This window comes from Quercus suber, unplaced genomic scaffold (genome assembly GCF_002906115.3).
Source record: "Quercus suber isolate HL8 unplaced genomic scaffold, Cork oak 2.0 scaffold_146, whole genome shotgun sequence".
Lineage (NCBI taxonomy): Eukaryota > Viridiplantae > Streptophyta > Magnoliopsida > Fagales > Fagaceae > Quercus > Quercus suber.
The window spans coordinates 70,490-142,578 of record NW_027069607.1 but is presented as its reverse complement, the minus strand read 5'-3'; the positions used below and the strand labels follow the sequence as shown (position 1 = coordinate 142,578).

General features: G+C 33.7%; 5 protein-coding genes across 5 annotated transcripts in view; 2 read left to right on the top strand and 3 right to left on the bottom strand.

The window, feature by feature from the left end:
• LOC112039449 (uncharacterized) overlaps positions 1-2,669 on the bottom strand; it is a 13,093-nt gene extending 10,424 nt beyond the window's left edge. The window contains 4 exon segments of the mRNA XM_065777010.1: positions 252-411; positions 931-1,007; positions 1,095-1,336; positions 2,075-2,669. Of these exon segments, the coding sequence (XP_065633082.1) occupies positions 252-411; positions 931-1,007; positions 1,095-1,335 (478 nt within the window). The 5' untranslated portion in view covers position 1,336; positions 2,075-2,669.
• Positions 2,670-27,743: 25,074 nt separating this feature from the next.
• LOC136068986 (protein transport protein SEC24 B-like) lies at positions 27,744-28,873 on the bottom strand. Its single transcript, XM_065776955.1, has 3 exons — positions 28,763-28,873; positions 28,541-28,633; positions 27,744-27,896 (listed from the first exon to the last, which is right to left on the bottom strand). Exons 1-3 carry the CDS (start codon positions 28,832-28,834, stop codon positions 27,768-27,770), a joined length of 294 nt encoding a protein of 97 aa, XP_065633027.1. The 5' UTR covers positions 28,835-28,873; the 3' UTR covers positions 27,744-27,767.
• A 3,597-nt stretch (positions 28,874-32,470) lies between these two features.
• On the top strand, positions 32,471-43,786 carry LOC112039452 (protein transport protein SEC24 B). Its single transcript, XM_065777009.1, has 14 exons — positions 32,471-32,725; positions 33,760-33,879; positions 34,222-34,293; positions 34,430-34,513; positions 36,894-37,013; positions 37,116-37,184; positions 37,766-37,843; positions 37,975-38,113; positions 38,615-38,779; positions 40,751-40,896; positions 40,979-41,158; positions 41,909-41,997; positions 42,140-42,171; positions 43,163-43,786. The coding sequence occupies exons 1-14, from the start codon at positions 32,471-32,473 to the stop codon at positions 43,270-43,272; spliced, it is 1,659 nt and encodes a 552-aa protein (XP_065633081.1). The 3' UTR covers positions 43,273-43,786.
• Positions 43,787-49,274: 5,488 nt separating this feature from the next.
• On the top strand, positions 49,275-54,953 carry LOC112039439 (PHD finger protein ING1). The gene is given in 8 exon segments (XM_024072316.2): positions 49,275-49,415; positions 49,724-49,795; positions 51,053-51,240; positions 53,655-53,718; positions 53,868-53,950; positions 53,953-53,966; positions 54,426-54,588; positions 54,686-54,953. Coding segments are annotated over 8 exon segments (723 nt in total). The 5' UTR covers positions 49,275-49,387; the 3' UTR covers positions 54,797-54,953.
• A 2,971-nt stretch (positions 54,954-57,924) lies between these two features.
• On the bottom strand, positions 57,925-62,754 carry LOC112039434 (chaperonin CPN60-2, mitochondrial). The gene is made up of 18 exons (XM_024072308.2): positions 62,580-62,754; positions 62,330-62,354; positions 62,090-62,221; positions 61,332-61,491; positions 61,043-61,218; positions 60,843-60,938; positions 60,601-60,705; positions 60,326-60,412; positions 60,151-60,240; positions 59,940-60,020; positions 59,781-59,849; positions 59,557-59,634; positions 59,305-59,400; positions 59,106-59,205; positions 58,919-59,022; positions 58,532-58,637; positions 58,343-58,421; positions 57,925-58,250 (listed from the first exon to the last, which is right to left on the bottom strand). The coding sequence occupies exons 1-18, from the start codon at positions 62,615-62,617 to the stop codon at positions 58,136-58,138; spliced, it is 1,737 nt and encodes a 578-aa protein (XP_023928076.1). The 5' UTR covers positions 62,618-62,754; the 3' UTR covers positions 57,925-58,135.
• Between the last annotated feature and the right edge of the window lie 9,335 nt (positions 62,755-72,089).

Below are 72,089 nucleotides of genomic sequence, written 5' to 3'. Positions count from 1 at the left end.
TGCTATACTTTTAATTTAAAGGAAGAGATGAATATTCAACTGTCTTAGAGTTAAAGACCCCTTTCATAGAGCTCAAAGGGTAAGTTTCTATGCTTGAAGTAGTGACTAGAGCTACTTTTTCTTTGACCATTGTTATTTTGAGAAATTGAGATGGTAATATAGCATGATTCAGACTCAAATATTTTTTGTTTCTTAATGAAATTTTAACATAACATAATTTTCTTGTGACCAAAACAAAATGTTCAACATACCGTATAACTGAATAAAATCTGAAGACAAGAAGAATGGAACTGCCACTGATACAATGAATAGGAAAAACTTAAATGCCCACCATCTGGAATGCCAAGTATTGCGAACTTCAAACAATTTCCTTGTACTAATAGTACTAAGAAACATAAGAAAGAAAAATATCTGAGATTGTGTCAAGGATGTTGATTCATGAAGATGGAAAAAGATACTAACAACTTAATATTATAATATACCTTTATGAAACTATATAATTACCCTGCATGAAATCATCTGTGTTTCATATATTATGTTAGAAGTATACTGGACTTTTACAGCTTCAATTTCTGGTCAGATTCAGATTAGAGAAAGGAAGGGCTCAACTCTAAGTTGACATTTTGAAACCTGGATTTTGGAATATAAATCCATTTTTCGCTCAACCAATTCAAGCAGACATTGTTTTGTTTTGAGAATTACATAGAGATGTTGACGTCAGATTAAAGAACATTAAAACTGTTAGTTATGTGCAACCCTTATGGAATCTGTACTTCAGACAGATATAATAAAAGGCAATCATGATTAGCTGATGAATAAAAGGTTCCTGTACAGCTATTAGTTTTATTGCCACAGGTCTAATTACTCAGATATAGTAGAAATCCTCATTAAGCAAGTTGCTTACTTCTTCAACTCTTAGGGAAAAGATACAAAACATCCTAAACTCACGCGAAGAACTCCCAATGTTCGAAAACAATCATGTCCCCCAGTTCCACAAGCTTTTAGATCTGCAATTAGATATCCATTTCATTATTTGTAATTGTTTCTATCAAGTATCTACACACGGAGGAGATGAGAGGAAGAAATTGACTTACATTGAAGCTGAGGTAAAAGCCTTTGCCCATAGTCACGGATAAACCATGCAATTAGATTTGTTACCAAGAAGATAATGCCATATGAATAACGGGCTTGCAGTGACTTCTTTCTTTCTGCTGAGTAATCAACAAGGTTCTTTTGCTCCAATGACCCAGATACTTCTTCCTGAGAAACAACTTCAGAGTTTATTGGCCTAATATTTACTTCTGCAGCTTCAACTGCTCCAGTGGACACTTTCATTCTGCCATTTCAGTCAGTATAACATAATCAATTACCCAACAACATTACGCTTTTTCTCCAATTACTGCATCTAAAAAGAAAACTAAAAGATCTGAAAATAGAAAGAAAGAAAGAGAAGGAATAAAACATCAATGTACTATAGAGTAACCAAAATGTAGATTTTTTAAGAAATAGAATAAATAAATTCCTATATTACAAACTAAGTAAAAGAAACAGTCACATAAGCAATAAAAGTTTCAAGATCACAGGAAGATTGTTGAATTTAAATTACACAATGTATTCTCTTACTTTACTTTTACCCTCTTTTTCCATAGTATAATGAATAGCTACAAAATAGATGTATTTTTTGGAGAAACCTTCAGTGTTGTAAAAGAAAAAGGTATGTAGCCCATATCAGATATGTCAGTTTTTCTAACAAATCTCCAAAATGAAATTGGAATTTCTGCATTAGAAAATTGCATTGAAGTTAGATTCTCCAGTTGCTCCACAGGACTAGAAAATGCATCTCATTGGTAGTACAAGTAAGAAAAACAGAAACATTTAGCTGAAGAGATAGTACAGAATTTGCTGTGAATCTTTGGAACCAACTTCAAAGCTATTAATTGTAAGGAGAAAAAATCATATAAATGGGAACCCAGTTATTGAGTGCATAAGCAAATTACATTAAAGATGGTAATATGAATAAAAAGAAAGGAAAAGGTTACAGAGTAGCAGAGTGAAGTTGAAAGTATAACCTTACTTTCTCTGGTTTTGCAGTGTTGTATGAGCTTGAAGAGCAGAGCAGGAAGAATGTGAGATAAGCTTTTGTAGTATGTATGTAACTTAGAAGAACTTGTGTAGCAGTAGTCTAAAAAGCTCCATAAAAAGCTGGGACTGGGAATATGATATTCAATTGCAACTGGGATTCGTAGCCGTTGGATCCCAATTAGAACCATTTTGTCAATGTCCTTTCTTGTGATATTATGATTCCCACGCTGAATGACATAGAGACCTGTTCAATATAGTATCTAATTTGGAAACAACATTAATTGTTTATTACATGCATGATCATGATCAATTACAACACACCGTTAGTTACATTAGTTTGTCTTCTTCGGTTGTTTTGTTCCTAACCTTTGTTTTGACTCTCTCTCTCTCTGACATAGTCCTATTAAAAGTCCACCAATCAGCATTATGGTTTCACACTTCCATGAGGAAAATGTGGACCATTTGACCGCATTGTACATTACACCTGTGGATGGGGTGTGTAGAAAAATTTGAGATAATCTCCATCATTCCTAACTCAAATGAAAATTCTCCTTAACGTGTAAGGAGTGGAGTGGAAGCTTTTTGTTTTATAACTCAAAAAGAGAAGAAAAAAAAAATCACATCAAATGTGTCATGTTCAATTTCATGCCTAAAACAATTTATATATATATAGATATAATGGTGATAATAGCTATTTAATTATATATAAAATATATATATATATATATGTTGGCTTCATAAATCATATTAACATTTCTTTCCCTCTTAATCTTTCTTCTCCTTTTCAAACTAATGCTTCAAATTTTTTCCTCCTTTCTTACCCTTAACATTACTAAGCACCGGAGGAGAATGTAGTACTGTAGTAGTAGTGTGTAGTGTGATATTGATCCAAAACAGAAGGTGGGCCTAATTGGATCTGCGGGGGAAATCATTGATCTTGTTTGCGTTATTGGGCTTGCTCAAAAAGGTAGAATTAGGTGAACGGGCTGAGCATGTAAAATATTAAATGAGTTAGGACACAAATTGGGCTTTCGTGGCAGCCTTCAAATATAAGTTTGAGTTCATGGCAGCCGATGAGTTGTAAAATGAGTTGGTAAAATAGATAAAGTATTGTTTGAGAATATAAAATAGGTTTTTTTTTTTTTTTTTTGCATCCCCAACTAATGCTTTAACAAATGCGCACAGAAATTTCCTTTACAACCACTATGTTGGAATTGAGCTAGGTTGGATTAGTGATTTGCAATTAGAAATTTAAACATCAACTCCATTACCACTTGAGTCTATGATGCATAGAAGTTATGAATATTGTTTTGGACCCTATTATAGTTTGTCCATTAGAACGGAACAATTCAGTATTAATGTTATTGCTAAACAATATTACACCACTCAATTTTTTTTTTAATGTAAATTTTAACAAATCCATCATTGGATTACATTATTTTCGTATATTCTCCTTACTTGCAAAATTTCAAGACAATCAAATATCAATAACTAGGTCATCGATCAAATATTTAAAATGCAAATTTTTGTAGTTTAAAATTATGTATGAAATATAAGTTTATGAATTAAATGGTAAATAACTTCTAATTGGCATGAAAATTAGCATGCATGTTAAAAACATATAAAACATATAAACCAACAGTTGGATTTTTAAATTATTTATCCAATAAAAAGTTATTAGGTAGTATAATATTACTTAGAGTTATATCACGCAATATTTTTTAATTAGATGCAAATTTTAACAAATCTACTGTTGGATTACATTATCTTCGTGTATTCTTCATTCTTGCCAAATTTTAAGGGGATCAAAGATCAATAGTCATGTCATCAATCAATTGTTTAAATTTAAGTTTTTATAGTTCAAAATAATGCATAAATGATGAATTTATGGATCAAACAGTAAATAACATCCGATTGGCATGAAAATTGGCATGCATGTTAAAAACATATAAAACATGTAATCAAACAAAAGATTTTCAAAATATAAATTCAATAACAAGTTATTAGGTAGTGTAACATTGTTTTAGAGTTACACCAAGTATAAGTTACACAATTTTAAGACCATAGATTTAAAATAGATCTAATGGTTTAAAAAAACAGCATTTAATGTTAATTGCTTTATACCTCATTCACCTAATTAATAGTAACACTTTTATTTCTCTCTCCTTATTTATTATTTAAAACCTCTTTTGTTTTAGAAACTTTATTATTTAAAACCTCATTAAACAGCAACCATCCATTGTTTTTGCTGAATCACTTTACAAATTAGCACATCGAATTTACAACAATTATGTGTAAATAAAGAGTTTACTCATAATTTTTTTTTATGAATGACTTTACAAATGTATTTGCAATACTCCTTTTTCTTTTTGCTGAGTCTATAAAACTCTTATCTTTTTCTTTTCCTATTTTAAGTCGGTAATACTCTTATCAATTATGAATATAGTTATGTTATGCCTTCTTATAAAATAAAATAAATAAATGGTTGGGTTTTTTTTAACAAGGTTTTAAATAATAAACAATGAGAGAAAAACAAAAGTGTTACTAATTAGGTGAACGAGGTACAATGAAATTAGCATTTGATGTTTTTTTTTTTTTAACCATTAGTTCTATTAAAAATCTACGGTTTAAAAAATGTGTAACTCTTGTCAAGTTATACCAGGTGTAACTTAAGTTCATTTCATATATATATAAACTTGAATTTAAAGTGATGACATGGCTAGTGATCTTTTACCACCTTGAAATTTTGCATGCATTGAGAATATACAAAGATAATGTAATTCAACGGTAGATTTGTCAAAATTTGCATCCAATTTAAAAATATTGAGTGGTGTAACATTTCTTAAAGTTATATTAGATTTAACTTCTTATTTAGCTTTTTCTCGAAAAATATGCTAAAATATACTTGTACTTTGAAAAGTGGAGTTTTAAAAAAACTATACATAAAAAACCATGTTTACATATGTTTAGGGTTTGGGGTTTAAGTGGCTACAAAAAGCCCATGTTGGTGCCTTTTCACAAAACTTGCTTGATCTAGGTGTCAAGCGAGCTCCTCTAAAAGCCACATTGATGATCTTGCTCAATCTAGGTGTTCACTGGGTGATTGATGAACCTCTTTGAATGAATCTTGCTCAATCCAGATTCCCCAATACAACACATTGAATAGAAACTTCTTACATCTCTCAGTTTTACACCCAACCCAATTACAATTGATATCAACTAAATACATGAAAATTTTGCAATTACAAATGACAGTTTTGATATGGAATTTGCTAACATTAAAATAATCCTAACCCAATACCATTAGTCTTTGGGTTAGAGTGGACACCATAAGTTATAATTATATCGTGTATAAAAAATAAAAATAAAAACAAGAAGAGGAAAGGCTAAGGCTATGTTTGTTTCCCTTAGCACTCATATCTCACTTCTTATAACTTATATCTAATAACCTATTTTATCCTAACTCATTTTATAGTCTTTTTGGGGTGCCAAATTCTTTTGGTTTTCTTTTTGAAAAAGGCTATTTAAAACTCATTTGCTGATTCCCACAAATCATGATGGCTATTTGCCCTATAACCTCAAAACCTACGAGAGACACAAATTGTCGTTTCTTTCTTTCCATAGATAACCAAACCCACAGTGCTAAGACAAACCCAGAAACCCACAACAATCCTATAAATCCATAGCCTAAATGAAGAAGCAAAACCCACACATGCTCGTGAGAGTCCTCTACCACAAACCCGTAGATCATTAGTTACTGAGACTCTTTCCAAACAGTTGGCCCTTTCTCTCTCCCCTACAGTGCGGATTTCTCCTTTCAATACTCTCTCTCTCTCTCTCTCTCTCTGTCTTCGTATTCTTTGTATGGTGGCTTCTTAATTTATAGGTTTTGTGTATGTTAGGAGCAAAAATTTGTAGTGATCTTGTATTTGGAGAAGAGATTTGTGGATTTTGGGAAGATAAAAATTGTTGTGGTTTTGATTGGAGTGTTATGTATGTGTTTGTTGTGGGTTTTCTTGTAGTGTAATATCATAACCCCTGCTTACTTAGTTGATGCACACACACCATGTAAAATTTTTAGCTTAGACTCTATTTGACCAATATGGTGTTGATTAGTAAATTGTTCTATGCTAAAAGCTTAATTTTGGGTTGAATATCAATATTATATAATTATAAATTTTGTTGTTTAGTGCTTGGTTTTGGAAAGAAATATCATTAAAAAAATGTTAAATATCAGGAAAAAGCAGGAATGACCACGGTTAGGGGTGTCAATGTTTGACGTGACCTGCGAACATAACACGAATACGATCGTAAACGGGTCGACCTAAAAGCAATGCTATAAACGTGTTATGAGTGGGTCATCTGATTGACTCTCAATTGACACATTTGATATGTCAATTTATTTGTGTTAATCTGAAATGACTCATTTAATACAAAACATTTAACTTGTATAACAAATAAATATTCAATTTATTTTTAGATTTGTCAACACTCCTTATATCCAATCTAAATTTTAAACTTAAAAAGAAAATAAGAGAGACATAAACTATGCTATATTTTTTATACTTAACATTTGATGAGTTTTGTGGATGTTATATTTTTGTTGAACTGTGTTATTTTGAATAGGTTGAAGAGTATGCACTTCTTTTGGGATGTAATTAAAGAATTTATTTCTAGATATATGGTACTACATTATGGACTTAATATTTATTAAGTACTTTGATGTTATTTTGAATTTTTGGACAATGTGTTTTAAGAATTTGATGTTATTATTAATTTTCTATTTGTATGCATAATAGGTGTTTTCATAGTATAAGTTCATATTAAATTTGTGTTTTATTAAATTTATAACAATATTAATAAGGTGCTTTGAAGTAGGTTAAATAGATTGAATTTGTGTCAACCCAACCTATTTAATATTAAGCGGATTGAAATGGGTTGTATCACACTTGTGTCAACCTAACACGACTCGTTTATGAAGTGTATCTAATGGGTTGTATTGTATCAACCTTCATTAATAAGTTGTGTTAGGGTAGAAGGGTCATGACACAATTATTAAATGACATGATTATTAAATAGGTCGATTTCAAGTTAAGTTATTTAGCCAAATTTCCCTATCTTGACACGCACAAACATGACACTCGAAATGACAACCTAAGAGCAATTGCAATAGTCATGGTAAAATACAAAAAGTTAAGAAATTTACACAATATGGCACAAAAAACACCAACATCAGAATTTTTAAACTTTTGTAAATATAGAAGGATGCTATAGTGACCATGTATATTTATATGGTTACTTTAGCTTTCTATTCTATTATTTTAATAATATCCTATATATTTATATTAAGTTATTAAAACTCACACAGAATCTTTCGCTCGTTTTTTCTCTCTTTTCTAACTTGAGCTCAGATTCATCTTCTCCCTATTCATTCCTGAATTTAAAATCCTCTTCTCCACCTTTGTTCCACCTCTCTCCTATCTTAGCCCTTACTCATTCTCTTCACCACAAAGCAAGAATGTGATCGGCTTAGGGGTTTTGCAGCTCGACGAGGAGGGTGGATAAGCTTATCTTTATTGGCAGATTTTGGGGCAAATCTCTCCAAAAAGGTATGGGTTTTTCTAATGGAGATTTTAGGGGTTTTTTTTTTCTTTGAGTTAGAGTAAGAATATAATTAGTTTCTCTCAACTAATTTTTTAGGGTTTACTAATACTATATAGAATTTCTTTTTTTTTCTTTTTTTTTTTATTTATGTTGGAACCATATAGAATTTCTTGAGAAATCTATCTCATGGGTTGAGATAGAGAGAGAGAGAGAGAGAGATTTCTTTGGTTTAGATGGGTATGTGCAAAATAAAAACATGAAAAGAGAGAAACAACAAGAGAGAATGCTTGCTCACTCCCAAGTGTAGGAGATTGTAGTAATATAATTTTCGAAGTACCAAGGTCGAACCACAAGGAGTAGGGTAAATTCAAAGACAATATAATTAAGCAATAATTTTGGTGAAGAAGAAAAGTACTTTTGCTTAGTGATTGTTAACATGAATAATAATAAAAACCGATTTGAATCAATAATATAAATACCAGAGTATCGGGGTGTTTCCCTATATCGATATGAAATTCTTTGTGATCTAAGAAAATATATATTTCATAATTGATTGTTTTTAAGCAATTAAAAACTTATGATCCAGTTGAACTGAGACAATTCAAAAACGCATGATAACCTAAATTAATAATGCAGTTAAAATAGTTTTAAGAAAAACCCATTCACTTTAAAACCTGATTTCTATTTGAAATTATTAGAAATTCATTTAAACAATAAGAAAAATATGATTGAACTTATTGAAAGTATGGAAGAACTAATACATCTAAAGAAATCATGTAAACGAAATAGTGTAACAAATAATCAATTTGTATTGATTTATGAATATGTGAGTACGATCCTTTGTATGAATCTTTACAATGAAAGAGTACAATAAATTCATCCGATTCGATCTCCATGAAACTTTACGATCCAAAAGGGCTATGAAGCTTGATCTTGAACTGTGCTTTGATATCTCCAAGTTAAATGAATAGTTGAACGTACTTGATTTGATGCGAGGGCCATTGGCTTGATCTCGAACTAGATTAAAGGAGAATCCCCACTTTGATTTGAAGAAGTAGGGATAGGCTTTGATGAACAATGAAATTCTTGTGAACTTTAGAGATGACTCTCTATTTTGGCAGAGTGTCATAAGGTTTTCTCTCTAAATGTCTACCCCTTCTCATATGAGAAGCCTCTATTTATAGGTAACTCAATAGTATTTAATCTGAGAATTTTTCCTCAGCATTTATTGAGAGTTAATTATGAATCAATTTGGTATTTCATTTAATAAGAACTTTCCATATAGTTATTTTCTTCTGACGTTGCCATATGACTTTCTTCATTTGATGTTACCACGTGGTTTGATTTCATTCGCTGATCATCCACATCATCAATTTGAGAGTAATTCGATCACAAATATTTTATCATGAACAATCGGACGGTTATGAATATATCATAAAATTTTGATGTCTACAAATCTAATTTAACAATCAAATATGTTGTTGTCTAAAATCTTAAAAAGAATCACATTGAATATTCATACCATATAGAAGAAGCATAACCCCTATCCCTAGCAAAGAGTTTAGGCCGCCGTTAGAGAAAGGAAAATACAAGGTTTTCTCTCCAAAATTCGTTCTGCTCAGCCTCCATTCAAAACCCTCACGTCAAAGTGTCCAAAGAAAATAAAAATTTTACTATTTTAATTTCGTCCAGATTTATAGTAGTAATTTGTAAGTTAATTTTGGCCTTAAAAAATTATGAATTTCAAAAAAATCAAAATTGTAAAGTTGTAGATATTTAAGTTATGGTTCCAACCTATCTAGTCTTGTGTCAATTGGATTTTTGAGGAGAGAGATACGCCCAAAATACTAATCAGTACTCATATTTGATTTTTCCTTTTCAGATTCTGCCTCTTCGATTTCTTTCCATATTTGAAGTTTCTAAACATGGTAGATGACCCAAGCACTCCAACTGCACCTCCTTAGACATTTAAGCATATGGTCCTTTAGCTCCTCTTTAATTCTAGTTTGGCCTCCATTCTCTCACAAACTTCTGTAAACTCATTTTTTTCACATGATTACCTGAAAGTAGAAAATTACATGCAATGAATGACATCTTATTCAAGAAATTGTGTAAAGATAAATAATAGAGACTTAAGCAAATCATGGCTTAATTATACAAATTAAGCATAGTAATAAGGAGATAACATCCACATTAATATATAACAAGTATATAGTTTAAGGCGTTATCAGAGAATCATGCTTAACTTTCTAAATTTCCCTTGGTGAAGGAGTAACTGGATATGGTAGGTAATTGAATCCTATTGATTGTCAATCACCTAAAATCATGCTTCCTTATTTTTATAATTTTTTTTTTTTTTTGCTGGAACCATATATAATTTCTTGAGAAATCTATCTCATGGGTTGAGATAAAGAGAGAGAGATTTCTTTAGTTTATATAAAAAAAATATTATATGATAAGCATTTCTTAATTAGATGGGTATGTGCAAGTTTCTCAAAAAAAAGGGGTATGAGTAAAATAAAATGTGAAAGAGAGAAATAAATGAAAAAAATTTAACTTTCTGACTTTCCATTAGTGGAGTAGCTGGATCTGGTAGGTGATTGAATCCTATTAATTATCAACCACCTAAAATTATGCTTCCTTATTTTTTGCACTTTCAATTTTAGCATTAGATAGATTGAAATATTTTGGTTTCTTATGAAATGGATATCATATGGTATATAATATTTGGTACTATTAATAGTTGCTAGTGTAATTGGTTTTTGTTACTATAAGAGACGTATTACTGATTGTACTGTTTTTTTTTAGACAATAGACTCACAAAATCCCTTCTTCCTTGACATTTTACAAGAAGAGGAACAAGGTTTTGGCAATAGTATTTTGATGGCCACTCCACATTCAGACGTGAATACCCATCAATCTCCACCCTAAGTTGAAATGTGACAATCTACACCCCTCCATTGAAATAAAATCAACTACTAAGAAAGATCAACGGGGAAATAACTTCACCATAGATGGAGACATTAAGCTAATGTCAGTGTGGCTTAATATTAGCTTAAATGTCATAACCTTGATTGACCAAAAGTACACAAAATTTTTGGATAGAATTTGGTCCACCTTCCACAACAACAAGAAACTTAACGACTCCAAGGACTCTTTAAGTAGTCGGTGGTCAACAATTCAATGGGAGACCGGCAAGTTTTGGGATTCTTGTCCCAAATTAAGAACTAAAGTGGAAGTGATAAAATTGAGTATGACAACATATATATACTCAACATCTAATATGTATTATACATCAATACACTAGGGGTGTCAATTCGTGTTCGTGGGTCGGGTTCGTGTCGTGTCGAGCCATAAGTACTCTGCTATATGGATTGACCCGAACCCGACCTGTTTAGTAAACGTGTCAAGAATTCTCAACCCTAACCCAACCTGTTTATTAAACAGGTTGACCCAACCCGACACGTTTAACCTGTTTAATTAATAAGTCATGTAAAAATTAATACTAATAACCTGTTTGATTAATAGGTCATACATGATTTAAATAATCTATTATTAATTTCTATATATCTAAAATTAAAATACAATTACAACCATAAATATAATAATAAACATATAATTACAACAACAAAAATTAAGCAATAATAACAAAATTTAATACATTTATTACCTAAACGGGTCAAACAGGTCAAACGGGTTCACATGTTAAACACGAACACGACCCGTTTATTAAACGGGTCAGCCGTGTCAACCTGAATATGACCCAAACCCATTTAGCCTCAACACATGACCTGTTTATAAACAGGTTAGTCGTGTCGGGTTCGCAGGTCGTGTCAAATTTTGCCACCCCTACAATACACTGAAAATTTTATAATACTCATTATTTTCAATTTGTTACTTTTGTAGATCGATGGTGCAAAAATTATATATAAAAGTAAGAGCAAAAACTTATTTCAATCGAAACATTGTTGGAATAATTTGAGGAATGAAGCTAAATGGTTGAATCTAAGAGATAATGTGAAGGTCTATGCAAGATAGCCAATCGCACCATCTTATCCTACTTTTTCAGGTTCAATAAATCTAGATGAAGATAATGATGAGATGATTTCCGGTGAAATCTTGGATAGACCTATAGGCAAGAAGGCTGAAAATGAGAAATTAAAGAAAAGAAAGACTAGTGATGATGTGGTCCCAATATTTTTCCTCCCAATTGAATGAAATCAAGGAATAAAAGAGGAAAATGCATTATGAGAAAAATGAATGTATGTGCATTGCATCAATAAAATGAAGAGAGTTAATGCGCATTGTATCAAAAGATCGAAAATAGTTGATTCGTAGCAAGGAAGATAATAATGAAGTAGAAAAATATGAAGTGGAAGATGAAATTATGATAAAAGATATAAGTAACATGGATCTCGAGCAAAATGAAAATATTCATCTATGTAGTTTGGAAATCTTGGAGAGTATAAATTTTCATCAAAATTTGATTATTATTATTATTGATAATATCTAATCAAGTAATTTTTGTATAGTGCAAAGATATTAGCACATGGTTGACATAGATAATTTGATGTTAGATACTTCTTTTGTAGTATTTACTTGTGCAAGAAATATGATTGTTCAACATCTAATCATGTTAGGTATATTTTTTTGAAGTTTTTACTTGTGCAAGGATAATAGAAATGTTGTAATTTTCGTACTGTGCAAGGATAATAACACTTGGTTATAAAAGATATTTTGATAGCATTTATGTGATTTGATAGCACATTTGTATTTGTTATTGCTTTCATTGTTGTTCCTCCAAAAGGTATCAATGGGAAAGTTGCATTTGTTGTTACCTGTCATGGGAAGCAAGGTCAGTTGATGAGTGGGTATAAAGTGATAGTTTGTTTGTAGTGTGTTTCATTATGTCTCTATTTTGTAGTTGTGGTATGGTTGAAGTTGGTTCTTTCTTTGTCTTACATTTGTGCATTATACTATATTACAATTGCAAATCATGTTTGAAGCACTCCAATTGCAAGCTTGACATCCTTCCTTGCCACCTTTTGTGTAGTAGCAAAATGTTGTCTTCTACGTCCTTATAACTGTTAAATATTAGCTCTGATACCATGTTAAATGGACAATATTATCAAACACAATGTATTATACTATGTTGTATATGCTAGAGTAGATGCGGAAGAGTAAGCATAGAATAGGAACACTGAGAACACGAGAATTACGTGGTTCACCCTTGACGGCTTACATCCACGGAGGAATCCCTTAAGGGCTACATCTTTATTGTATAAGAGTGTAGTACAAAACCTGTGTTACAATGAACTCTAACATGAGTATATATAGGCGACTAAACCCTATACTACTAGTACAAGTAAGAATGGGCTTAGGCCTATTACATTGGGCTAATATGTCTAATATATATCTCTAACACCCTCCCTCAAACTCAAGATGGAAGCTTGATGAAGACTTGAGGTTGGATAAGCACGAGAAGATCACTTGGAGATGTCTTGAAGAATGCCTTTGAAGAAACCACAATGAAAAATGTGCCAATTGACCAATTTCAGAGTTTCAAATGAAAAAAACGAAGTCCAAAATTGAAGTCTACGCGAAAAATTGAGCAAGATAGGCCATTTCGGAAATTTTGACTTTTGGTCAAAGGTCAACGCAAAAAAGTCAAAGTCAATTGGTCCAGGGTCAAAGTCAACGGATATTGGTCCGGATCGGTTCCGGGTTTCTGGGTCGGGTCACAGATCGGGTAGCAGAGCTGTTGACGTCATCTTATGACGTTTCGCTAACGTGGACTAGGGCTGATGTGGACGTGCTTCGTGGCTGCTGACGTGGAGTAATGACGTCATCCGGTGACGTCAGATGACATCAGCCGCAGTTTTTCGGCGCATGGCGGGAGTGTGCGATGTTCACCGGCGTGTGGAGGAGAATCCCGAAATCCTAGAGGCACGTGAGGGCGCGTGCAACATCCGATGAGTTCCAGATTTCTTAATTTTGCAGATCGGCGGGCTACAAGGCTATCAGGGCGGCGCGTGTAACTACAGGAGGATTTGAACATGTGAAATCCTCAACGGCGCGTGGAGAAGTTGGTAGAAACTTCGTCAGCGCGTGGAGGCACGTGCAACATTCAGTGGTGATTGGACTTCTAGGTTTTTCTCGCGGGATGCTGTGGGGCACGTATGTGGGGTTGATTTCTTCAGGCGAAGGCTTGATTTGCATAGATCTGATAAGGAGAGGCACAGATTACTTAGGCTTGAGGATCTAGATAGAGTAGTGAGCCATGGTGGTCGCATGATGTCGTGGGGTCTAGATTTGAAGCTAAGTGGGGGCATTGTGAATCTGTGCTATGCATGTATGAATCTTCTTTGCTGTGTAGAGATGTTTGTTTGATGCCAAGAACGAAGTTTGGCTCTGATACCATGTTAAATGGACAATATTATCAAACGCAATGTGTTATACTATGTTGTATATGCTAGAGTGGATGCAGAAGAGTAAGCATAGAATAGGAACACTGAGAACACGAGGATTACATGGTTCAGCCTTGACGGCTTACATCCACGGAGGAATGGCTACATCTTTATTGTATAAGAGTGTAGTACAAAACCTATGTTACAATGAACCATAACATGAGTATATATAGGCGACTAAACCCTATACTACTAGTACAAGCAGGAATGGGCTTAGACCTATTACATTGGGTTAATATGTCTAATATATATCTCTAACAATGACGTTGGAATTGTTTTGACAAATGTTGCCTATAATGGATATATACCATTTGCAAGATAGTACCCTATTAAATAGTCATGACCATTTATTGAGTAATTAAACGGAGGAGCACACCCTTTAGCAAGCTCGAAAAATACAGAAGACCACCCTAGGACATTGATGTCATTATGAGACCCCAGTAACTCAAAAAATGCATGTCATATCTAAAAGTCCTACAACACCACGATTTCCAAAATTATTGTTGGATCACAGATTTGACTAGTATATTGACCTTTCCACTTGGACAATTCTTCCGTTTCTAATGCATATAGTTGATACTTCCCAGCATTCTTAGAAATTCATGGTGTTGGCTGATTGCTAACAATCTTACAATGTCATTGTCATTTGGTGACCTTAAATACTCTTTAGAAAAGATTGAAGCTATCGATTTAACAAATTTTTTATAGTACTTTCTTCAATCTTCAAGTATTCATCCATGAAATCAGCTATCACTTTATAAGCAAGCATTCTGATTGCAGTGATCATCTTTTATAGGGAAGACAACTCAAGTGTGTTAGCTGCATTTCTTTTTTTAACAAAGCATGGTTCATTAGCTTCAACTCTTGAATGGATACATAAAAAAAGAGAATGACTCATTCGAAACCTCCTTTGAAATACATTAGGAGGATACACTAGTGTTTTAGCAAAATAATTGTGGAAAAGCCTTTCATGACCTTGTAGAGGATTATGCTAGATAAACGTGTTGGTTTGAATAGAATGATGATGTGATATTAATGCTCCTTCATTGTTTAATTCTTCTATGGCAATAGCTAGAGTAAGTTCTAACTCATTATCAGAAGAAGATGAGTCCAAATGAGGCTTATCATTTGAAAAAATAAAATCAAGTTCATAATGGAAATCTATTAAGGGGAAACAAACACTTAATGGAAGAGATAATTTGGTAGAAGTGGATAGAAATTAGAGAGAAAATGCTCTTATTTATAGAGCAAGAATGTGACTTGAGATAATTTGGTAGAAGTGGATAGAAATTAGAGAGAAAATGCTCTTATTTATAGAGCAAGAATGTGACTTGAGTTTGAATTTCAAAAATATGACCATTATGTTTGAATTTATCGTTGGGTTTGAATTTTAAAAATATGACCTTTAGGTTTGAATTTACTGTTGGGTTTAAATTTTAAAAGTATGGCCATTAGGTTTGAATTTATCGTTGGGTTATTTGACATCGATCTTGCGATAGTTGCCAAAGCCACTATTTCGACGGTGGTCATTGGAGCCACTATTCTAGTGGTTCGGTGGTTGGAGACATCAATTTAGCGGTGGTTATCGGACCCACAATTCTAATAGTTTGGTCACTGGTGATCGCCGTACGATGATTAGAGACATCGATCCGCTTGTGGTTGCAGGAGCTATTACTCTAGCAGTTCAGCCACCAGTGCTGGTGGTACGGGGGTGGAGACATTGCTCCAGCAATAGTTGCCTCAACCATTATTCTGGCAATTTGACCATTGGTGTTGGTAGTACGGTGAGTGGAGACATCGATCTGGCAGCAGTCGCTAGAGTCAGTATTCCTGTAGTTTGGCCATCGACCTCCAACACAAGGAGCTCGACTGGGTGAGTACCAGTCTTGGAAGTTTACTTGAAATATAAGTTCAAATGAAAAAAAATATGACCATCAAAGAAAATTATAAAAAAATTAATGAAAAATGAATATTTTATTGAAATATCTTTTAAAATAGATAGACTGATATAAATGTTTTGTAAAAGTGATTGAGTAAAATAAAAAAAGTAGATTCTTATACTAAATAGGCGAAATATTTTACGCATACTAATGTATGCTCTAACGGTGGCTATAGAGTCTGTTTGAGATTTTTTTTTTTTTTTTTGCTGGAACCATATATAATTTCTTGAGAAATCTATCTCATGGGTTGAGATAAAGAGAGAGAGATTTCTTTAGTTTATATAAAAAAAAAATTATATGATAAGCATTTCTTAATTACATGGGTATGTGCAAGTTTCTCAAAAAAAAGGGGTATGAGTAAAATAAAATGTGAAATAGAGAAATAAATGAAAAAAATTTAACTTTCTGACTTTCCATTAGTGGAGTAGCTGGATCTGGTAGGTGATTGAATCCTATTAATTATCAACCACCTAAAATTATGCTTCCTTATTTTTTGCACTTTCAATTTTAGCATTAGATAGATTGAAATATTTTGGTTTCTTATGAAATGGATATCATATGGTATATAATATTTGGTACTATTAATAGTTGCTAGTGTAATTGGTTTTTGTTACTATAAGAGACGTATTACTGATTGTACTGTTTTTTTTTAGACAATAGACTCACAAAATCCCTTCTTCCTTGACATTTTACAAGAAGAGGAACAAGGTTTTGGCAATAGTATTTTGATGGCCACTCCACATTCAGACGTGAATACCCATCAATCTCCACCCTAAGTTGAAATGTGACAATCTACACCCCTCCATTGAAATAAAATCAACTACTAAGAAAGATCAACGGGGAAATAACTTCACCATAGATGGAGACATTAAGCTAATGTCAGTGTGGCTTAATATTAGCTTAAATGTCATAACCTTGATTGACCAAAAGTACACAAAATTTTTGGATAGAATTTGGTCCACCTTCCACAACAACAAGAAACTTAACGACTCCAAGGACTCTTTAAGTAGTCGGTGGTCAACAATTCAATGGGAGACCGGCAAGTTTTGGGATTCTTGTCCCAAATTAAGAACTAAAGTGGAAGTGATAAAATTGAGTATGACAACATATATCTACTCAACATCTAATATGTATTATACATCAATACACTGAAAATTTTATAATACTCATTATTTTCAATTTGTTACTTTTGTAGATCGATGGTGCAAAAATTATATATAAAAGTAAGAGCAAAAACTTATTTCAATCGAAACATTGTTGGAATAATTTGAGGAATAAAGCTAAATGGTTGAATCTAAGAGATAATGTGAAGGTCTATGCAAGATAGCCAATCGCACCATCTTATCCTACTTTTTCAGGTTCAATAAATCTAGATGAAGATAATGATGAGATGATTTCCGGTGAAATCTTGGATAGACCTATAGGCAAGAAGGCTGAAAATGAGAAATTAAAGAAAAGAAAGACTAGTGATGATGTGGTCCCAATATTTTTCCTCCCAATTGAATGAAATCAAGGAATAAAAGAGGAAAATGCATTATGAGAAAAATGAATGTATGTGCATTGCATCAATAAAATGAAGAGAGTTAATGCGCATTGTATCAAAAGATCGAAAATAGTTGATTCGTAGCAAGGAAGATAATAATGAAGTAGAAAAATATGAAGTGGAAGATGAAATTATGATAAAAGATATAAGTAACATGGATCTCGAGCAAAATGAAAATATTCATCTATGTAGTTTGGAAATCTTGGAGAGTATAAATTTTCATCAAAATTTGATTATTATTATTATTGATAATATCTAATCAAGTAATTTTTGTATAGTGCAAAGATATTAGCACATGGTTGACATAGATAATTTGATGTTAGATACTTCTTTTGTAGTATTTACTTGTGCAAGAAATATGATTGTTCAACATCTAATCATGTTAGGTATATTTTTTTGAAGTTTTTACTTGTGCAAGGATAATAGAAATGTTGTAATTTTCGTACTGTGCAAGGATAATAACACTTGGTTATAAAAGATATTTTGATAGCATTTATGTGATTTGATAGCACATTTGTATTTGTTATTGCTTTCATTGTTGTTCCTCCAAAAGGTATCAATGGGAAAGTTGCATTTGTTGTTACCTGTCATGGGAAGCAAGGTCAGTTGATGAGTGGGTATAAAGTGATAGTTTGTTTGTAGTGTGTTTCATTATGTCTCTATTTTGTAGTTGTGGTATGGTTGAAGTTGGTTCTTTCTTTGTCTTACATTTGTGCATTATACTATATTACAATTGCAAATCATGTTTGAAGCACTCCAATTGCAAGCTTGACATCCTTCCTTGCCACCTTTTGTGTAGTAGCAAAATGTTGTCTTCTACGTCCTTATAACTGTTAAATATTAGCTCTGATACCATGTTAAATGGACAATATTATCAAACACAATGTATTATACTATGTTGTATATGCTAGAGTAGATGCGGAAGAGTAAGCATAGAATAGGAACACTGAGAACACGAGAATTACGTGGTTCAGCCTTAACGGCTTACATCCACGGAGGAATCCCTTAAGGGCTACATCTTTATTGTATAAGAGTGTAGTACAAAACCTGTGTTACAATGAACCCTAACATGAGTATATATAGGCGACTAAACCCTATACTACTAGTACAAGTAAGAATGGGCTTGGGCCTATTACATTGGGCTAATATGTCTAATATATATCTCTAACACCCTCCCTCAAACTCAAGGTGGAAGCTTGATGAAGACTTGAGGTTGGATAAGCACGAGAAGATCACTTGGAGATGTCTTGAAGAATGCCTTTGAAGAAACCACAATGAAAAATGTGCCAATTGACCAATTTCAGAGCTTCAAATGAAAAAAATGAAGTCCAAAATTGAAATCTACGCGAAAAACTGAGCAAGATAGGCCATTTCGGAAATTTTGACTTTTGGTCAAAGGTCAACGCAAAAAGTCAAAGTCAACTGGTCCAGGGTCAAAGTCAACGGATATTGGTCCGGATCGGTTCCGGGTTTCTGGGTCGGGTCACAGATCGGGTAGCAGAGCTGTTGACGTCATCTTATGACGTTTCGCTAACGTGGACTAGGGCTGATGTGGACGTGCTTCGTGGTTGCTGACGTGGAGTAATGACGTCATCCGGTGACGTCAGATGACATCAGCCGCAGTTTTTCGGCGCGTGGCGGGAGTGTGCGATGTTCACCGGCGTGTGGAGGAGAATCCCGAAATCCTAGAGGCACGTGAGGGCGCGTGCAACATCCGATGAGTTCCAGATTTCTTAATTTTGCAGATCGGCGGGCTACAAGGCTATCAGGGCGGCGCGTGTAACTACAGGAGGATTTGAACATGTGAAATCCTCAACGGCGCGTGGAGAAGTTGGTAGAAACTTCGTCAGCGCGTGGAGGCACGTGCAACATTCAGTGGTGATTGGACTTCTAGGTTTTTCTCGCGGGATGCTGTGGGGCACGTATGTGGGGTTGATTTCTTCAGGCGAAGGCTTGATTTGCATAGATCTGATAAGGAGAGGCACAGATTACTTAGGCTTGAGGATCTAGATAGAGTAGTGAGCCATGGTGGTCGCATGATGTCGTGGGGTCTAGATTTGAAGCTAAGTGGGGGCATTGTGAATCTGTGCTATGCATGTATGAATCTTCTTTGCTGTGTAGAGATGTTTGTTTGATGCCAAGAACGAAGTTTGGCTCTGATACCATGTTAAATGGACAATATTATCAAACGCAATGTGTTATACTATGTTGTATATGCTAGAGTGGATGCAGAAGAGTAAGCATAGAATAGGAACACTGAGAACACGAGGATTACATGGTTCAGCCTTGACGGCTTACATCCACGGAGGAATGGCTACATCTTTATTGTATAAGAGTGTAGTACAAAACCTATGTTACAATGAACCATAACATGAGTATATATAGGCGACTAAACCCTATACTACTAGTACAAGCAGGAATGGGCTTAGACCTATTACATTGGGTTAATATGTCTAATATATATCTCTAACAATGACGTTGGAATTGTTTTGACAAATGTTGCCTATAATGGATATATACCATTTGCAAGATAGTACCCTATTAAATAGTCATGACCATTTATTGAGTAATTAAACGGAGGAGCACACCCTTTAGCAAGCTCGAAAAATACAGAAGACCACCCTAGGACATTGATGTCATTATGAGACCCCAGTAACTCAAAAAATGCATGTCATATCTAAAAGTCCTACAACACCACGATTTCCAAAATTATTGTTGGATCACAGATTTGACTAGTATATTGACCTTTCCACTTGGACAATTCTTCCGTTTCTAATGCATATAGTTGATACTTCCCAGCATTCTTAGAAATTCATGGTGTTGGCTGATTGCTAACAATCTTACAATGTCATTGTCATTTGGTGACCTTAAATACTCTTTAGAAAAGATTGAAGCTACCGATTTAACAAATTTTTTATAGTACTTTCTTCAATCTTCAAGTATTCATCCATGAAATCAGCTATCACTTTATAAGCAAGCATTCTGATTGCAGTGATCATCTTTTATAGGGAAGACAACTCAAGTGTGTTAGCTGCATTTCTTTTTTTAACAAAGCATGGTTCATTAGCTTCAACTCTTGAATGGATACATAAAAAAAGAGAATGACTCATTCGAAACCTCCTTTGAAATACATTAGGAGGATACACTAGTGTTTTAGCAAAATAATTGTGGAAAAGCCTTTCATGACCTTGTAGAGGATTATGCTAGATAAACGTGTTGGTTTGAATAGAATGATGATGTGATATTAATGCTCCTTCATTGTTTAATTCTTCTATGGCAATAGCTAGAGTAAGTTCTAACTCATTATCAGAAGAAGATGAGTCCAAATGAGGCTTATCATTTGAAAAAATAAAATCAAGTTCATAATGGAAATCTATTAAGGGGAAACAAACACTTAATGGAAGAGATAATTTGGTAGAAGTGGATAGAAATTAGAGAGAAAATGCTCTTATTTATAGAGCAAGAATGTGACTTGAGATAATTTGGTAGAAGTGGATAGAAATTAGAGAGAAAATGCTCTTATTTATAGAGCAAGAATGTGACTTGAGTTTGAATTTCAAAAATATGACCATTATGTTTGAATTTATCGTTGGGTTTGAATTTTAAAAATATGACCTTTAGGTTTGAATTTACTGTTGGGTTTAAATTTTAAAAGTATGGCCATTAGGTTTGAATTTATCGTTGGGTTATTTGACATCGATCTTGCGATAGTTGCCAAAGCCACTATTTCGACGGTGGTCATTGGAGCCACTATTCTAGTGGTTCGGTGGTTGGAGACATCAATTTAGCGGTGGTTATCGGACCCACAATTCTAATAGTTTGGTCACTGGTGATCGCCGTACGATGATTAGAGACATCGATCCGCTTGTGGTTGCAGGAGCTATTACTCTAGCAGTTCAGCCACCAGTGCTGGTGGTACGGGGGTGGAGACATTGATCCAGCAATAGTTGCCTCAACCATTATTCTGGCAATTTGACCATTGGTGTTGGTAGTACGGTGAGTGGAGACATCGATCTGGCAGCAGTCGCTAGAGTCAGTATTCCTGTAGTTTGGCCATCGACCTCCAACACAAGGAGCTCGACTGGGTGAGTACCAGTCTTGGAAGTTTACTTGAAATATAAGTTCAAATGAAAAAAAATATGACCATCAAAGAAAATTATAAAAAAATTAATGAAAAATGAATATTTTATTGAAATATCTTTTAAAATAGATAGACTGATATAAATGTTTTGTAAAAGTGATTGAGTAAAATAAAAAAAGTAGATTCTTATACTAAATAGGCGAAATATTTTACGCATACTAATGTATGCTCTAACGGTGGCTATAGAGTCTGTTTGAGAACAGTTTATTTAGCTGAAAATGAAAACTTTTTACTGAAAGTACTGTAAATAAAGTTAAAAGGTCGCTGAAATAATATAATAGAACCCATAAATAATACCAAAAAATGTAATACGACTAATAAATAATAACAAAAATAAAATAAATAGTAAAAAAAAAAATTATTGACTTTTCGGTCATTGTTATTGCTGTTGGGCCTAGGTGCCCCAGGAGGGGCAAAAGCTGCCATTGATCTAAAATCAAAATCAAAATCAAAATTCCAGAAAAACCCAGATCAGATCCCCTTTTTTCTTCAACGAAAATCACTGTAATATCAACGAAATGATCCGAATCTACAACAGCAAGAATCAAAGAAAACATGCAAACACAATCACAAATCACAGGTAAAAATGAGAATTCAAATCCAGAAATTGTTTATGATAGTAGATTCATCGGTACATATTGGATTCAAAATTCACTTAACAATTGAATATGATGCACGAACTGCTAAGAAAGATCGAAGATCTGGGGTTTTTTATATCAATTGAATTGAATTGTGAGAATTTCGTACAAGAAAATTTTTAAATCAAAAAAGAAAAGAGAGAGAGAGAGAGAGAGAGAGAGAGATAGAGCACCTGAAATGAAAAGAAGGGAGTGAGTGAGTGACGGGTCGCTACAGCAATTGCGCTATTATGCTACTTCTGCTTCTCTCTCTCTCTCTCTCTGGTGGGGGATCCTCTCTGAGTCGGGATAGTGCGAAGTTTAGAATACCGGAGTAAGTAAACAAAAATGCGGTTTTCACATATTATTAAGGAATTACTACTGTATATTGTATTAATTACATTTTCTTTCCTACAATTACAGAGCAATTACTCCACAACTTTCTTTTCTTTTTAAGTAGCTAACATCAAGTGTCCAATAATATATTTACATGTCAACATTGTTTTTTCTTTTATTAATTTACGTAAACACATCATTTTAAAAAAACAAAAACAAACGGTATGTCAGTCGTGACGTTGTCTTTGATATTGGCTTGAAAAGTCAATAATTTTTTTTTTTACTATTTATTTTATTTTTGTTATTATTTATTAGTCGTATTACATTTTTTGGTATTATTTATGGGTTCTATTATATTATTTCAGCGACCTTTTAACTTTATTTACAGTACTTTCAGTAAAAAGTTTTCATTTTCAGCTAAATAAACTGTTCTCAAACAGACTCTATAGCCACCGTTAGAGCATACATTAGTATGCGTAAAATATTTCGCCTATTTAGTATAAGAATCTACTTTTTTTATTTTACTCAATCACTTTTACAAAACATTTATATCAGTCTATCTATTTTAAAAGATATTTCAATAAAATATTCATTTTTCATTAATTTTTTTATAATTTTCTTTGATGGTCATATTTTTTTTCATTTGAACTTATATTTCAAGTAAACTTCCAAGACTGGTACTCACCCAGTCGAGCTCCTTGTGTTGGAGGTCGATGGCCAAACTACAGGAATACTGACTCTAGCGACTGCTGCCAGATCGATGTCTCCACTCACCGTACTACCAACACCAATGGTCAAATTGCCAGAATAATGGTTGAGGCAACTATTGCTGGATCAATGTCTCCACCCCCGTACCACCAGCACTGGTGGCTGAACTGCTAGAGTAATAGCTCCTGCAACCACAAGCGGATCGATGTCTCTAATCGTCGTACGGCGATCACCAGTGACCAAACTATTAGAATTGTGGGTCCGATAACCACCGCTAAATTGATGTCTCCAACCACCGAACCACTAGAATAGTGGCTCCAATGACCACCGTCGAAATAGTGGCTTTGGCAACTATCGCAAGATCGATGTCAAATAACCCAACGATAAATTCAAACCTAATGGCCATACTTTTAAAATTTAAACCCAACAGTAAATTCAAACCTAAAGGTCATATTTTTAAAATTCAAACCCAACGATAAATTCAAACATAATGGTCATATTTTTGAAATTCAAACTCAAGTCACATTCTTGCTCTATAAATAAGAGCATTTTCTCTCTAATTTCTATCCACTTCTACCAAATTATCTCAAGTCACATTCTTGCTCTATAAATAAGAGCATTTTCTCTCTAATTTCTATCCACTTCTACCAAATTATCTCTTCCATTAAGTGTTTGTTTCCCCTTAATAGATTTCCATTATGAACTTGATTTTATTTTTTCAAATGATAAGCCTCATTTGGACTCATCTTCTTCTGATAATGAGTTAGAACTTACTCTAGCTATTGCCATAGAAGAATTAAACAATGAAGGAGCATTAATATCACATCATCATTCTATTCAAACCAACACGTTTATCTAGCATAATCCTCTACAAGGTCATGAAAGGCTTTTCCACAATTATTTTGCTAAAACACTAGTGTATCCTCCTAATGTATTTCAAAGGAGGTTTCGAATGAGTCATTCTCTTTTTTTATGTATCCATTCAAGAGTTGAAGCTAATGAACCATGCTTTGTTAAAAAAAGAAATGCAGCTAACACACTTGAGTTGTCTTCCCTATAAAAGATGATCACTGCAATCAGAATGCTTGCTTATAAAGTGATAGCTGATTTCATGGATGAATACTTGAAGATTGAAGAAAGTACTATAAAAAATTTGTTAAATCGATAGCTTCAATCTTTTCTAAAGAGTATTTAAGGTCACCAAATGACAATGACATTGTAAGATTGTTAGCAATCAGCCAACACCATGAATTTCTAAGAATGCTGGGAAGTATCAACTATATGCATTAGAAACGGAAGAATTGTCCAAGTGGAAAGGTCAATATACTAGTCAAATCTGTGATCCAACAATAATTTTGGAAATCGTGGTGTTGTAGGACTTTTAGATATGACATGCATTTTTTGAGTTACTGGGGTCTCATAATGACATCAATGTCCTAGGGTGGTCTTCTGTATTTTTCGAGCTTGCTAAAGGGTGTGCTCCTCCGTTTAATTACTCAATAAATGGTCATGACTATTTAATAGGGTACTATCTTGCAAATGGTATATATCCATTATAGGCAACATTTGTCAAAACAATTCCAACGTCATTGTTAGAGATATATATTAGACATATTAACCCAATGTAATAGGTCTAAGCCCATTCCTGCTTGTACTAGTAGTATAGGGTTTAGTCGCCTATATATACTCATGTTATGGTTCATTGTAACATAGGTTTTGTACTACACTCTTATACAATAAAGATGTAGCCCTTCCTCCGTGGATGTAAGCCGTCAAGGCTGAACCATGTAATCCTCGTGTTCTCAGTGTTCCTATTCTATGCTTACTCTTCTGCATCCACTCTAGCATATACAACATAGTATAACACATTGCGTTTGATAATATTGTCCATTTAACATGGTATCAGAGCCAAACTTCGTTCTTGGCATCAAACAAACATCTCTACACAGCAAAGAAGATTCATACATGCATAGCACAGATTCACAATGCCCCCGCTTAGCTTCAAATCTAGACCCCACGACATCATGCGACCACCATGGCTCACTACTCTATCTAGATCCTCAAGCCTAAGTAATCTGTGCCTCTCCTTATCAGATCTATGCAAATCAAGCCTTCGCCTGAAGAAATCAACCCCACATACGTGCCCCACAGCATCCCGCGAGAAAAACCTAGAAGTCCAATCACCACTGAATGCTGCACGTGCCTCCACGCGCTGACGAAGTTTCTACCAACTTCTCCACGCGCCGTTGAGGATTTCACATGTTCAAATCCTCCTGTAGTTACACGCGCCGCCCTGATAGCCTTGTAGCCCGCCGATCTGCAAAATTAAGAAATCTGGAACTCATCGGATGTTGCACGCGCCCTCACGTGCCTCTAGGATTTCGGGATTCTCCTCCACACGCCGGTGAACATCGCACACTCCCGCCACGCGCCGAAAAACTGCGGCTGATGTCATCTGACGTCACCGGATGACGNGGCACCCGGCACTCAAACCCTTCTCAGTGGATTTTTTTTAATTTCCTTCTCTAAAGGATTAGACCATCATGGATTTTACTAAAGCAATGAGAATATTGTAGTAAGGAGGCATAGGACAATTCATTTTATTTTATATTTTGACACTCTGTACATCTCAGCCAAACCTCATTTATTTATCATTTAGATAAATATTCTTTAATCTTTTTTAATTACTAGATAAAAAGTCTAAATTCTGACCACCATTGCAAGAGCAGAAACACCTTACTGAAACCAGTTTGGGGGGGGGGGGGATTTGCAAGGTTTTGGTAAAATAATTTCTCAAAGTTAATTGGGGTGATTTTATTTTCAAAAAATTTCCAAGGTTTTTTTTTGAGCCCTATCTGTCCCTGCCTCCTATTGTGCATTTCCTTTCGAATTTTGGTGCAAACTTAGGGTATTTCCCCTTCCCTGTTCTTTTCACAAAATAATATTTTTGAATATGACTTTGATAATTCCAAAATAAATGATGAGAGAACAATTAAAGAGTTGTTTGCTATAAGCGTTTGCATACAATTGAATTTTTTTGAATAAATGGTGGACCGCTAATTAGGGAGAATATGATTGAATTATTGAAAAAGTTCACACAATTGACACTACAGTACTTTTTTACTTATAAACTTGGTGTCTTTCTGATTTCTAGGATTGATTGAAGAGTCAGTAGGTCCTTGTGGATGCTTGAATTATGTGGATACCTGTAGATCAGTGAGCCTTAAAGCTTGCTCAAAGAGGAGCTCATTTCTTTCCATTTTCTGATTGAGAAATGTCTTTAATATTTCTTTTTCTGGTTGTTAGCTCTTTATGGTTTTTCCTTGTTCGTTGTCTTGTTACATTCTCTTTTCCTACTTTAAGTTTCCTCTCTTATAAAAGATTTAAAATCTCATATATCAAGAAAGTTTGGGATTAGCTCTGTCATTATGTTCTCTATCTCGTCTTTGGGCTGAGATTGAACAAATGATTGCATCTAATTCTTAATCAATTTTCAAATTAGCATGTTATGTGTTTTTGTTCTTATAGGTTGTAGATTTTGGGGAAATCGGTCCTGTTCGATGTTCTCGCTGCAAAGCCTACATAAATCCTTTCATGAAGTTCATTGATCAGGGAAGGCGGTTCATCTGTAACTTCTGTGGTCAGTTTAAAGAATTCCTGTATATTTGTGTGTGTGTGTGTGTTTTTTTTTATTATTATTTTATTTTAAATTTTAATTTTATTATTTATGATCCGTTTGGATTAAGGAGAAGGGAGGGGGAGTAGAGTAGAGTAGAGTTGGCCCAAGATTAGCCTATTTTCAGCCAACTCTACTCTACTCCCCTTCACTCCCCCCTCCCTCCCCCCTCAATCCAAACGGACCCTTATTGCTTAGCTCTTTACTGATATTAGGGATAAAGATGATAGAAACAGTAGGTTAGTGTACTTTGTTCTGGTTACTTTGAGGGAACCAATACTCCTTCGAGAAGATAGAAGGGATAAGAGATTGAATCAAAGACTAAAACAATTGTCATTTCTGTTATGATCCTCCAAACAGAGTACATTCCTCTTTTATAGTCTCTTCTAATGCCTTGCTGGTAGTTACAGTCGGTTAGATACTCTTAACTGTATCCCAACTGACTTAACTACCCCTAAGCAATCACATGCCCCCTATTCATCCTGTGCTAAATCCTAATCATAGAATGCTTATCTATCCGTTAGTCATCACTGTATTACAGATTACAATACGGATTGCAATGTATCCTACACTATTTCATAGCAGCTACATCTTGTACAGCAGCTACAGCTTGCATATTATGCATTGACTGCATATGAAATGTGAAACATAAACTACAATGTAACAAATATTGTATTATAACAGTACAATAGGACAAAATTTGTTGTATAGAAAATTATGAGCTTACCTGATTGAAACACCAAAAGTTTCCCACCAGTACTCTTTATTGCCAAGAAAGCAGCCTACAATGAGAACAAAATCTTTAAAATGTTGTAATGTACAATAACGAAATACCTTCTTTTTTTGTGAAAAAGTATAATATATATATATATATACACTAAAAAGATTAATGAACAAATAATCAAATATCTGTCAAAGTATATACATATACTTTTCAGTAAATTATACAACATTTAAAGTTCACAATCTGCACACATATGACAACAGCAGAAAGAAGTATATTTCTGAACAATCAGTGAGACTATATATATATGAAATAAAGCAAAAGGCTTCATATGCAGCAAAGAATTCATATACTGCACCAAAACCAGCACCAAGTAATGTCCTAAGTTTGAGGATACTTAACATTTATTTCATTATGAACCCAACAAAATGCTAACACCTAACATTCATCCCCAATATTCTTGTAGTATATCAATAAGACTTGTTGGATTGAGCATGTTGAATACATTTATCATTGCTATTCAAAGCTGAACCAGACTTCAAGCTCATAGATTTTATCTTTCTTTTTTATTTAAGTCACTCATGATACAATGCAAAGCATATTCACAAACCACCACACTAGAAACATGATTTAACACTTCCAATTGAAATAGCATAGACCACACACAACAAATTGACAGAATTGCCTTATATGGAAGCATACCTGGACTGCAGCACCAAAGGCTGATTCAGCAGTTCTGTTATTCTGAAACATGGTTGGAATGCTTTCCAGTAATAGCTCTAAATGTTGACGGCACTAAGAACGTAAAACAAACAATTAAAATAACAAAGTCATTTGAAATTTGTTAAACTAACAAAAACTAAATAAACGTGTTAGAGATCAACTTTTTTTTCCAAGAGAAAAAATTTCACAGTTTAAACTAACCTCAGAAAGCTGAACAACAACATCAGTCTGCAGAGGAGTATAAACATCTTGTACATCAGGAACAATGAGCATTAATGGCTGCAAACATATGTCAAAAAACAAAATCAGTGTCAAACAAATTCCAAAAATTAACAGTAAAACTAAAAGTCGAAGCTAATTTGAGTTAACAAATAACTAAAAAGCCCATTCCATCCATAATAAGTTGGAGAAGAGTTTGACAATCTCCTATAGCATAATTTTTTATGAGTAAGAGAATAATTTATTTGAAAGAATGATCACTAAAGTGCAGTGCTCCCTTAAAGAATAACAACCAAACACTCATGAGGTCCAAAAAATCAGCAATAGAACAAGACACCCCCCATCGAAGTACAATATTCAAACAAAGATCTCAAAAGGCTGTTTTTATATTTTAATATCTTGCATAAATTATTATTCATTCTCAAAAGTCCATATGGTTCACATAATGCAATCCGTAATAGCTTGCCACACAACCCTATTACAGTGATGTCCACACACCCCTCTCCAGATAGTCAACAAATGTACCAGGCCAGACATTACCAAAGGTACCTTTAAAAACAAAATACCACAACTACAAGTGCTCAACTGCTTCACTATTGCCTTTGCGCATCTATTAACAACCACTTGCTTCCGTTTAACAAATTTATCTATGGTCAGTATGGAATTCAAAGCTACTGTCCATAAAAAAAACATAAATAAATAAAATAAAATAAAAACCTACCTTAAGTAACCTTACTACCCCAAACACCTTTACAGGCGAACACAGAGTTACATGAATGTCACAAACAGTGCAAAAGGACCAAACACTGAACTACTCTTTCCCATCTGGATTCCAAAATAAACAATCCTCATTCCTTTCCAAAACCTATATGGAGTAAAGTAAATCTATTTGCTCATTCAGCCCTTCTAGCTCCAACTATGGAAATCCCTGAGGAATCTAAGATTCCAACACCTCTGCTCCTACCATTCTCTGCAAAGATTAATCTCCACACCACACATCATGCCAAAACCTGATTCTCTTGCAATTCCCCACCCTAATAGACACAAACAAAAAAAAAACAAAAAAAAAAAAAAAAAAATTNGGGAAAAAAGCAATAAAGAGAATTTTTTTTTGTAAACAGGCACAATCAAGTAACATGCCGATATGCAAATAGACATAAACTTACAGGAAGATCAGAAATAACTTGACTAATTGCACTGCAAGCTGCAGCGGTTGCACCAGTTTGTATGGCATTCATCGATACATCAATGAGGAAGAAATAAACAGCTGGCATGGGATCACGCACCTGTTCGTATAAATCCAACAAGCAATATAAGGTGGATTTCTACACAGATATCCTAAAATGACACAACATGTGCCCTAATAGCGAGCACCCAACATGCTAATTATTGAAAGTAAATATCTTATTTGTCATTAAACAGAACTAAACTAACCAATAGAAAATAAATAAATAAATAAACTACAGCTCACATAACATGTTTGTGAATTAACTAACCATATACTCTTTGGTGGCCACAAATTCAACTGTTCCTCTACATAGCTCAGGCCTTTCATCAGCATCTCTACGCCTACCATCTGGACCCAGGTTGCAGTGGTAGTCACGGGGGGTCTCATCAGTAAATCCTGCAAAATATCCCCATGTGTAAATCCACCACCTTATTGACCACTAGTACATGGGCAAGACATGGAATAGACTAAAGAGACAAATCAAAAAGATGCAATAATGAATACTGAGAAATATTTAAAACGTAGGCGCTATTTTGTATACCAATAACTATGACAAGAATGTTAAGTTACACAGCTTCCAATAACATATCTTGGTTGTGTATGCCATTCTAAAATCTTGACAAAATTGAAACCCAGGAGTAGTACAGATCACATAACATTTGATCTATGCAATGTCCAATCACCACAACATACAAACAAGCTAATAAATACTAGATATATGTTAAGGCCCCAGTACACGTGCACCTAGTAATTGAGTTACTATGTCAAGGGATGCATCACTGGAGTATTGTTACAGGTGGGAGCTTATGTGGTTCCCCCATTCTGCAGTTTTCTTCTTAAAGATGTCTATATAAGATTACACATACAAAAAAGAAAAAAAAAAAAGGCAACACTGCTTCTAGTTTGATTCATGTGTCTGTGATTCTGTAACATTCTAATGTTGCTATGCAAACGCAAAATTTGGAGATTTGGGTACAACGATTATTAATGATGATGCAATTGGTCGCCTGTACAGCCAAGTCAATGAGGACATCACATGCTGAATAAATAAGGAAATTAACATATCACTAGGGTGTTAATATTTGCGCTTGTACCTAAGTAGAAAAAGTTGAAAGAGGGATGACCTTAGAACATAACACAGGGACTCTTTGAGACTTTATGAGAAATAGTGCTCAGGGTTATGTTAATCATATCTAAGTGCTGCATTTTTGAAAAATCAGTTGAGCATTTGGTTAATTTTTTGAGAAAGGTTGCTTTTGTTAGTTAAGCATTTGGCTAACATTGCTATAAAAGTGTTGTTTACAAAAAAAGCACATTAAATTTTAAGGTTTTGGAAAATTTTTTTTTTTTTTTGGTTGAGGCATTCAATGTTAATGATTGACAATGATTGTAATAACAGTGATGATGTTAATAATGCAATATTATTTTATATTTATTTTTGTTATGATTTAGTATTCATTTTTTAATTTCTCTTTTCATGGAGCATGAAATAACTCATACGCACATGCACACGCTTGTGTGTTCACATATATTTCTATAGATTAGTAGATTAATACATAAATGTAAACAAATAACATATATATAATTACAACAATATTTGGTTCTGTAATATGAGGGCATTCACTTATGAAATGAAATAAAATATATATTATTTTGAGATTTATTTATTTATTTTTAACAAATAGCATAGAAAAAGTTCAATTTCAAAATAATCATGGACCCTTTCTTATGTGTCTCACAAGCACACAAGGCTGTAGCATTCCTATGAAAAAGCAGTTCAGACGATTAATAACTTTACTAGTGTCAGGTGTTCCTTACCGGCTCAAGCATGGAAATCTCACCTTATTGACCTTTCCAACACTCCTGCTCACCCTTCATTTCTCACTTTCACCCGAATACTTGTTTTCATAAAAATTCAGATCTACAAGCCCATTCAGAAATCCTTAAATCTGAGGGGGGAGATTGGATTGAGCCACTCAACAAGTCCCGGTGGAAAATGGAGAGGACAACCAGCAGAGTAGCAGCTGTGAGACTGAAAAGAGACTAGAGAGAGAAAGCAGAGAGAAGCATGAGAGAGGGGATCAGTTTTTGAGTTGGTATTTTTGTCATTTTGAATTTAATGAGGGTATTTTTGTTAAAGTTCACTCCAGAAACCTGCTGTGAAAAAGCTCAAATTTTCTTTAGTAACACCCTTATTTCAAAAAGCTACCCCAGTACTAAATTTTGGACTCCCCTTCTGGTTCTTTCCCTTGGAAGAGCATTTGGTGTGTAAAGGTACCTAAAAGGGTGTCTTTCTTTTTATGGATAGCAGCTAGGGGTCAGATTCTATTTGTTAAGAACTTAATCCTTGTGAATTGGTGTTGTTTTTGTTGTTGTGGTAAGGAAACTATGGATCATCTTCTACTTCATTGTAAGTTTGCTCATGTGCTGTGGAGTGAAGTTTTTCTGATGTTTGGGCTTCAATGGGTAATGTCGAATACAGTTTCCTCTTTGCGCTTTGCATGGAGGAATTGGTTGGGGAATTTTTCTTCAAAGGTTTGGAATATGGTACCGGCTGTCTTATGTGGCTTGTTTGGCGGGAATGCAATTCTCGTACTTTTGAAGACATTGAGAGACTTGTAGATCTATTGAAGTCTTTGCTAGCTGGGACTTTGTTTGAGTGGTCTCGTATTTGGGGTTTTAAGCATTGTCTTACCATGTCTGATTTCTTATTATCTGTTAGCTCTTCTGATTGATTTGTTTGTACTCATCTCAAGTGCAGTGGGTTTACTATTGTAAACACATTGTACTTTTCTATTCAATAAAACTTATATGACCTATAAAAAAAAAAGTCCATTGATGACTGAGTCTGACAATTACTGTAGGGAAATATCCAACAAAATTTGAAACGTGCTCATCATTGATAACTAGAAGCTAGCAAACCTGCAATTATTGGTTCTTTTCCTTAACAGCAATGATAGCACAACTTAATGAGCACTATTTGCACAACATATTGTACATAGATATGGCCTTAGATGGAATGTGTCTGCTAATGTGGGATATATAGTTTTTGATAGGTGTTTGTACATTGCATCATGTGGACCGGAGTGTTGCTTTTCATTCTGCTCCCTGTTTTTCATTTTTAGATATGTTTGAGCATTATGATTTAACAGTTTGATTGTACTTCTTCCCAAGTACACCCCCAGTGTACTTGGTTTGTTTATTTTTTTTTTTCAATAAAATTTCTCGTAACTTGTCCAAAAAAATGTGGGATATATAGTTGTATGTGCATTAAATGCCCCCTGGGTGGTTCAAAAATCCATCCTACTTTCATGGAAAATTTGTGGATTGGGATTTTAGCATAAGAGGCAATTCTGAAGGATCTCATAGGGCTGACATAAATAATGTCTTTATTTGAATGGATTAGCTGCTTGAGTCAGTCCCTGTTTATTTGTCTTGCTAAATGTAGAGAGCCCACAGCATATAATCTGAAGCATGTTTGCATCTCAATCCTAGAGGTATGACAGTGGATTTGTGCCATTGTTGTTTGTCATCCCACAGAATTAATGAGATGCTCCACCTTTATGGATTTAGCTATCATATAACTTACTAATTCTCTCCTGTGTATTGTGTTCTTCTCATCTGTTATTCCTCACTAGTCGTAGAGCTTTTAACTTGATATTCAAAGCCATTTCTGCATTTAACTTGGTCATTTTCTTTTCCAAGAGCTTTAGTCCTTTGAAACTCATAAAAAAAAAAGTACTAAAAATTTATTGTATTGGGGGATGCTGATGATTGTAGTATGTTGTGTGCAGTATTGCCATCAACTGGAATTGGGGCACTTTCTGTTAGAGAGGCTGAAGGGCGAACTAATATTTCTTCAGGGGAGAAGGTATGAATATTTTATAAATATGTTTTGTTTCACCATCTGTGTCATGTTTGGATAAATTTAAATAGTATGGGTGGTGTTCTTGCTTTTCCTGCATTAAACTTTCATTTATAGAGATGAGGACAGGTTACTGCCCTCCAGAAAAAAGGAATAAACCAACTTGTGTATGTTATGTTGGTTGGTTCATTATATGTACCATTCTCTTTGTTTTCCTTCTTGTCTCCTTGTGTTTGTTCATTATATGTAAAACTACAATTATTTGTAGTGAGCTGCTGGTATTAATCAGTTCAAGAGAAGACTTTAGTGGTGTGGTTTTGAATTGAATATTTTCCCACTGGATTTCAGGAAGCCCATAAATTACTCCAACCAGTAGACAAAACTTTAAAGACAATGGCGATTGAATTTGCTGAATATCAGGTTTACTCTAATTTCATCTCACTTGAATGTGATAAAGGTTTTATGATAATATCTGCCAACAGACAAGTATTATTGGGCATAGTAGCTAGTGAGCATAAATATCAGGGCTAATCGTTCTTATCATGATATATTCCAGGTCTGCGTTGATGTATTTATAACTACCCAGAGTTATCTAGACGTAGCTTCTATCTCTGTTATCCCAAGAACTACTGGAGGACAGGTATCAAAGTATTTCAGATCCCTGTGTTTCTCTTTATATGCGTGTTCGTGTGCGTGTGCGTGTGTGTGAGAGAGAGAGAGAGAGAGAGGTTGATGTGAACTGTTAGCCCTTGATTTTCTGCCCTAACAGAAATTGAGGAGCACTTTCTGTGGCAAATTATCATTATTGCAGTTGAAGTGTATTTTTTTTCCTTACCAATGTTAAAGTGAGCCTGCCTATGCGTAAAAGATGACTAGCAAAATTTTAAATTGCCTGCTGGTAAGTAGTGTATAGTGCAGTGATCGATGTGATCTTCCTTGTATGTTGTCAAAACCTGCAAAGCTAGGTTGAAGTAAGCTTAGTCATCACTGTTTTTGATAATTTCTTTATATTCTTCCCCCCCCCCCCCCCTCTCGGGAAGCAGGCATGCCCTAGTTCACTTTTTGTTTTAAATCATATATTGACATCAAAGATCAAGTCTCAATTGTTGATCAACAAATTGGCAGTTTTTTATATTCTGGTTTCTTCCCCACCTATGATGCCAGCATCATTTGAGCCTAAGCCTGTGGCACCTGTAATATAAGTTACATAACAATAGTTCTCCGGTTGCTTTTGTGATCGAATTTTGCCAGTATTTCATTTGATCTTGGGTTGCTTTAACTCCATGATCAAAACTTGACCCCTGCTGGGTGTGTGCATTGCAATTTTCAAGTATTTCTTTCCCCTCCTCTTGTGGGTATGGTAAAATAACAAGCATATTAGATCAATATCCGCACATGTTTTATTCAATCCTAAAATAAATTCTTTCTTTGGTTAACAGTAAAACTTGAACCAAACCCATTCTGTTCCATGAATTCTTTAGTATTATGCTAGCAGGGGAATTGTTAAAGAACCCAGCAGTTTCTTGTCTTCCAATTTGATCGTTGCCTTGAGGCAAAAAGTCCTGTTGGTATGGACGTTTTGCAACCTTTAAATTTCCTTCTTCTGCAACTCCTAATTGCTATGCATTACCTCCATCTGCTCTCTTTTCTTCTTCTTCTTCTTGTTGGATAAGTTATGCACTCAATGGGTCAATGGAATTCTAAATGGAAAATAGAAGATTAGCTCGACTTCTACTCTTCTTCACAAGATATGGAGGTGCCTGACATTGAGAGAGAGAGAGAGAGAGAGAGAGAGAGAGAGAGAGCTAAGACCTCCCTTATCCCATTTATGTAGAATTCCTAATAATGGTCAAACTTCAAAGATTCTAACTGCTGCTTAGGAAACCTGTGTTGTTTACCCATTAAAGGGTCTCTTGCATAGGGCTTGTTTCTGAAGGGTAAAACTTGTTTTATCCTTCCCCACACCCACCCCCCCACCACAAACCCCCCCCCCCCCCCCCCACAAAAAAAGAAAAAGAAAAAGAAAAAAATCAAAAGTTTTTGACAGTTGACACTGAATCACTGAATGTCGCTTAGGGTCCGTTTGGATACAGCTGAAAACTGAAAACACTGTAGTAAAATAATTTTTAAATGTGTAAATAATACCGTGGGACCCATTTTTAATGAAAAAGTTGCTAAAAAGTGAAATTTGTGGGTCCGTAAACAGTAAAATTTGTGTGAAATAGTCAAATGTTGCGGCTACTGTTCAATGAACAGTAGCTGCAACAGTAATGAACAGTACAAAAAGCGGGCTGGGAAAGCTGAAAAGTAAAAAAATGGAAAAAGAAAAAAAGAAAAACGCAAACGCGTTTGGGAAGTGCAAAACGCACTTCCCAAATGCACACTTAATATTAGAGAAAATCAATAAAGGAAAAAATGGGTTACAAGTGTGTGTAACTATTTTGTTTCTACATGAACTGCATTGGTGTTATAACTAAATTTCAACCTAGCTGAAACATGGGATGATTCTTTGATCTTATGGTACAATGGATTGATATACTCTGGTCATAAGACTGATTATGCAAGTTCATACGCATCCCAAGAACTCTTGTTGCTGAAGGCACAATATTTTGACCTCTTAAAATCTCTTCTCTTTGGTACTTTGTTTCTGTGGGCTCGTATTTTGGGTTGTAAGAATTGTATTTCAATTTCTGAATTCTTTCTCTGTTCACTTTAGTTCCTGATTTTGTTGTATTTGTTTCTTGTTCAGATTGTTCACCATCGTGAACATGATGTTCAGTTTTTTAAATAAAAGTCTTACTACCTATCCAAACAAAATTTACAGCTTTTATGTATAGTATCAACTAAAATTGGGGATTCAAGAGCGTTCCTATTTCAAATTCCTGCTTCAACCCTTTGCCAAAGGGCAAGTGCACCACCTGGAATGGTTTAAATTATTGGATAATGAATCTTCCTTGTTATCTTGAAATCACCAATGTTAAAAATCATCAATGATACCTGCTTCCTTGCAAATCTTCCAGGTTTATTACTATTACCCGTTCTCGGCTCTTTCGGATCCTGCAAAGCTGTACAATGATCTTAGATGGAACGTCACAAGGCCTCAAGGTTTTGAGGCAGTGATGCGTGTGAGATGCAGTCAGGTAGTCTTTTTGGTATACTGAAGTTACTTTATATGTAATAATGGGTTTTGTTTTCTTGATATTTGCTCTATTCTAATGTGTTGGAATTGTTTTCATGTATAGGGTATTCAAGTTCAAGATTACCATGGAAACTTTTGCAAACGCATCCCAACTGATGTTGACCTACCTGGGGTCTGTACATTTACATAATGCTTGTCAATCATTGTGTTATCACATTTGTTTTTGTTTTCCATGACATTTTCATTTTACTGTAGCACAACTTATGTTGACCAGCAGTAACATTGAAATTTTGAAATTTTTAATCATTGTTTAGCAATAGTCTGAAAGGTTTTGACATTGTAACTTTGAGCTGTGTAAGTGAGTGTTATTCTTGTAGAGATGATTTTATAATTGGTTCTCTTAATTTAAATTTGAGCATCAGACTGAATTCAATTTATATTCACAAGGTAATTTTTTAACTACAAAGAAAGACTAAGGAAAACAAAGAGGTTGAGAATTCTCTCTGCAATCACATCTACTAGAGAGAGCTAAACACACACGCATACATTTTTTTAGTAGGCTTTCCTTTTCCTTTTGTGTTGTGTGTATCAATTTTGCTAAAGGAAATCGTGCTTATTCTTCTTATTTGCCTTAGATCTGTGGTCTATTCTCTGGTTTTTCTTTCTACAATTGTGGTTGCTTTTTGCTTGAGGCAGATTCTGTAGTTCTTTTACTATGTTTTTATAATCCTACTATATCTTTTTGCTTTGCAGATTGACTGTGACAAAACTATAATGGTAAGCTTAAAACATGATGATAAGTTGCAGGATGGCTCAGAATGTGGTTTTCAGGTACCAATGAATTTCTCTGTAGTATGGAGTTAGTAATGATTATTCTTCTCTTTTAGTTCATGGAGTGTTTGTGTTATCTGTTGGTGCAGAAAATTAGTTTCTTATTATAATTTTATTTTATTTTTGCGTAGTGTGCCCTTCTTTACACCACTGTGTATGGCCAAAGAAGAATTCGAGTTACAACTTTATCTCTACCGTGCACCAATATGCTAAGTAATCTTTTCCGATCGGCTGACTTGGACACTCAATTTGCTTGTTTCTTGAAACAAGGTATTTGATCTGTTTTTTACCTCCTAACATGCAATTTTGTTAGTTTGTAATGTTCTTTTGTCAATGTATTTCTAACTATTAATATTTAAAACCCATAACAGTAAAAAGTCATATCCAGTTCACAAAATTTTCACTTTTTGCGGGGTCTGGGAGAGGTTATGGTAGGCAGCCTTACCCCCAATTTTTTATACCCCATAATAATCCTTATAAAAAAGTTAATTACCCATAATAATGGCCTTAAAATTCTAATTTGGATGGTTAAATTTTGGGTTCAAAACCCCTAGATGCATGTGTAACTTACCAACAACTAATAATTATAATAAGTAAATGGCCTTAAATCAGAATATAAGTGCTTCTCCCATCAGGGTGGGGAATCTGTGGTGGTTGCACTGCCTCCTGTTGGTAGTGTTCTGCATTTCTAGAAACATCATGATTCCCAATTTCATCATCTTTTGAATTTATTAATTGTATGTTTATTATTATTTTGATTACTTTTTGTAGCGGCAAGTAAAATTCCTTCCACTCCTCTCCTGCAAGTCCGGGAACAAGTGACAAATCTTTGCATCAGTGTTCTGCTTTCTTATCGTAAATTTTGTGCCACAGTCACATCGTCTGGACAGCTTATTCTTCCAGAGGCACTTAAGCTTCTGCCTCTATACACCCTTGGTATATTCTTATCTTCTAATATATCTATGCTCGTATGGATGTATTAAGTTTAAGCAGCTAACTTCTGATGAAACTTTGTATGGCTAATATTTATTCTGTAGACCTAATGTTTATTTTTTCCCTTTTATGTGTGCATACTTTTCTGTTCATGGTTATAGAACTTCCATTCTTCAACAAAATATTACAAGAAGGATCTTAGTACACCATATTAAGGATACCCTTGTGGTTAAATGCCAGCCTATTGGAGATCAGAGTTTGGTGATTTTTGGCATGGAATTAGGAAGATTTAACAAATTTGGCGGGTTTAAGGTGTGTTTTGCTGCAGGCAGCAAAGCACATCCATTTCCTGGGGAAATAAGGAGGGAAATGAAGATTACACCTGGGCATTCTGAGCGATCACATTTAGCAAGAAAGCAACAAAACTATATTAGAAAGAGCTTGAAAGCTGATTGCATTGATCTCTAATAAAGGTTTATGTATGCTGATTGCAACTTCTAATTCTTATTTTAATATAAGTTAGAAATCCAAATCAGGGACAATAAAAATTCAAGAAAAGACTGCACACAAATCTCAATTATGCAAGTGGTCCCAAAAGTAAGACCCTTAAACCACAACCAAAATAACCCTGACTGCTAAATTTATTCAAAACTTCAAAAGGTTCCAGCATCATTATAACTTTAAATACACAAAAGACTCAATTTAAGTCAAACTTGAAATTACAAGTTCGCAAGTTTCCCCATCTGAATTTCAAAATATCTATAATCTTCTTGGTGTGTAGAGGTTTCTGTTTTTTGAGTGTCTTGTCTTCTTTTTTAAAAGATGACATGATACTTTTAAGTGTTATACTTTTAAAAGTATGTACCAACCCATGCATATGATGATTGGTAAATTGTTGTGGAGTTTTACCATTGTTTTCTTTCATTTTCTCTTACCTCTCATTTTGCTCTATATAACTTGAGTCTTTCATACATTTGAGAATTTTCTTTATATTTTATGGTTAATGATAATTCCTGATTTTATTGATAATGACACATGGTTGTCATCAAACATGTCACTTCTGCTTGGAAAATTTGGAGCCACATATATAGTTTTGTTAAAAGTGCAAATCGCAAAGCCCGAGGGCGGAAGCGTTTCACTTGCCTGAAGTGAAGCTCATTGCTTCTTCTTTGTCATTTGTTTTTTTGAAAAATCACAAGGAAGTTCATTTATATGTTTTGTTGAAAAATAAATAAGAATCTCTAAATTTAATTGTTGGATCTTACAAGAATTAATATGGATTGCTAATTTGCTATATGAACACTCTTTTATGGTATTGTACAATTAAAAACCAGGCAATATTCTCTTAACTCTAATTTTTTCTATTCTTCTTTTTTTTTCCCCTCAACCTGCTTCCCTCGTCCGTTTAATATATTTTTAATTTTTTTAAAATTATTTAGTAATTGAACAAATTAGTAACTTTAATTATGACATAATATTTATGTTAATTCCTTTTTTTATAGGCAAGTTAGAGACATGCACCCTACGGGTGTTTAACCCATGACCTCATCATCCGCCTTGCTCTTGTAAGGGGAGGAGGTGACATTTGAATTAGAGCTCATTGGCAATACTTATGTTAAAATTGAGGATATCCTTTATAAAAGTCTTGAGGGGATCTTTTATACATTGTGGAGATCAAATGCAATAGGCTAAACATATTACCATTTTGATTATTATTATTGTTTTTTAATATGGTATCTTATGAATCTTTTTATTAAAAGTTATACTGAATTATATTTGCTTCAATCAGGTGTGGTGGTGCATGATTGCACTTCACACTCTGCTTTGCACCTAGGCAGGCTAGGCTCTATGTGACCTTTGTGCTCAAGTGCGCCGGCACTTTTGACAACATTGCACAAATAATATGTGATATCAGCGATCTTTTTTATATTAAGATTGTTGGTTGATATATTTAATTCTTTTGTTTCTTTTCAGCATTAATGAAAAGTACAGGGCTGCGGAATGATGGGAGAATAGATGAGCGGTCTATTTGGATCAATTATGTTTCTGCTCTCTCTACTACTTTGGCAATTCCACTGGTGTATCCCAGAATGGTGGCTATTCATAACCTTGGTTCAAAGGTGTGAATTATGTCATACAAAGTTATGCATTACATATTTTAATATGATCTCAACCATCCTGTGACCTTCTCTTAATTGACAGGATGAAAATGAATCACTTGTTCCTCCTGTGATTCCGCTTTCTAGTGAGCATGTTAGTGACGAGGGAATTTATCTTCTTGAGAATGGTGAGGACTGCTTGATCTATATTGGGAACTTGGCAGATTCAAATATCTTGCAACAACTGTTCAACATCTCCCCATCTGATGAAATTCCTACTCAGGTAGTTTTTGTCATATCCTTTTGAAATATGTAATGTCCGCATTATATGGTGACAACTTGTCTCAGACTCAAGAATGTTAAGCATGACAGTTTGTGTCTGAGTCTCAAGGATGTTAAGCACCCAAACTCGATTCTTGAAGCATAATTAGGCTTACTGTCTCAAAATAGGCCAATATAGGACATTCTCTGCAAAAAGATCTTGAGGACCAGATGGCATTGAACCATTTAATCTTGAAACCTTGCTTAGCCTTTTTCTTTTTCAAAAACTTCAGTGGGAGTGTGGAAATAGTGAGCAAGCTCTTGACACATGAAAGGAATGCAATCTAAGTTTTTTTTTTTGTTATGTGCTTCAAGATTTTTATAATGGGGTACATCTACCTTTTGTTTTGATGTAAAACATGACATGGGCAAGGGTGTGCATAAAAAGACTGATCACTCAATTCATTTTTTATTAATGATGCTGTGGCCCGTGGTATGGTTCTCTGTTGTTTTGCCTATGGTTTTTGGATCAAAAGGAAATTTCTCCCCTCAATATACAAGGGGTATGGGGTGAGGTCATGGTTAGGTTTTGTTGACATCAAGGAAAAGGAGTAAAAAGTCTCCTTTGGTGTTTGGACTTTGGGGGATATGTGTTTTGGATTGCAACAAATGAGGGCATTTATCATTGATGTATATCTCTAGAAATCATTTGCTGGGATACATTTCCAGCTCTGCAACATTGCATCTTCTAACTTATGACTTTGTGATTCAGTTCGTGCTGCAGCAGTATGACAATCCACTATCAAAGAAGCTAAATGATTTGGTAAATGAGATTAGGCGTCAAAGATGTTCCTACCTCAGGTATGATTTTCTTGTTTCTGTTACTTTTTCTTTATTCTTGAGAGAAATTATTACAGTATCTTTTAGTATATTTACCCTATTCAATTTATGATTTCTTTATTTAATGCGGTTGTTGATTGTCTTTGTGACTTTTTTTTTTCAGGATGAAGTTGTGTAAGAAAGGAGATCCGTCAGGTCAGTGCAGTTGAAACCCCATGAGATAACTTGGAATCTAAGATAGATTCCTAGTTTATGATTTCATTTCAATCTAAGATTCCTAGTTTATGATCCAATAATTCTATTCAGCTGGAACAGATGATCTTTTCATCTAAGATTGGGATGGGAAATGGACCATTTTTTTTATGATTTCATGACACTTGCGTTGGAACAACCCTTACTTTCATAGCTGATTTTACAGACTACTAGACAAAGAAATCATTTCTTTTGAATGAAACAGGTCACTCAGTTATATCCATAGATCACATACCTTTGTGCTGTAGTTATATAATCTTATGTATTTAAAATGGCAAATGCAGTTATATCTTGTTTATTTATTAAGCAGGCAATCTCGACTCTAAATGGCAACATTGTCATTTTAGTGTTCTTGATGGTGATTGCATTTTTCCCTCGCAGATTGGTTCATTCTAATATAAATTATCAAAATTTTACTCAAAAAAATAAAAGATTGGTTCATTCTAATACTGATTTTAGAGTTGGATTCAGGTTGCCATCTTGAATATTTGGGTTTTTGTAGAGATTAGAAACTTATCAACTAGGAGGGCTGACGTTTCTATGTTAATATACTCTATTTGTTTACTGCCAGTCACTTTCATAGTATGCACTGTCCCTTCTCAAGTGCTAGGATTGTGAGACAGAGACAGGGTAACATATTAAATTATCCCTTGCTTTGTCACTAATATACTATCAACTAGTCAGGCACGTGCTTAATTTGAATATTTCATATCACTGTTTTTTTTTTATTTGCATTGTTCTCATTCTAGGGCTATTTTATGAGATGCAGAACATAGTTTCTATATAATCTTAATTTTATCTTTTAAACAAATTACTGTCACTTTTTGTGTTGTCATTAAATGCAGTAAAGGGATTTTTTTTTATTTATTTATTTAAGAAATTATTTCATGACATTCTTTTTACTCAAAAGCTTTTCACTATTTATTGCCCCCAGGAACATTGTTCTTCTCCTATTTGGTAGAAGATAAGAGTCCAAGCGGCCCTTCATATGTTGAATTTCTAGTCCATGTCCACCGGGAAATCCAAGTTAAAATGTCTTCTTGATCATTTTATGCCTCTTCTGTCTGATATACAAGTTTTGATCACCTCTGGCAAATGGCACACTATGAAATTCAAAAACAGAGGAAAGCTCAGATTCTTGCCATCTGTATGCAGTCATTGGCTATCCCTGCGAAGGATTGATTTGTTCAAAGCCATGCAAGCACGGTTAAAGTTTTGCTACAGGAGGTTTGTTAGTATAGGCAATGTTCAGTGGAATATACAAAGCGTACTTTAGTTTATGTATTTTGGTTGTCCCCATCCCAGACACCCCCTGCCCCGGGGGGGTAAGGGGAAAGAGAATGTATAAACGATTTTGTTGTTGATCACCATTGATAACTTGTAATTTTATCATCGAAGAAAGAAACACTTCACAGGTTTAGTTAAATAGATAATTTATGTTCTGTCATTTGAAGATGGAACTCTCTCTCTTCTTTAGTCTGATGCTTGAAATGACTCAATAAAGGGGGTAATTCTAAACATTATCTAATGGAAAAAATCATTCAGTTTGTTATTTGCACCTCGTTCTTTTCATGTTGGTAATTTTCATTATTTGGCTGAAGTACTGCAAGTTTACAAATAGAATGAACTTTGTGATGGAGAAAAAATGGTGAAAAGGAAAGATGTTTTAAAAATCCGAGTTGTTTAGAGAAAAGAAAGAATGAACTAACTCTTCAAGACATACTCTTGGAATAATACCTCATAGAATAATACCTCATAGGTAGATTTTTTGGATTCAAATTTAACTAGTTACAATAAGGGTAGTCTTGCTTATTTATAGTTACATAAGCAAGTTGTTGAGTTAGTTACAAGAACCCACTATGTGGCTGTCATGTGATAGGTCAAAGCCTAACCAACTTCTCTAGCCAACTAAGTGAACTAACAGGCTATTGCATTTATCACTAACAACCTATCAATTAACTAACTTTCTATTGTAAGTAATAAAGGTTATTAAAAGTAAAAGGAAACTAATTATACAACATAAGCTAGTAACAATTAGCTTTAAAAATGAACTTCATCAAGACTGTTCCTCTTTGGAACACACTTGTTCTGAAGCGTGGCTAGTTGTAAGATGATCTGATGCATGACAGGGTAGTAAGTGATGCACATTGATGCTATTGGAGATATGCATATGATTTGGTAGTTCCAATGATCTGCATTCTCATTAGTTGATGTATTTAGCTGTTGCATAATGCTAGAGATTAAGGTCTGTTGCTGCTTTGTGTCAAGGTTGCAAGTGTAAGCAGCCATGTAGATGCTCTTGCATCCAATCTTCTTCATTTTGACTATTGGTTTGGGACTAACTTTTCCCTTCTTTTGCTACAATGTGTAATGATCTCATTTCTTGTATAAGCTGGATGTGTTGCTCCCTCCACCTGAAATGGTTTGATATGGACATAATCTTTCACACCCAAGTAAGATATGGCAAACATCCATGGTTGTCACACACAGAACATAATCTTGAAAGAAATTAATTAAGAACACTAAGCACTTTCTAGAATCTCTAACTTCACATCTTTTCTTGAAGCAAGATAGCTTTTGTGGTTGGGGTTGGTCTTGATTCTTCGATTCAAGATTGTTAAAAGCTTCTTGTGACACCATATCCTCGTAAGTACTTCTTCTAAGCCACTCGTCATCCTCCATTTCTTTTGTAGGAACTTGCAAGATGTTTGTTACTAATGATAAATCCTCTTCTTCCTCTATATGGGCATCTACTTCTTCTTCCACATATTGATCATACATGTGTTCTTGAATACATTCCCTTCTTCTATTGTCTTCAATTATCAATACACTATCACACATTTCTTCTTCTTCTTCATATATTGGAAATTCTTCATCTTCTTGGTCTTCACAACCTTCAATCATCAAAGCTTTACCCTTGCCTTGAGTAACTCCCCCTTTCTTGCAATTTGTGGCCTTATGCCCAGCTTCTCCACACTTGTAGCACTTAAATGTAAAACTTTTAGTGCTGCTTTAGGGACTAGTTTGGCTGCACTAGAAGTTGAAGGCAGACCTACACTATCAATCTTGAAAGGCTATGCACTATTAGTATTTGGCATTCCTTGAGTGTTGACTTGGGTATTTCTGCAACCACCAAAAGCTTGGAACTACACAAAAGCTCTTCTTGCAAGTTGCTTTTTAAACATCAAGGCTTCATTGTAAGCTTCAGAGACAATCCACAGTTGGTGTAAGGATAAGGCATCTTGAATTGGTGGTTTAAGACCACTCAAGAACCTTGCAACTATCTGCTCTTCACTTTCATTCAGGTCCATTTGAACTACTAGTTGATAAAATGCCTTTGTATACTCTTCCACACTGCCATGTTGCTTCAAGTTATGTAGTTGTTTGTACGAGGACTACATATAATTGAAAGGCAGAACTAGTTTCTCATTTTCTGCTTCAAGTTGGACTAGTCTTGGATCTTTCTTTTACCCCTCCTAATTTTTTGAACTTGGAGTTGTTTCCACCAGGTTGAGGCTTTCCCTCTCATCTTGATAGAGATCAATTTCACATTCTTGGAATATGGTACCTCATGGAAATCGAAGATTCTTTCCATTTGGTTAAGCCAATCCATGAATTCTTCATGATTCAAGCTACCATAGAACTCAGATAACTCAATCTTGAAGTTTGATTCCCATTTTGGTTCTCCCCTTGGAGGACGAGGTACTTGCCTTGGAACACCTCCTCTAGGTTGACCAATTAGGTTATTACAGTTGTTGTGATTGTCGGTTTCAATATCTTTAGCAGGTTCATTTCTAAGATGATAACGTTGGTTTCTTCTTACTTCCTTAGTCAAGGAAACAAGTTGCCCCCTTAGCAGCTCTACAATTTGCTCCAATGTCACCTGGGGTTCTCCTTCTTGGTATGGTTGCAGTTGTTGCCTGGGATGAACTTGCACCATAGGTTCATGTGTTGCAGAAGCTTTCTTGTCCATTCTATTGTATACTATTGGTGCTATCTACACAAATCCTTAGGCTCACTAGTAGAGAATAAGAAAATGAAATCAAGATAGGATCTTGACAAGTTCTTGATGACTAAAAATGAAGAAACAAATTGCAAACCAACTTGAATCCTAAGGATCTCAAGGTCTAATACTATGATGGAGGAAAAATGGTGAAAAGGAAAGATGTTTTAGAAAGTTAAGTTGTTTAGAGAAAAGAAAGAATGAACTAGCTCTTCGAGAGACACACTCTTGGAATAATACCTCATGAGTAGATTTCTTTGATTTAAGTTCAACTGGTTACAATGAGGGCAGTCTTGCTTATTTACAGTTACATAAGCAAGCTGTTGAGTTAGTTACAAGAACCAACCATTTGGCTGCCATGTGATTGGCCAAAGCCTAACTAACTTCTCTAACTAACTAATAGGCTATTGCCCTTATCACTAACAACTTATCAGCTAACTAACTTTTCGTTACAAGTGATAAAGGCAATTAAAAGTAAAAGGAAACTACTTATTATATAATATAAGCTAGTAACAACTAGCTTTAAAAAATGAACTGCATCACTTTGAATATTTGTCGACTGTTGTATGCATTTTCCTATTCAGTTTATAATGGCAAAACTTCATATAGAAAGTTGTGCAGTTAGGACTTGGGAGAGCATTAATTGCTTGCTACAATGCACAAACTACATATCATCAACGATTATGGTTGGGAGTTACAACTTACTATTTAGCAGGGGCGGAGCTAGGATTTTTTGTTTGGGGGGGCCAAATTTTGGTACTAATATAGTAGTCATGAATCAAGATAAATAATCACATACACATAGACATACACATATATAAACAATTATATTTTGATACTAGAGTTGGTCATACTTTATAAAATATATTGTGTATATAAAATTAACAACTTTTGCATATGTATTTTCACAAGATAATTTTTAAGGGAACTTATAATCTTTTAATTCCAATGAAAATACAAAAGCTATCTAGTTTGATATTAAAAATACAAAAAAAAATGAATTTGTGAAAACAAAAACTACCTTGTTTCAATAATTACTAGATCGATTGACAAATTCTATTAGTTTTTATGAGCATTATTGGACTAACTCAAACTTTTGGGGGGCCAAATTCTATTATTGTAGCTAAATATTTAAAGTTTTAGTACATACACATAATATAAAAGTATTTTTTTAAAAAAAAATTTTAGGAGGGGCATTGCTATAGCTCCGCCCCTAGGTCCGAATTGAGTTCCCATGACTAGATATTCTTTCTCCCACCTTTTGTATTTCACTTTGCATTTATGTTACTTTGTATTTATTATTATACACCTTTGGTGCAATGGTCACTCTACAAGTATAAGTACTTGTGGGGTGTGGGGGGCAAGAACTGAGGTTCAAGTTTCCAGAAGAGAACTTCGCACACACATACACTTAAATTAGGTTAGAGTAAAATTTCTATCTTATAAAAAAAAAATATTACTTTGTATTTATTTGAGCTCTCTTATCTGAGATACAACTATTGATGACTAAAATTTGTCTATAATTACTAAAAACAACTAACCAAGCTTAGTTCTTAGTTTCCTAATCTTTCAGCCCTAGGGAATAATCGTGTCATGCAATTTCAAGTTTGAACTGGGTCAAGATTTTGTTGGGCTTTAGGCTTCGTTTGATTGGGGAGATAGAAAAATGGGGAGGGATGGAAAAGTGTGTGTGTAGGGGGGAGGGTGATAGAAGAGATTTAATTCTCTCATGTTTGGTTGAAGGAGTGGAAAAATAGAGGAATGAAACACTCATTTGTTTGGTTGAGAAGATAAATGTGTGGATAGAAAGTGTAGTTTGTATGAATTTACTCTTATACCCCTATTATATATAAGAAATATTTTTTAAAATAAAAGTATATTAGAAAAAATATATGTATATATATATATATATATTATTTTTTTTTCCTGAGAGAAATATATATGAAATAATTTGAGACATAATAAAAGTGACACAACCCAATTTTACTTCATTATTATTTTAACTTCTTTCTCTATATATTTATTTTTATATATAAAAGATGTGGTTAATTAAATTGTTTTAAATAACAAATTAAGAAGAGGGTTGACTCCAGATTTTTAAGCAATTTGTGATATATATATATATATATATATATATTTATATGGGTTGGATTCAAGTTACACCTGGTATAACTCTAAATAATATTATATCACTCAATATTGTTTAATTGGATGTAAATTTTGACAAATTTATCATCATTACATTATATTCGTATATTCTCCATACTTGCAAAATTTCAAGGTGATTAAAGATTAATAACCATGTCATCAATCAATTTTTTAAATTTAAGTTTTTGTAGTTTAAAATAATGCATAAAAAATAAGTTTATGGATCAAATGGTAAATATCATCCAATTGACATGAAAATTGGTATGATTGTTAAGAACATATAGAGCATGTAATTTAACGGTGAGATTTTTAAGATAACACGTCTCAGTGTTATTTTTTTGTTTGCATCTCTCTTCTTTACTCTTTAAGCTTTTACTTTATTATTGATAATGGATGAATATGGCTTAAAGATAGTGTTATCGGTTTGTTGCGCTTATATACTCTTGTACCGCACTCAGTCTAAGTTAGAGTAAAAACAATCTAGCCGTAATTTTTTTATTGGAGGTCTGAACAAACTCTTGTGTTTTAGCACATATCCGAGCTTTCAAATGTTAAGAATACGTAGAACACGTAATTTAACGATGTGATTTTCAAAATATGAATTCTATAAAAATAAATTAGACGGTGTAATATTGTTTTAGAGTTGCACCAAACAAAACTTAAACTCACCCAATATTTTCATGGCTTCAAGTCGGGTTGACGTTCCGGATTCAATTTTGTGAGGTCTAGCTGAATCGAACCGACACGATCCGTCTCAGCGTCTTTGTAAATTGTAATTGTGCGTAACAAGTTCGGCGGCAATCGTGTGTCGTGATTGGGAATAATGTGGAAACCAAAAGGCTAAACTTGTCATTTCAAATCGATCTGAATCTGATCTTTTTAGGGGGTTGAAGGTCGTTTCGTTTGTTTGTTTGTTTGTTTGTATGAATGGCGGGAAGAATTCTCCGACAAATTCCTTCCTGAAATCAACAACCTAAATCACCCCCAAACAAATCCTTTATCCCCAAAATGTCCTTCCTCGATGAATTGCAAATCAGTAAGCTCTCTCTCTCTCTGCTTCGATTGTACTATAAACCCTAACCCTATTCCTCTTTTAGTATTTCTTTTTCGTTCTTTAAATATCTTTCACTTCCTACGAAATTTGTTCAATTTTTGGCAATCAATCCTAGTTTACTCTGTTATCAAATTTGTTGAAACATACTCTGTTAATTTCTTATTAATAATACTTTTCTAGTTTGTACTTGTGTGTGTGTGTTTTTATTAATTTTTTTCCTTTTTCGGTTTCTCTGTTGAATGAATGATAATATGTAACATCATGTTCATGTGCTATGTTACATTACACAGATTTGGAGTCATTGCCTGGTATTCTGCAAAAGAAGTATGCGTTGTTGCGTGATCTAGATAGAAGCTTACAAGGTATGACTCAGCATCAGTAACAACTTCATTGTTTTCATTCTCACCATTATCATCCTTATAAATTTTACTATGCCTTTTTTTTTTTTTTTTAAATTTATAATATGCCTGACTTAACTGCTATAAATGTGAGGAAGACAAAAAAATTCAGTCACCACTGGTTTTGTGTAATATGGCCAAGAGCCTTGTAGCTTAGTGGCATTGACTGGTTTCCTTTGTGAGAAGAGAACTAGGGTTTAGAGCTCCCATTCCTCCATAAATTGTAACAATTGAATTATTAAAATAAGAAATTAACAAAAAAAAAAAAAAAATCATTTTGGTGTCATTATATATATATGTATGTATGTATGTATTAAAGTAATGTACTTTAATGCATAAGAACTAACTTATGTGTGTAAAACACACACACACACACACACACACATATATGTATGTATGTATGTATGTATTTATTAAAGTAATGTACTTTATTGCATAAGAACTAACTTATGTGTGTAAAAAATATATCAAAGATTATTTGCACTAGGTTAGCAATAATTATATATGTCCTGTACCCATGGTAATTTAAATCCCAAACCTCCGTGTTTGCAAGGGGAATTACTACTACTGTACAAGGCCATTGGTGGGATAATTATGTTCATGAATGTGTACTTATTCTTAGAATTTGTTAAGAAGACGTGAGTCAAATATTTGTTTTGACCAAACTACTAATTAAAGATCATACCTAGTGCATAAAGCTCCCACTTCTCTGGGGTCCAGGAGTGGTCATTGGCAGCCTTTGCCCAAATTTCTTTAGGGAAGTTGATTCTTGGACTTGAACCCATGAAATGTCACTTTGGGACTTATTGTCACATTAAAGCCCGACCTCTTTTGGCCTAATTACTAATAATTCCCAAAAAAAAAACCAGACTCAAATGAGGTCATTAACTTGAGTTAGTTTTGGAAGAGTAATTTAGCAAGCGATGATATTACAGAATATTTCTACAAGAGTTTTATTATAATTTACACAAACTCTGTTTCTACTTTGGTTTTCTCTTTCTTTTATTTTTGGCTTTTGACTTGCATGAGAGAGCCTGGACACCTCCTCCCTATAAGTTCTAGGTGCAGGGTGAGGTTGTGGGTTCAAGACCCATTGGGTGCATGTGTTACTTATCAATTAAAAAAAAAAAAAGGAGAAAAAAGAAGAAGAAAAAGAAGACTTAAGTTTTATGTGCATATGTATAGCTTTTGTTGTACTGGACTTCTTATGTATATGAACAGAAATTCAAAGACAGAATGAACAGCGTTGTGAACAAGAAATTGAGGAGATTAGGAGAGGAGTTAGGTCTGGAAATATTACACCTAATTCATCACTTACCAAAATTTCGGATGAAGCACTTGATGAGCAAAAGCATAGTATCAGGATTGCAGACGAAAAGGTTGCCTTGGCTGTTCAGGCATATGATTTGGTATGTGAAATCTCCATCTTTCCTTGTACTTTTCACTGCATATTGCTTGTTTTGTATTTTATCTTCATTAACCAAGATTGGCAATGGTGTTGCTGCCAAATTTTCTGTTCATGTATTTGTGATTTTTCTTTCCTAGGGATTATTTTATTAGGCTAAATCATAAGTATGAAGATGCTGCTAGTTTGTTTTTATACAAGTTATCCAGAATGGACTGTTCTCAAAGAAATTTTTTAGCTTCAAATATGAAGCTATGCATGCTTTAATGCATATTTTCCTTAAAATGGGTCATGCATTTGATGTTAATTCTATACTTGGTTTAATTTTCCATATCATCTGTATAATTTTAGATCTATGTTTCTTATGAGAGTTCATATTTGATCTCATAAATCTTGGATGAAAATGTTTGCTTTTCTTGCTTTAGATGACACACTTTCCATGCCCTTGTTATGAGTGAAATCATATATTTTGATTGTATTCTGTTCCAATATACTTATTAAAAAAATTTCAGTTCCAAGTCATGAATTAGACCTATTGGAACTGATTGTAGCTTGTAAGAATTTATTGGACATATGTTTCTATCAATAGTTAAAATAGCAGTAACTACCAATTATAAGCTATATCTTGTGAAGGTTTTTTGTTTCTCTTTGCTGCACAATCCCATAAATGCAGCATGAGATTTAAGTGACATCAGCAGTAAATGATGTAATTTTTTCTTTAGAAAATTGATAGCATAAACTATATAATAAAAGTTCAGTCCTGGAACTGTGGTTGCTCTAAATAGTTATCTTTTATTGAAGGTTTGAATAAATTATATAATTTCTGCATAGTGTGGGTTGGTTTCAAATTAAACCTTAAATTTTAATAAAGTTTTTAATTAAATCCCTGAAATTGTTTCAATTCACATCCTCAATGAGTCTCAGTTTCTGATAATTTATTAGTTGGAGGTGTGGCATTTGAACCCTAGATGTCTCTGTTGGATTTATTAGGAAGTGTCGACTAGTTGAGTTACAAGGTTAGCTAAAAGTACCAGAAATTCACAGATTTTATGACTAAAACTTATCTAAAAACAAAAAATCCTTTCACAACATGAGAATTTCAAAATTATATAATAATCAATCCTTATGATGTATTGCCACAAAAATATGTTCAATGAAATTACATATTGTATAAGTTCATGTCCAAATCATTTCATACCAAGTTTCGTATTTGGGTCCTATAGGTTGTGGTTGGGTGAAGTTGTTAAATTCTCTCTATAACAGGTTGTGACACTCTTCTTTGTCCCAAATGGCTATCCTTAATTAAAGACTCAGTAAATTACGTGATTCCCCTAAATTTTGGGGTAGTTTCAAATGAAACCCTAAATTTTAAAAATTGCAATTAATTCCATGAACTTTTTAAAACTTTTCAATTCAGTTATTGTCACCAAACATTCATAATAAAATTACATAACATATAAGGTTATGTCCTAATGATATCATATTCCAACCAAAAAATAAAAATAAAATAATGATATCATATCACAGACCACATAATAAAAGTTATGTCCTACACCTAGTGGTTTTGCCAAAGGATGCCCTTTCGTTTTTTTACATTTTCTTACCCATATTTTATGTCTTGCATTATAAACATGTTATAATTTTAACGTAGTTTACTTTAAGTGAAACTCTATTACAAATTTTTTATTTATAAAAAAATTAAAATTAAAATACCACTGATTAAAAATCAATTACCCAAAAATTGAAGAATTTTACAAAAAAGGTTTGAAAAAAAATTTAAAAGGAGTTTCTTTATTCAATTTAAATTATTTTATAATCTATCATAATTATTTGATCTTACACAAAAATACTTTTCACAGTGTAACTTGAAGTAACTTTTTAAATTATATATTTATTGTTCAATTTCAATTGTATGTGTATATATATATGTATGCATGTACGTATGTATTTGAATTCACATATGTTTTTTTATTAATATGTACATCACATGGTCATAGTACTAGTTCACATAATAGATCAATTTGTTTTTGGGAAATTGAGATATGACATTCATTTTTTGAGAAAAAGGTTACAGTATTTGGTACTATCAGAACAATACACTCGAAGGCTTAAAGTTTGGATTTTCCTATTTGATCTATTAGCCACTTGAACCACATACAGGAAATGATACCCTCCGCCAAAATCAGTAATTTTCCTGAATTATCTGTTAATTGCTAATCAGGTAGTGACAGGAGTTTCTTTTATTTTCTGATTTTATGGCCTCATTGATGAGGTTAAATTGCATGTCTTAATTCTAGGTAATCCTTATTATTGCACCTAGTATGGTGTTAAAATCTCTCTTTATTTTGAAGGAATTAGCTTGGAATTTTTGTTGTATACGTTCTCTGCTAATTGTGTCTATTCATAATTCTGCTTCAGGTAGATACACATATACAGCAACTTGATCAATATTTGAAAAAATTTGATGAAGAGCTTCGACGTGGTACTCTACTTATTGTCCATATTTCCAGAGTCAATAATATGTATCAACTTCCTTGCACTTTCATAGGTTTAATGGTGTGTGAATACTAAAGTATTTCCACCTTCATTTGGAAATTCTTTATTTTTATATAATAATAATATTTGTGACAGAGAAAGAGAATGCTGCTGCAAGTGGGGTGCCCTCTCCAAGTCTTGATGGTGGTGGGAAAGCTGGAAGGATGAGTGAAAGTGGCAGAGGGGGCGTAAGAAGTATTTATCTGGCCTATATATGCTCATTTGTAGATAGTTTCATGACAGATTACTTCACATCTTATTTAGCTTAGGCTTTTGATCCTGAATTTTGATTTTTTTTTCCTGGAAGCTCTTAAGTTGAATTTTTATTTAAGTACTTCTGTTTTTATGGCTTTCTGCTAAAGTACTTTATTTATATGACATTAACGGGATGCAATCCTCTATATTCTTCTCCCAAAGTTAAATAAAACATTGGCTGTGTTAAAATATAATTGGATATTGAAAAATATTTGGAAAGTGACAAGAAGGGGGAATAGTGCAAGGACCTCACAATATAACATGAAAAAGAACTGAAGGGGTGGACTAATCCTTTTTATGAGAAAAATCCATTAATTTTCAAACTATAGTAGTAGCTTCACCACATCCAATTTAAGAATGTGAAGTGTGTAACATTGATTAAAATAACATTTTTGTCAGAACACGCCAGGCAACAGCAGCAGCTGCAGCAGCAACAGAAGCAGCTACTACTGCAAATCCTACAGGTATGGATTTAGAGCTGCCAGTGGATCCAAATGAACCCACATACTGTTTTTGTAACCAAGTTAGCTATGGGGAGATGGTTGCTTGCGATAACAATGATGTATGTAATCCCTTTCTATCTTTTTCTTTTTTTCTTCTAAATTTCTCTACATTCTTAATTTATGATCTGATGAAAGCCCCTGTTACCCTTTCAACAGTGCAAAATAGAATGGTTCCACTTTGGTTGTGTTGGTCTGAAGGAGCAGCCAAAAGGAAAATGGTACTGTTCAGATTGTGCTGTGCTGAAAAATCGTCGGAAAGGCAGATGATGCTGGGAAGCTATTCTTGGGCACTCTGTTATTTGCATTTGCACTGCCATATTATGAAATAGAGTTATTTTTTTCTTTTTTCACTGGATCTGTGTATATTCAACTTTATTTTATTTATTTTATTTATCTTTGCAATAACAGCATATGCTTTTGGCCTTGTTTAGTGTGTCATTCTTCTATTATTTCGTTTAAAAGAACTTATGCGGGCTCTTCTTCTCTTTTCCTTTTTTTTTTTTTTAGAGAGAGAGAGAGAGAGCTTTCAAATGGTTCAACCGCTTAGATGTATTTTGAGATCTTACGGAAGTATGAAGAGGCTCTTTGTTTTCTAGTCATCTGAATGTAACTTCATGGTGTTAAATTGCGGGAACATCCGAGTTGTTTAAGTTAATTTTCCATTTTTCTTTTCGAGTCATCTGAATGCAACCGCATAAGCAACTGTGGTCTGTTTAGGACCATAGGTCCGTCATATCTGACATTCATATGTCAGTTAGAAGTCATTAACCGGTGAGGATGGGTTTCATTAATGATGATGGCACCTTGATGGGAAGGCGCATAATGCCTGTGTAAGTGTAACACCTCGGGGTTGATTGTAAAGACTCAAATCTTTGCAATGAAATGGTCCCTCTTCATTTAAAATACAGACGGAAAGGGTCCTAATTTGACCAGAACCCCTTTCCATTCTGGGCCTGACGATTTTCAAGAAGTTTCCTTCGTATTCTAGGCAGACAATTGAACTATTATCCTTCATAATATCCCATATTACAGTCCAATCATACTTCGCACTAGCTTCCTACTGGTATGGTGATCCCACAATTAATCTAATCAACTCATTGTGATTAGTCGTAGTATATTGTTCTCTCTTCTTTTGGTATTCACAGCTTCTACTTAATTCAATGATTCTTGTATTGCCTCTAACTTGAGAATCGTCACATTAATAATATCTAAGATGTCTAATTATAACTTCTAGGGCACCACTTCATCATGGCTTATCCATCCATAATATCATGGTAAATGCAAAGGAATAGAACATTTCGTAGTTTCTTTTGACCTTGTTTTAGAATGTAAGTATCGAATATATGTATAAAGGATTTCTATGGGGGCACGACTTAGTGCAAATCCTTCCTGGGTTGTCTTAACTCTCATGTCTTGTCTATCAAATACCATCCTAGATCTGAAACAGGACGACGTTAAACCTTTTCTATGTGTACTTGCATTCCCTAGAGGCATGGAGTTAGGCAAATTTGGGTTGGCTCAGCTATAAGGTCAGATTTATTATATTGTGTAACCATTGCACACACCACACCTCTCACATGAACGTAGACCTTTCAAGATTGAGATATACAAACTGTTATACAAGATATCACCTCGTAAAGTTAGGGACAATAGGATTAGACTTTTCATCATTCCAAATGTACAATAGACACGAAATATTATTGCGAAATTTTTGGTCATTCCAAAAATAGCAATTCATTCGTTACTATAATAATGGACATAAGCTTTTAAGGAGCAATATTTAGATTGATGCAAATAAGTTGAGACCAAAGGGGACATTGATAGCTAATATTTTAATAGTATATATTGAATTACTGAACTAATATTTAAAAGTTTTGGTTAAAAACATTCATATTTGGTCCCCAACATTAAAAATTAAACCCCTCCTCCCCCCCCCCCCCCCCCAAAAACTGAAATATGGCTCCAAAAACCCAAAAAAAAAAAAAAAAAAATGAAGTGACCAGGATATTTGCTGCCAAACGACTTTTTCCAAACAACAAAAATCCCTTTTACTAACAAATTAAAAAAAAAAAAAAAAACGCTTAGTATAAAAAACAAATGGCTAATATATTATAACTAGTTGTTTTGTATGACTAATGAATTTGCAAGAATCACAAATCATTAAAAAATATGGTTGAAAATGAAATTTCATCATTATGAGCATAGTGTAGCTCAACATCTAGACTTTAAAAAATTATTAAATATTTTATAATTATATAAATGGTTAATAAGAAATAGAAAATAAATTTATTTTTGAAGTGGTTGTAAGTATTTTACTTCTATATTTTATTTTTATTTTTTTTGCAATTATGGAACAAACATTTTCAAAAATACATTTGATTAAAATTGCGTTTCATAAAAAAATGGAACATGATATTCTAATAGATTCTTTGATTTTATAAAATAAAAAAGAAATTGAGGTAAATTTAATTTTATATATTAAAAGGGAAATTATTTTAAAATTTTGAACATAATCAATCATAAATAAATTTTTAGATTTAATAAAAGTCGATGTCCATTTTTATGTATCATACATGATTGAGTTTGAGTTGATGTATTAAAAAATCAACTTTTTTTTTGTCTTAAGCAAACTTTTTTTTTTAAAGGAATTTTTTTAAAAAAAAAACAGACTTATAATATATTACATAACCAAAGCCCCACTACAAAAGTGCTTAACCTTTGTAGTAATAGCCTAGGGTTAAAAAAACTGAAACTCTAACACATAACTAATGTGGAATAAAGTTCTCAAATTGTACTTAAACACATTATTGCATTAACGAATGAAACACCAATGCTATTTAGTTTTTGAAGGATAATTAATTTTCACTACCCTTTTATATCCTTTATTTGTTATTCTAATTATATTTTTATTATATTAACTTAGTTTTAAATTTTAATATTCTTCTCTAGAATGATCAAAATTTTTGGTTGATGTTTAATTTGGCCCCAAAAACAAAATCCTAATTACTATTTTTTCCGTTCCTATTAAAAGAATAACCTCCAAAAGCTTGGCCTGCAAAATTGCCAAGTTTGTTTGACACACTATGCCTATTCCGCTAAGCTAAGCCTGGGTAGATTTGAAATATACAAGCTTTGATTTGATGATCAAAGCTAGTTTCATACATACCCAATTTCCAAGTTGGTTTAGCTCATGATGTCAATTCCGGTAAGTCCGAGAAGATTTGAGATACACTTTCTCATCAAAATCTGATTCATTCATGTATATACCCAACTCTTTAGGATTAATAATTTATGTCCAATTCCCTCCAGCATCCAAAAATTGATTTCTTTATCATTTGCATTTAATAAAAAGGAAGGAAACCGATGGTTTATTTGGAAAAAAAAAATAAATATAGTTCCGATAAATGATGATTCCTCATTGAAGCAACAATCACAGGTTTCATCCTAAGTTACCAAAGCTACCTACTTTGTTCTCTATGATTACATGGATGCCTTGTGACCAAACCAATTAAGACATACAAGAAAAATTCCTGATGATTGCATCAGTTATGGATCTTGGGAGTGAAAATAGGGCCATTGGATGATTGTTCAACCAGCAAAAGAGTCTCAATAATCCATGCCACCCATGCCACCCATGCCACCTCCCATTGCTGGAGCTTCTTTATCATCCTTGGGTATTTCAGTCACAATAGCTTCAGTGGTCGTCATCAAGGATGATACACTATACAGAAGGCAAACAACATGATTAACACACATGATAACAATGACAAAGCATAACTGTAAACACAAAAACAGGAGGATCTTTATGCCTACCTTGCAGCATCAACCAGAGCAGTTCTAATCACTTTCACCGGATCAATTATTCCGGCTTTGACCATATCAACATATTCACCTGTTTATGCAATTGAAAGGTAGAACCAACCAAATCAGTACAAATTGAATACACAATTCATTATGGTAATAAGCACCCATGTGCAAAAAGAACTGGGGAGATTGAGATACCTTTGGCTGCATCATATCCTTTGTCAGGGTCATTTTCTTCCAACAGCTTACCAACAACAACAGCCCCCTCAACTCCAGCATTAGAAGCAATTGTGTACACAGGTGTCTGACATTATTAACAAATGCAAACAGATAAGCCCAGACAGCCAGATAACAATGTTCAAGATTCATTAAAGCTAAGAGATCTAACCAGTATTCAAGATGAATTTTTTCAGAACTCAGAAAGGGTTTTTATTTGGAAAGAGGGGGGTTGGGTCACTTAGGACCTCTTTACTACAAAAATAAATAAACAAAAAACAAACACGCCAATAACACCAGCGCTGAAAATTTGTTGGATTAAAGCTAAGTGCTGTTAAATACTTGTATATGAAAAGTATTGAGTCAAACCTTCAACGCATTCTGAATAATCTGAACACCAATCTTCTGATCAAAGTTGGCAGTTTCCAGCTTTTCCAACTCTTTTGATGCATAAAGAAGAGCAACACCACCACCTGCTTATTGAAAACTCAAGTTAGATTTGTACACTATTTCAAATTCAACGAGATAACCCAGAAAGAATAGATAGATGATTCACCTGGCACTATACCCTCTTCAACAGCTGCCTTTGTGGCATTTAAGGCATCAGTCACTCTATCCTTCTTCTCACTAACTTCAGTTTCACTAGCTCCTCCAATCTGCAAATAAAGAAAATTTTAACCACTGTTTTGTCCACCATACAACTCCCCAAGTCGCAAGGACAACAAAAGATAAAGATAAAGCTAGTTTGACCAGACCTTCAAAACTGCTACACCACCAGAAAGCTTTCCCAATCTCTCTTGTAACTTTTCTTTGTCATAATCAGAGGTGCTATTTTCAATTGCGGACCGGATCTATTATCAAGATTATTAGCAATATTAATCAAGTTAGGATCTGACGAGATCTAATTAAGTATCTTTTAATGAGACAACGGCAACATCATTGACAGTTCAAATATCAAATAATGCAAAAAGGTGGTTAAACACAATCTAGGAGGTAGCAAGACAGACCTGTTCACATCTTTCCTCAAGAGCCTTCTTGTCCCCAGCACCATCAAGAATAACAGTGTCATCCTTTGATATTGTAACCTAAAGCAAAAACCATTAATCATGCTCTGAAAGCCATCATATGATATACTAAGGGTTAGGAAGAGGGGGTAAACCCTGAGCTTTGAGTGCAAAAATCCATTCAAACCACTGAGTACACATAAACTTCAAGTGATAATCAAGCTTACCTTTTTGCATGAGCCAAGCATATCCAGATCCACTTTTTCAAGATTCATGCCAAGCTCTTCAGTAATAAGCTAAATATAAAAGTGACACACATAAGGATATCAGGGTCAAGCAGGAGCATGAATTCAGAGGTTCAAACTTATACAAGACAGTAGACTTACTTCGCCTCCTGTAAGAATGGCAAGATCCTGCAGATTGGACTTCCTGTTTTCACCAAAACCAGGGGCTTTGATAGCACAAACCTGTGGAAATGCAGTCACTTCAGTTAGTAAATAATGACATCATAGTATAAAGAGTAATACTGCCACCATATTATAAAGAGTAATACAGGAAACAAGTAATACTGCCAACCACAATAAATAGAAAGTCAACCTTGATTCCAGCACGAAGCTTATTGAGAATGAGAGTTGCCAAAGCCTCACTTTCCACATCTTCTGAAATAATTAGTAACGGCCTTTGTCTCTGGAAAGAGGGGGGAAAAAAGTGAGAAGAACACAACGGTAAAAGGTGAAACCAAATCAAATTGATTTACCAATAGTTGCCTCACCTTCAAAGCCAGTTCTAATACTTTAATGATGGCATTTAAACTTGAGATTTTCTTCTCATGGATTAGAATGAGAGGGTCTTCCAGTTCCTGTCAGCACATAGTCATGGACATTGTGAATTGAACAGACATAAAGGTCTTTAAAAAATATGAAGACAAAAACAACTTGGACCACTGGTGATTTAAAGCTGTTTCACATTTTCCGGTAAAAAGCATGCCATCAGGGCTTTGACAATATATATACCAGGAAATTGTGTCCTGAAAAGTAATAAACTTACACATTTCTGGTTTTTTTGGTTAGTAATGAAGTAAGGGGATATGTAACCCCGGTCGAGCTTCATGCCCTCAACAACTTCCAACTCATTGTACAATGTTTTTCCATCCTGCAACAATTAAAGAAAGTACAATCCATGTTTCAGGAAACTTTTGGAAACAGTCACCAGGCAGGGGGAGTGGGTGGGGTATGGAGGATTTGGCAGTGAGTGAGAAAAGACAATGTATCAATAGGTAAGTTACTTACTTGAATTGTGATTACTCCATCTTTGCCAACTCTCTCCATTGCCCTTGCAATCAACTCACCAATTTCTCTCTCTCCATTTGCAGATATTGTCCCAACCTGTCAAATGATCATATATCAGACACCTGGATTAAAAATCCCACATACAATCATAAACCCCCAGCAACAAGGCAGGCTGAGTTACAAGAAAGCAGCTAACACACCTGTGCTATTTCGTCACTTTTGCTGATCTTTCGTGCACTACTCTTCAAATGATTAACAACAGAATCAACCGCCATGCTAATACCACGTCTTAGGTCCATTGCATTCATCCCTGCAGCAACTGATTTGCACCCTTCGGTAAATATTGCCCGTGTAAGTACTGTGGCACATGTGGTCCCTGCAAACACATTGAAAAATTCTCAGTTGTTCAGCTTAACATGGTGTCAGAGTTACTACAAGTAAAATTATTTGAGGTTCCATTACACCCCTTTCATTGGAAGAAGATATTACCATCCCCTGCTGCATCATTGGTGGCACTTGCAACCTGCTTCACAAGGCTAGCACCAATATTCTTGACTTTGTCCTTGAATTCAATGCTCTTTGCTACAGTGACACCATCCTTTGTCACTTTTGGGGCACCCCAACTTTGTTCAATTACAACATTACGTCCCTAAAATAGCAAAATACCAACATTAACAATTATTAACCATAAAAACTGATCCAACATTAGGATTTTTTTTTTTTTTTAAACAAAGCAACAAGCTGATTCAAAATCAGCTATTGAAGAAAGCAAATACAGAGAACTTCAAACAAACACTGCATCTTTAGATTTCTAACTTTCTTTCCCTAGTTTTCTTTTAGATAGGAAGCATAATATTTCCAGCAATTTCCGTACATTTTAAAAGGATCTGCATATTTTCAATGCTCAAGTGTTCCCCTCCCCACTCCTCCTAAAAGTCAGAATTATTCAAAACATTGCCATCGCACTCTCACTCACACACAAAAAGTAAGATCACAGATATCTTCAGCACTCAAGCAATAAGCAATTTAAAAATAAGCACAAACCCAGATATCTAACATCAAGCTCCACCAAGGAAGTACATTCATTATAAAAGATTGTTTTTTTGGGCCTAAACTCAGCAGAAACATCAATGCTAATCAAACTTCTTACTGAAATATGAGTTGCATAGAAAGCAAGTGTCGGAAAGATCAATTGATGAATAGTTTAATAGTTTAATTCTGCAAAAAAGAAGGTAGCTTTTAAATACCTTAGGACCCATGGTGACCTTAACAGCATCAGCAAGCTCTTCCACACCCTTTAGCATCAGAGCCCGGGCCTCCACCCCAAATCTTATATCTTTGGCGGCATAGTTTCTACTAGAACTCAATCTACTACCAATCTAAATCACCAACACACAAACAAAACACAACACAGATCAATACAAACAATAACCAACACAGATAATCATAGCAAGTTTCAAACTTTATACAACCACTGATTCTCTCACCTGCTGGGTTGTGTTCCTAGCAAGCCTGCAAAACCAAAAGGCACCCAGAAAAGAGAAAAATGAAAAACCATGAAAGCAATAACTATTACTAGGTCTAAACTATAAACCATGAACAAAAAAACGAAATCAGAAATCAAAGTTATTAACTTTTTAAACTAATTGTCTTTTACTGACGATTTTCCAACATTATCTCTGGAAAAAGAGAAGAATAAGAAAAACCCAGATGGGAAATAAAGGTAATGGGACGTACCGAGCTTTAGAGGCGAGACTTGAGGCAAAGCGGTACATGGCTGAAACAGAAAACAAAGAGAGAGAGTCTGAGACTGAGAAAGAGAGAAGAAGAAGAGAAAAACGATGGGGTTTTGAGGGAAAGTGGGGAAAAGAGTAGAGTCTTTTAAAGGGAAGAGAAGGGTCTAGAATAAGTCACAGCACATGAGTAGGTTCTAGGGTTTAAGGGTTTTTGTGTTTTTTATTTTTTATTATTATCAATTTGCTTGCTTCTCCGTTTACCAAAATAAATAAATAAATAAAAATTTTGTTTCCCTTTTTTTTTTTTTTTTTTTTTTTTTTTTTTTTTTTTTTTTTTTTTTTTACCATTAGTCCAACCCTAACTTTTAACTTGTAACTTGGTTTAAGCTGGTCTCTTTGTTATTGACCTTTTAATCCCCTTAATTGGACCGTACATAGAAACTAGAAAGTCCACATTTAGCCATTCAAGCCCACGTACAAATTTATTTCCGGGGGCTAATTATTTTTTATTTTTATTTTTTGACGTAAATGAACTTTTAGTTCTTACATCTTTTTATTTATTTTTATTTTGGTTCCTACATTTTAATTTTACCATTTTTAACCTTTAAACCAATTAGCGCGTGTCATATTAGTCATTGCCGTCAGCCAACTAACATAAAAAGCTGACGTGACTGATAGAGTCCACTGTCATCACATTAAATACTAATGTGGTCAATAAAATAATATTAAAAAATTATTTAGTATTTAAAATATGCCACTTTAGCATTTTAATTTAAAATTTTAAAAACAATAAACTTTAATTTTGCAATTCTAATTAAAAAAAAAAAAAAATGAAGAACCTTTTTTTTTTTTTTTAATTTTAAAGATTAAGAACATAGAAATCAAAACTCAGGCACGAGAAGTCAACTTAGAGAAAATCAAAAACCCAAAGTACAAACACCACAATCCAAATATACAGAAAATCAAATAGCAAAAATGAGTCCACAAACCCCAAATCTATGAAATGAAGAGAGAGAAAATACTAAACCAACACCACCACCACCACTCCATCATCCACCATCACCACATCCATCACAAGGTTAATGTGAAATTAAAAAGGGGAAAAAAAAAACTTTGACTTACCATCAAATGCATAAGATCAATGACAGATCAGAGGAGGCAGAGAGGGGTTTGAGCGAGACTTAAGTCAACGATGAAGGCAGTGGCATCAACTTGACAATGGCGGCGGTAAGAAAGAGGCTAGGTTTACTGGTTTAGGGATTTGAGAGAGAGAGAGAGAGAGAGAGAGAGAGGAGAACATGAATCTGAGACTAAAGCGTGAAATTGATCCGGTGAAACCTATCCATTTTCCTTTTAAATTTCTCGCGGGTCGAGTCGGTTTCTATGGGTCCGTGAGAAAAAAGTGATGATGTTGTGTTTGCTTCCATTAGAATTGATTACCCATATCTTTGGTTTAGGATTTGGACTTTTTTTTTTTTTTCATTTAAGCTTGTTTGTACTAGGAGTTTGTGTTGATGGAGGTAAGCGAATTGGGTTGTTGCTTGTGTTTGCTGAAGATGGATTGATGGGTTTGTGTTTGTATTCTTGCTGGATTTGTGTTTGTGTTCTTGCTAGATTTGTGTGCATTTGTGTTTGTGTTCTTGTTGGATTTGTGTTTGTGTTCTTGCTTAATCTTGTGTTTGTTTTCTAAGAAAAAAAAGAGAGGAGAAAATGTCAAATAAAGGAAATTTTTCTTCTTGTTCTTAAATCTGGATTTGTGTTCTTATTGTTCTTGTTCAAGGCACTCTTAAATCTCAATTCACGTTATTTTTTCATTTTAAATTCTGTTTTAAATTTTTTTATTTTGTTAAAATTAATAGATTAATTTTTTAAAATTTAAATGCTGATGTGGCATTTTTTAATGCCAAAATAAATTTTATTATTATTATTTTAATAGTGCCGTCAACCACGTTAGCTTTTTCTGTTAGTTGGCTGACAGCAAGAATTGATATGACATGCGCTAATTGGTTTAGAGACTAAAAGTGGTAAAATTAAAATGTAGGGACCAAAATGGAAAAAAGTCAAATAAAGAAAATTTTTCTTCTTGTTCTTACATCTGGATTTGTGTTCTTATTGTTCTTGTTCAAGGCACTTTTAAATCTCAATTCACGTTATTTTTTGTTTTAAATTCTGTTTTAAATTTTTTTTATTTAGTTAAAATTAATAAATTATTTTTTTAATTTAAATGCTGATGTGGCACTTTTTAATGCCAAAATAAATTTTATTATTATTATTTTTAATAGTGCCATCATCCACGTTAGCTTTTTCTGTTAGTTGGCTCACAGCAAGGATTGATATGACACGCGCTAATTGGTTTAGGGACTAAAAATGGTAAAATTAAATGTATGGACCAAAATGGAAAAAAGTCAAAATGTAGGAACTAAAAATGCATTTATGCCTTTTTTTTTTTTTTTTTTTTAACACTAAACTATTGTCTCGAATACATTTAACCTTTTATTTTTATTATTATTATTATTATTATTATTATTATTATTGTGGGCCCGTGGGCCTGATAGCCTCGGCCCATCGAGTAGCAGGCCCAAGGCCCATGCCGAGGAACACAGATTATTCAAGGCTAAATTGGGGAAAGCTTCTTCTCCCAATCCACGCGAGGACCTCCTTATCTCGGCCTGACAAGGATGATTTTTGGGAAAGACTAACCCCAAAGTAAGCTCACCCTCGCATTTAATGCATTCAACTAACCCCCCTGGCGCATTAATGGGGAGGTAACCCCTTAGCAGGGCAAGGTTGGTCAGAGTGAACCACTTGATACTGATAAGGCCTCTGATGGAGGGCGGCCAGAAGAAAGGCAAATGGATGATCAACAGATGGAAGAAGGAGATAGGAAGATGAAGATTATATAAGAAAAGCAAGTAAAGTAAAAAGGGGGGGGGGGGAAGAAAAAGAGAACAAAAAGGTCTCCTCGGCCACAGGCCGAGGAGCATTCCCCCATTTGTAGAGAAACTCTTAGTATTTTTTTTTTATAAAGAAAGTTCATGCATGGTGATCGACGGCCAGCGCCTAAACCTTTAATCCACTCTCTACAAATTTATTGTTTGGGCTTGATTGGGCTGAAAACTCATTCTTACTCTACTCAGGGTCAATCCAAATTGAGTCCCTACAATTATTATTATTACAGAGTTTTGACCCATGGTGTCCACTTTTGGTAATTGTTTTCTTTATCATCAGATCAAACACTAATCGATCTTTAGTGTAGACGGAAATTGAACTCCAAATCTTTTATTCAATCATTACAATTACACTTAACCTATTGAATTATCAAAATGCACAATCAATCCCCCTAATTTTAAAAATAGGTTATACTTAGCCCTTGTTGGTTTGTTTACTATTAAATTTGATGTAATTTAGCATTGAAATACTAATTTATCCATCTGTCATATGTTTTAGAGGGAGGGATAAACTGGATTTTTTTTAATAATAAATTTTTTCATACCTAACACTAAAATAGACAACAAGGGAGCATTGAAACAAAATTATAATTTTAGAGGATCAATCGTGCACTTTGATAGTTCTAGAGTTAAGTGTAATCTGGGTAAACGATTAGAAAAGTATAGTTTTCCCTTATTTTTATAAGACTATCTCATGAAGCACTCCTCTCTTTCTCTTAGTATGTAGATCTCATAAATGTGTTGTACTAGTCAAATAGTAGGAGATGCTCCACAGGACAATGTCATGAGATATATTTTTTTGGTCGAATCATCATCAGTCATGCTTGAGATTCTATTTTTTATATAACGTATTTAGTATTTATGTGATTAATTTTTTTTTATTCAGTTAATATGGCATAATCTAGCATGTCAACCATGAACACCAAAAACGAAAACAAGGCAAACAACTAGAATTCTTGTTATTTTTAACATTAAGTTTGAACGTGTGATTGTGATGAGAAATGTAGTGCTTACCAAGCAGTTAATTCTTTGAATCTGAATCTGATGATTTAGCCCTTATTCAAGCAGTTAATTCTAATGAAAATGGGGGAGACCTGGGTCATATTTTGCAAGATATAAGATCTCATTCTCTTGACTTCAATTGGAGCACTTTTCAGCATCTGAAAAGGGATGGCAACAGGGCTGCCCATAAGCTAGCTAGAGATGCAAAACTCACGGGTCACTCACACACATGGAAGGGGGTCTCTCCTCCTTTCATTCATCAGATTTTACTTGAGGACATGTTGTAAATGTTTCAGGTTCTGTTGTTTTCCAATTTCGGTCCTGCTGTTTTGTTGCTTCAGGTTTATGTTGTTTGTTTCATCTCTGTTGTATTGCTGTTTCACTTCAATGAAATGTATTCATTCCCCATCAAAAAAAAAATATATATATATATATATATATGCCTTTTTTGGAAAGTGCATACTGTTTTAGTCTTTGATCTTAAGGATTTATTTCAAACCAACCTCATTCAAAAGAAAATTAGAAAATAAGTGTTATTGAATAAAGAAGCCTGCAATACATTATTAAAAATCACATCTTGTTGTTTCTATATTTTTTTTAAATAAAAAAATCACATATTGTTTAGAAGTAAATTTGAGAAGAACTTCTGAAGTCCCTAAAAGGCTAAATCATCAATAGTGTGAGAATTATCGTGCATAATTTCTTTTTATTCTACCATAATGCTTAGCTTATTAATTTGTGTAACGATTGTTATCAAATATATATATATATATATATATATTTGTGTGTGTGTAACGATTACTATTGGTGTGGGTATCATTATTTGAGGCTCACTTAAGATGTGGCTTTTGATTATTTTTTCTTTGATTTCAAAGGTTTCAATTCAAAGAATAGTTTCCATTTGGCCTATATTGTAGAGATCCAAAAGGAGAGTCTGCAATTCATGGAATCTTACAATTCATGGAATCACTCTTTATAAGCATGTTCCTATGTGCTTTACCAAGTGATGTGGGAAAGCACATAGGAATGTGCTTATAAAGAGTGACCTTTCTTTAATGTGTAGAGATCTTCTCCCCTATTGAGGATTGTTCCAATAGAGTAAATCACAATTTCATCTTGCTAACATAAATGAAAAAGTGATGTTAATGGCAAGCCTAAATTAAAAAACAAATAAGAAATTGACTACATCAACAATTTGTAAAAATATTGTAAAATAGTTAATTAAAAAAAATGCACCTATTTATTATTATTATTATTTTAAATAGTTAAATTGCGACTTCAGAACTTGCCTTCTTCAAGCACCAAATCCACAATGACAAGTTCATTATTTGACTTGATACTAACAGTATGTTTGGTATACTGTAAGAATTCCTGTAATGAAATAGTTATTCATGTGTAATAACAATTCAATCATTTGGTTGCATTTTTATTACGTGTATTAGTTATTACATTGGAATAACTATTTTTTAAATTGAAGAATAGCTATTTCTCTTTAAAATGGATGTAATAACTATTCCTTAGTACATATAATAGCTTTTAAAATTAATATATTTTTAAAAATATAAAGTTTACTTATACATTATCTTTTACAAGCTTTCTATATATAATAACCAAACTTATAGTTATAGATAGTAATACTTATTCTATTACAATGTCTTGTATTCTCAGTAATAAAGATTACTATTCCTAATGTTTCTCCAAAAAAAACTATTCCTAATGTAATCTACATTCAATGTACTAAATGTACCCTATGTAAAATACACATTCTTATAACTCTTACTTTAATATTTTAGTCATCTTCATCAATTTTTTTTTTTTTTTTTTGAGAAACAAACACACACACACACGCACATACAGGGGAGAGGGAAATCATCCATCCAAATAAAACTATATAAATGAAAGCATGCAATAGGATTAAAGAGTTAGGTTTAGGAACCTTACCTTAGCAATAGGATTTTTATTTCTCATAACAATGGTATCCCTAAATTTATAGGGAAAAAAAAGGATTTTAATAAAGAAAAACAATTATGAAGTAGATTTCCTACTTAATAATATAAGTTTACTTTAATTGTGGGATAGCACATAAAGATAAAAAAAACTTCAAGCATTGCACGAATTTTTATGCTATAGTATTTTGCTTTAAGCCCCAGGCAATCACCACACCATATATACAACAGACTCACTTTACAAATTCAAAAGATATAAGTCTATAAATATTTAAAATTGTTGTAGTATATTAAAATAAGAATTTGATATAATAATCACCAAACCATAAAAATTCATGAAATGGTCCAAATTTCTGAGAATTAAAAAAAAAAAAAAAAAAAAAAAAAAAAAAAAAATTTCTAATTAAAAAATAACATAGCTTTTTTAATATTTAAAATGCTGATGTGCATTATTTAAATGCTAAATTAAAATTTTTTTTAAAGGCCACGTAGGCATTCTGTGTTCCAAAAGTGCACGTTGTTTGCCACATAAGTAATTTCTGTTAGTGATGGGTTCTAGTTAGCTAAACTAGTAAAGTCTCTGATGGTTGTATAAGAGATCTGGGGTTCAATTCCCGCCTACACCAAAAACTGATTAGTGTCTTGGTCTGATAATAAAGAGCTATTATCAGAAACGGACGCCATAGGTTAAAACTCTCTAAATAAAAAAGTAATTTCCATTAGTGAGATGATGGTAGATACCAAAATGAAATGTGTTTTTCATCTTAGGGACTAAAAGTGGTAAAATAGAAAAGTAGGAATCAAAATGGGAATGGAGCCAAAATGTAAGGACCAGAAAAACATTTCCCCCTTTTTTTATATTTTAATTAAAGGACAAAACACATTGTTTGGGCCTTCATAAGGGTTTTTGGATTTTGCCCTATTTAAAATTTTGATTTGTCTCTAACGATATGGTTTGTTTTGATTGGCAGTCATTCTGTTAGAAAGATGCTGATGTGTCTGTTAAATGACACCTAAACCTAACACATGTGGTTGGTCCAATGAAATGATATCATGTGGATGTGGATCTAATTATTTTATGTAATAAAATAACCTAAAATTATATAAAATTTAAAATCTAAAAAATTAACCTTATTTTTTTTTCCNNGGAACCTCATAAGTTTGAACAGTGCACTATGTACATTGCACTTTAACAATTGAATACACAAAGAACACAATGCAATCTTGTATATTCTTAAAATATAAACAGAAAGGACTCAAGCCAGCTAGGCATTTATTATAGGTTTTGGTAAAAGGCTATGTTTTATTTGGGTGGGGGTCTATTAATTTGAGAAACCAACAGTGGAAGGATTTCAATAGTTTTTTTTTTGGGGGGGGGGGGGGGGGGCATGTTATAGGTGGCTCCGCCCTTGCAAGAAAAGAAAAGAGAAGAAACTGCAAAAATAGAAATGAAAGTGCGAAAAAAAAATTAAGATTTTTATTTTTAGTCATTTTTATTTTTATTTAAATATGATGAAACAATTTTTAAATTTTATTAAAAAAATTATCAGTATTTTTATTTTATTAGGCATGTAGGTTTTAAGTGTGCTATGTATGCTTTTTCCGTCAGTGAGTTAATAGTAGAAACAAAATTAACTGCAAATTGAAAATAACATAGATCAAATTAACTGCTATAAAAATGTAGGGACTAAATTAACTATAACCTCAAAATCTAATAACTAAAATAATATTTTTGCCACCGAAAAAAAAAAAAAAAAAAAAAAAAAAAAAAAAAAAAAAAAAACCTTTGCGTGGAAATGTCAATCTTTAACTCCATGGTTGCACCCTTAGCTTGAAAGCTTGTATAAAGATCACATTTAACCTTATTGTTCACAGCCCTAAAACAACAACCCAAATCTTGGTTTTTCCCATTTGTTTTATCCACAAACCCCTCTATTCCTTTTCCTCATTAGAAACCCTAGTAATCCTTTTTATATGCAATCTTCCCCAATTAAAACCTAACCCAAATCCTTAATGATGAGATTGGCGAGATAGACTTCCTAGGACGAATCCCTTAATACTAACGAAGTCGCCTTGACAGACGGAACAACGAAGCATCCCCAGCGATATAACCACACCACTGACGAAGGCAGAGAAGCCATTCAATGTAGCCAATAAATGATTAGGACGATTACAAGGCCAGCTGTGCAGACCTTTGGAGGTCCATTAAGGACCATATTACTGGGATGAGACGTTACCCAAAGGAGCATTAAAACCACCATAATAGCCACAACAACTAGGGGCTACCGGAATGTATATATAGCACTCCAAGCACCAACATAAGGTACATAGACACAACCAAAAATACTTCTTGCTCCATTACATTACATTATTTTTTCCCAAAGAGTTTTCTTATACTAACTTTGGCATTGGCACCACACCGGTGACCATCCTAAGGGAGCTACTTACCATTTCTGTAGCCACAGGGACAAGGGCTTGGCTCCATCTGGACGCATTTACTTCAATTGACGAGTTTGCACTTTATCACTTAAATCTTAGCGCTACACAAATTAGAGACCCGATAGTTTTAAATCTGATTTTGCTTATTCCCTCTTGTCCAACATCAATATTTGTCAAGTGGAACTGCATGTGATGGTGTATGCAACTGAAGCATCCTAATGAATGCCCGAATGTATTACTGAATTTCACTTTAGCCAATGATCCCATTGGAGGAATAATTGTTGGAACTATTGTATTGAGTTTCTTGGGAGCATTATTTATTAGAAATAAATTTCTAGGATTTGACTCCACCAATGAAAGATTTAGATTAACACTTTAAAAAAAAAAAAAAAACCCGTAAAGAAGCACTTGACTAATATTTGATATTTAATTTCGTATCAATATAACAAATAAGAGAATACTGTTATCTTGTTCCTTCAAGGTTCGAAGGTTTTTTGTTGTGTGATGAGCAAGAAAGTCAATACCGTATCGAAGAGCGTTTTAATTTACTTACTGAAATAAAATATTTCAGTACCGGTGGACCATTTCTAGATTGTCGCTAATATAAACTTATAAGCTCATATCTTTTTAATATCTTAATCTCTAGTACAAATGTTATTTCAATAATAATATAATATAATAAATATTGACATACTTAAATAACATTGTAATAAATTAATAATAATAAGTTGACATGAGTATGAGACAGAGAACAAGTAACTAGCAAGGCACACAAAAGGAATAAAGGCAACTTTCTCAACCAAAAAAATAAAAATAAAAAAGGAATAAAGGCAAAATCAAATATTAGTTTTATTAAAAAATAAAATAAAAGACTTGAAATTTGAAATTTTGACTGATGGTCACGTGGGTTGCCAAGCCCACAAAAACATTAAAAAGGAAAAGGCAAGTTAAAAAGAAGCAGAATCGTCACATTGAAATAGCAGAGGAAGCGTATGGTTTGGGTGAATGTCTGAAGAAAAAGAAGAAGGTGAATAGGAGATGGTGACATGGGTTGCTACCGAAAACACGTAGACAAAGGTGGCATTGTGAGCAAGATAAAGTTATTGTGAGAGGAAAGTGAGGGATTTAGATCTAAAACCTCATATTTTCTTTTTTTTTTGTTTAGTCCAGTATTAA

Excerpts from the sequence above, each read along its gene's own strand:
- LOC112039434 (XM_024072308.2), bottom strand. The coding sequence starts at position 62,617 with ATGTACCGCTTTGCCTCAAGTCTCGCCTCTAAAGCTCG. Across the intron at positions 60,413-60,600 it reads ACCAAAAAAACCAGAAATGT|GAACTGGAAGACCCTCTCAT; the intron begins GTAAGTTTATTA and ends ATGTGCTGACAG. Across the intron at positions 59,206-59,304 it reads GTGGTGTAGCAGTTTTGAAG|ATTGGAGGAGCTAGTGAAAC; the intron begins GTCTGGTCAAAC and ends CTTTATTTGCAG.
- LOC112039452 (XM_065777009.1), top strand. The coding sequence starts at position 32,471 with ATGGGTAATGTCGAATACAGTTTCCTCTTTGCGCTTTGCATGGAGGAA. Across the intron at positions 33,880-34,221 it reads ATATTTCTTCAGGGGAGAAG|GAAGCCCATAAATTACTCCA; the intron begins GTATGAATATTT and ends ACTGGATTTCAG. Across the intron at positions 37,185-37,765 it reads CTGATGTTGACCTACCTGGG|ATTGACTGTGACAAAACTAT; the intron begins GTCTGTACATTT and ends TTTGCTTTGCAG.
- LOC136068986 (XM_065776955.1), bottom strand. The coding sequence starts at position 28,834 with ATGCTCATTGTTCCTGATGTACAAGATGTTTATACTCCTCTGCAGACT. Across the intron at positions 28,634-28,762 it reads TTGTTGTTCAGCTTTCTGAG|TGCCGTCAACATTTAGAGCT; the intron begins GTTAGTTTAAAC and ends TTACGTTCTTAG. Across the intron at positions 27,897-28,540 it reads CCTTTGGTGCTGCAGTCCAG|GCTGCTTTCTTGGCAATAAA; the intron begins GTATGCTTCCAT and ends TTCTCATTGTAG.